Consider the following 53,592-nt stretch of genomic DNA (forward strand, 5'->3'; position numbering starts at 1 on the left):
AAAAAGGTTTAAGGTAAGGTAAGGAGAGAGAGAGAGAGAGAGAGAGAGAGCGAGCGCGCTGGTTACAGTCAATCAGTGTAACTCTTACTTTTACTTTAGACAGAGGAGTATTTCAACTGCCAATCCTCATAGGAAACAATATTAAGTTCTGTACAGGAAAGCAGTGATGCTATCATTAACAGTGTAACATTTTACTGCTCCTTTCTAACCTGACAGAAACCCAGCAAACAACAATCTACTTTCAACCTCAGCCAGAACGCAGGAAAACAGTTTTCTCTTCATCCATTCAGCTCATATTATAACTGATACTCTGCAGCAACAGTAGCCAGAAGAACCCAGCTCTCAGTGAACAGAGGCTCTTAAAGGTTAGGCCACGTATAAGGACAGACATCGCCTTAATTATGTCCTCTGCCAATTCACATTCTTGGATAGGAGCTCGGGCAGAGCTCCAGACGTAGACGCAGCGCTGGGAAACTGAGCGCGAGGAGAATCTCCCCTGAAAGGAACCAGACCATCCTTCAAAGAGGTTATTCTCCATGGAAGGATCCTCCGCTCAGGAACGGAGGGTAAGCGGGGCGTTTTGGGCCAAAAAGGAGGAAAAGAAGGATGCTTAGTTGGTAACGAGACAAGGTGCCAGCTCTGAAGTGTGACACTGCTTTCAGCCCAGAGTTCGACCCCCTCTGGGCCTCTGGGTGCCAGGAATGCTCTCAGCTAGGAAGTGGCGCCAGGGAAAAGATTAAACACACACTGTGGCTGCAGGACTGCCAAGGCTGTGTATGGCATTGTGCGTGTGTTTGTGCATGTGTGTGTGTTGGGCGGGTGGGTGGTGGTCATCCATACGTCAATACAAGCAGAGCAGAGAGTGTACATTGAAGGAGTGGAGGTTTCAGAGAATCACAGAAGGTAAACAGGAAAACAGTTGTACGACATTCAAATTAAAAAAGAAGAATCTGTATTAAAGTCTGTATTAAAACATTACGCACTGATTCTGGTGATTTTGCATCAACAAATACACAAACAAAGCTGTTTTTATGTCTTCAAGGCAGTAGGTTGACTGTTTTCAACCGACCAGGTGAAAGCCCTCTTTGTTAAACTCAAATTATCGAGCATATAAACAAAATATTCTGCAGGCAAAACAGGCAGATCAACAGAGCCAAAAAATCCTACAAGACATCTCTGATGCATGTAAACAAGCGGACACATTATGATTTACATCGAAGAGTCTCAGACACACACACAAAGGCCATGTTTGAGTGGATGTTAAAGCCTCCACACAGAGAACATAAATTATCAGCCAGGAGGTTGGGGAGGGGAAGTGTACAGCTTTTTATCTCTGAAATATTAATGCCCCCCCAGTTTCAACCGTCAAGAGAATTATGAAAGACAAATATTCCACTGACACAATGTTATATGAACACAGGGAGGCTTTAGGATGGAGTGCTTGCTTTAAAGACACATGTAATCAAACCAAGATAGGATATCTGTTTTAAGCCTACTAGGGTTCTTAGTTTCTGTGGTAATAGACTGCTGAGAGAGAGACAGAGACAAAGACAGAAAGAACAAATCGGTGAGACTTGCCTAATTAGACAACAAAGTTGCCATCAAATCTCCCAGTTGAATCCCAGAAAATGTCAACAAAGTCATGGTGGATAAAGATCAGAAGGACTGTGTGACCAAATTACTGAGGACAGAGACATCACCCACCACAGCGCGACAGTAACCCCGACCTGCTCCCTCAGAGCCTCGCCTGTGCTGGTGAGTTATTTATGCTCTTTTCTCTCTGTTTAAAGATTATAACAGGATTTTTTGTTTGTTTTTTTGTCTGTGTATAGAGAAGAAAATTAAAGACAGGTTGGAAGAGAGGACAACAAGCTGCAAGTCCTATATGAAAACGAATATGGACACATAATCCACAAAAGGACACAGATATGAAAGGGTCACCTTCAGAGTACTGAATGCCGGTGGGCTGAACCTGAACCTCCTCTACATACAGTCTATAGAGAATTTAATACAGCATCAGTAAAGGTTTCTGTTGACGGCCTCACAGAGAGAGAGAAAACAAATGGAGCATTAAAGTGGTCCTCATCAACTAAAACCAGAAATCTGCATTCAGTGACTAAAAATGCATTCGAAAAAACATCAGTAAGTCCAATCTATGACACGCAGTTCATGAGCTGTGATGTAAACAAGCAACGTACCAGGATACAGATAAATATACAGTACGCATATAACTCACACTCCATCATGGCGTATGTAAACTACTATAAACGCTGATGTAGTGCTGAACTGAATATCCAAAAAGAACAAACATTGGAGTTTAAGCCTGGCTTCCGTTATTTACAGCTTGCGGTGCCAGTTCTGTTTGACCATTTATGTATCATGACCGTTACGTATTTATGATTCGAAACTGCTGCGGTAAGGTATCAGCCTTGATTTGTGGTATGTGCTCTACTCGGTGAGCTCGCATGGCATCCAATTTATCATCGACTATTAACAACCTGAGTGCAAACACGTGATAAACACTGTGGTCACATGATGTGTTGTGACTCTACACAATGACCAGAATCACAAAAAAGCTCCATTTAACTGAAAGGGCACATTGGACTGTGGGATACTGACACATCCAATGTACATTCAGGCAGAAGAAGGCTGCTTTTTCTCGAGTGAGGCTGCAGACTTGTTGTATAACATTACACAACTTGAATAAACCTGCAGAAAAGCAAAATCTAACATTTTAAATTACATCACATGGAAATCTGTGCTAAAAATTTGAGACGCTATCTCCGCTTGCACTTGTGAAAAAATAGTGTTTATTTATAGTCTGTTAACGGTTGACATAAAAAGAAAAGCTGCAAAACTTTTAGCAGAGGGTTAAAAGATAGTCCAGATATTGGTATTATATCAACACTGTAGCTGTTATTTAGTCATTTTGTTGCTCAGAGGTACCTCAGCAGCTGAAACCTCTGCCTCATAACGTGCTGGTTAAACACCGAGCCAATGAAAACGTCTTCCAGTTTTTGTGGGGAGGGGAAACACATTAGAGACCCTATAAAAATACCATTTATCATCATGACAGTGGAGAGCTGATAAATAATCGCACTTGAGCAGCTCTCTCAAGCAGCCATTCATCACATCACGTCTAATGGTACCACCTTAAGAACGCCACAATCAAACAAAAGCACGTTAATTCTGTGATCCAGAGCAGCCAAAACTCCCTCAGAGGCAGCTGTGTGTTTCACTGCAGAAGTGTGTCATGTTGAGGGGAACCTCCGGGTAAGAAGGTAATGAGGTTGAGCAGAGCCTGTCTTAGTTGTTCAGCATCAGTACACTACAGTATGTGCAGCACGCACTGAGTACTCACTACATCAAAGAGCGCAAAGCCGGGGTCCCATTTCCAAGATCAATAAGGGAGATCATAAATTAAAAATCACTTTGGAGGGATAAGGGTCTGCGGATTAACTTTGCAGTTCACAGCCTTTACAGCTCGAACCAGCGAGCCGCTCTGCAAACTTACATGGTTTTAACGAGTTTTTGATTTGCAAATTAGCATGCAGCGTTACTTTCTGTTTGGTTGTTTGTTTCCAGATGGAACTGTGAGATCCCGGCTCGTATTCATCAAACCTACTTACAAATGCTCTAAAGAGATGACCTAATGGAAAAAAATATTCCCTGAAAGTGAAAAATAACTTACTGTGAAGTGCAAGAGCAACCTTTAAGAGCGGCTCTCAAGTAATCAATCAAAGTACATTAAAACCCTTGTTAAGACAGATTGCTGCAGATTGTATTAAAAATCTTACTCCTGAGTCATAATTTAAAACTGAACACACAAACAGCAATATATATTTTAGATTACACTTCTCAGGGACATAATTTTCCAATGACAATAGCTGTCCAGACTTATAACTTAACTTTTCTTCAGTATCAAATGAATCCAGTGGTAGTTGTCGGTACATTCATGGGTACATTGTAAACAGGAACTACTGGTAGCTCATTTGGCATACTCTTAATGGTAAAATTGTATGTGTCCGACTTTAAAAGTGTGTAAATTGGGGGGAAATAAAAGGAAAATGGCTTAAATGGAAAAGTAAACTAAATTGGAGCAGAGTGAAAATTCAGCTGCTAGTAGAGCAGAGATAATCAGTACCGCATACAATAATAATGTACTGTATGTATCAGGGAATGCAAAAACAAAAAGAGGTCTAACATCTGACCAAATGCTGAAAACCTACAGAAATAGTAGGATAAAACTACCTTATTCTGAAATAAAGTATTCATACTGCTTCATGTAATGTTTTATTCATCAAGACAAATGATATTGTCTGAAGTCACTCCAGAACACGTCTCAGATGGTGTCCATCACCGTTTCTGTACTGCAAACTTAAGAAACCTCCTGAACTCTTTAAACGCAGTTTAAAAAGCAGGAAACATCTTTTATTCATGTGTTTGTGAGTGGGAGTAAAAACTGTTTTTTACTTTTATCTTTCACTTTAACCCAAATCGTCCCTTACATAAGAGTTTGATAAATGCAGGCATTGGATCTGAAACTGGAAGAACAGCTGTCTCTGCCAGGCCTCTGCAGGTAAAAACACTGTTAACGAGCTAATACACTGTGAACCTACTGTCAGAAGTGTCATGTTTGCATATTGCTGACAAACACCAAACCAGTGAGTCCACACAAGGTCACAGAGAGACAACACATCCATACCACACACCAACCAAACAAACCACAGAGCCACGAGCCGAGAGTACAGTCCCTGTGGGGCCAACAACAGGACACAGTTTAATTTAATTAGAATTAAATACTCTGCCCTTGGAACAGCCTTGAATCACATACATTAATTACTGGGGCTCTGCTGCTGTATGTGTGTGTGACCCTGACTAATTTATTACATTTCACCTGTTCCTTCTGAGGCTTTTGCCCTCCACAGTCAGAGTTCATCAGGTCAATTGTGTCGTCACCTTGACATGTTTACGGCCAGCTCGGGACTAAACCTTACAGGTGCTGGTACCCGTCAATAAGGGGCCCACTGAACTGTAAATCTGGAGCCACATCTGTTCCCACACACAGTGTAAATTAATACCAAAGAAATGTGCAGCTTGTGTGTTTAATACAGACTGTTTTCATTGAGGAAAATGTCAAACCACATGTCAAACAAAGCTTTTTACATTTCAGTAATTTCATGTGAATGGACCTCAGGTAGACATACAGGAACAGAAAGCACCCAGCAGGACAACAGACTTAATCCTCACCTTCATACCAGTCAGCAAACCGAGGTCCAATTAACACCCCAGTAAAGAAGAAAGAAAAAAGAATCAGTCCTGGACGCTAACAATGGCTGATGTGGGTTAAAGGGAGGGAGCATAAGTTTATCATGATGTTGGAGCTCTGTGGCTCAGTGCTCTGGCAGTGTTTAAAATACTCTTATATCTGTTAGATCAAGCTTATCAGATGTCTCCTTCATTAAAACTAAGTGCACTCTTTTTGGTGTTGATTTAATTTAAAAGCTGGAATCTCGAGTCCCAGCGATCAAAGGGGACGCAGTAAAATGTGGTTGTGGAGCGGCCTGCTTAAATTAACCAGAGCTGAAAGGTGAAACACTCAACTGCTGCCTGAATGGAGCCTGGTGACTGGTTGGGGGGTTGGAGGCTATGCATTGCAAAGGGAGAGACAGGTTTTTCATCTCATTACCACAATACCCCCACCCCCCACATCTTCTCCCCTCTTCCTGACCCCCCACTAGACAAGCAACGGCCGAAGCTCACACCCCACCACCACCACCACCACCTCCACCACGCTCTGCATAAAATACTCTAACGACTCCTGCCAGGCCTTCTTCTACCTACAGCGGCTCACGTCACCATTGAACCATCAGAGCGTCTCTTTCATATTTCTACAGTAGCCCAGAATGGACAAACCAATCACTGGCGTAGTTTCTATTTTACATTAATAATTTTACATTATACACCCTGTAAAAAGGGGATTTTTTTTATACATAAACACTATAAACAAGACATTTGGACATATATTTAGCATATAACAAGAGGTAATTCACAACTATTAACAGGGACGTATTATTTTAACTTGAGAAATGTATGTTTTCATTTCACTGTGCCTTTAAAATAAACTATTATTATCCAATCTAATTTCAACACTAATATGATTGCTGAGTACTAAATTGCCTAGCTTTAGAAGAAATGGGACAAATTAGTAGCCTGGAGGATAAAAACACGCCACGAGGGTCGAGACACATTAAAACTTCGCTAATCACCGAAAACATTCTCGAGCAACCACCACATGGGGAATTTCCAGCTCACAATGACAGCTGACTGGAGTGGATTTGGGGTTGATTTGGGATAAAAAGCGTCTCACCTCGACCAGCTTGAGAAACATATTGTTGATTCTATGTTTGAGAAAAAAGCTGAACCACAAAATGAAACACATCTGAACACAAACAGCTCATGTACAACAGAAAACCTACTTGCAAATTGCTCTCTCAAAAGGAGAGAACGGACAGCATGCTCAAACTCCTACGCAGCAGATTTGCTGTTATCAGAGCTATGTTAAGGCTGTTACATCAGGCAACACAAATTACACTGAACATCATAATGTGCAATTATCAATTCCACTGTGTGCAAGTATGTGTGTGTATGTTTGTGTTCATTTGTTTCAGAAAAATATACAGGTTAAATAAATATTCATACGTCTCTGACCTTGTTTTTGAAATAATGATTAAAAAGCTCCAGAAGTACTGTAACTGGCTGTTTTTATCTTCTTGTGCAGAGCAATTAAGCTTAAGTAGTAAGGAAAAAAGAACAAAGATCAGCTGTAATGATAAACACAACACCAACTAATTCCTACAGTGCCTGTGAAGTCAATAATGAAAACTGCTTGTGTAGCTCAATGTCATCCAGAGGAGTCAGAGCAAACCCACAATCCCTTTCCTGATTTCTCCATTCAGGAGGAAAGCTGACGATGCTGGAGGGAGGCCATTCGTACTGATTTGCGGACCCTGCCACAGCATCCCCTGATGACACTTTTCTGCTGTATCTGAAAACCAAAAGAAGGAGGACATTCCACGGATTCTTGCTCTATAGTGAAGCAGCTTTGGAGCCACAGAAAAGGATGTGAACTCTTCCAATCAGAACATTTGCATATCAAAAGGAAACTTGCTGTCAGCGCAGTAGTAAAGAGACATTAGTATGCAGAGACGTGACCAAGCATGAGGCCGTTATTCAAACGTACCAATAGCCATTTGATAGATATTGGATACTTAGCATCAAGCAGCACAATAACGACTTTGGTCATTTATTAAGAAGCTTTACAACAGCAGCACCCAGCCAGATTCCAGGGTTGATACCATTGCTAAAAAATATAACAGGGCATTATATTCTACTCTAACTCATCCTGACAGTTTGATGTCTGAACACTGTCACAACTAAATTATTTTTGGAAAGACAAACTGGAAAACAGTCTGTTCAGATCAACAAATGAGGTGAAAGTGGAAAAAATTAAAAAAGAATCCACCTGCATGTAAGTGAACAGTATAAATAGTCACTCTCATTCATATCCAAACTGTGAAAGCACAATCTTACCACTGTAGCAGCTCATGAGGAAACCATCTGTTTTGTTAACCGGATGCCCTCCTGTCAGTGGTAATATAAATTAGACAGTGATGAAACATCTCAAACTCCTGTATGCTATGGTTCACCACCTCTACCCGTCACAGTTCTCACCCTCACGTCTGAACGGCCTAATGTTGACAGTGAGACGCGGCAGAGTTAAAGCATGTGAAACCAGGTCACTGTGAAATCTCGGGTCTGGTTTGCTACTAAATGAGCGCAATGTAGCATAAAGGCCTGTTAAATAAACATAATCTGTCACATTCGCAGTGGGAGAACAATGTACTTGTAGTGATTTCTGTACTCCAAAATTAGTTTTACTACACAGAAGGAAATACTTTGTCTACTGTACTTGACCAGTGGTTCACAGTGGGGTTGTTTTTGTCAGCCGGGCACTTGTCATATGAACTCAAGGACCCCTTCATCAACACCACCAGTCATGTTCCCAATGTGTTTAACTGAACTAATTTTAAGCTGGATGTCAATGAACACTGTTAATAATATAAACTATAAAATAAAAATGATTTAAATACAACTGATCCGTCAATGTTCAAGTCGGTTTGCTCAAGTTTGCCTTCATACTAGACTTAGAGTGGCTGAAGATGGATGCTTGAACCATAACGTCCATACTTGTAACTATTTATTCACTACATTTTGAAAACCATTTAAACCTTTTATTCATTCATTTGAACTATTTCAACCATTAATTCACTATATTTTTTTCCTTTTTACCATTTATACATCCCAATTAGCCAACCATCTTAACCAATAACTCATTACGTTTAGCTATTTCAACCATTTATTCCCTACTTTTAGGTTTTACACCATTTACCCATTACTTTTAGTTAACTGTTCAGGTTTCCCTTCTTGCTTGGTAACTAGTTTTCATGCTCTCAATCACAGCTCCTAGTGTTTCAGCTGACTCAATTATTTTTTTTAATCAAATAATCATAATTTCAGTTTTTTTTCTTCAAATCAATCTACTCCACAATCTTTCCATGGACCACCTGGCAACCGCAGAAGTACCCCTTGAGGTACAAGTACCCCTGGTTGGTTGGGGATCACTGTACTAAAGTTTCATCATATGTGCTCAGTCAGTGATTCGCTGAATGAAAGATTATAAAAAAAGTGCTTGCATCAGACAGTACAGTAAATAGGATAATTCATGGATGAATAACAGGCCGGTGAAGCTGTCGTGAAGACCATAACACCGGGGCAAACAAGTGGACACAAAGCCAAATGAGGAGGGGTGGGGGCAGCCCCAGACAGAGCAAACTCCCATTGTCTACTGAGATAGCGAGGACAATGCAGGACAACGCTGAGATATATGCAAGCACCACAAGGTCTCACCCCAGCGATGCACCAGCCCTAATCCCAAACACGATTTCCCCTCCTAACACATAGATGATGTCATCCTGCCCCCCTCCTCACCCGAATCCCTCTCCCCACCTCAGCTCCTCTGGACCTTCAATGCAACCAAGCATAGAGGAGCAAGGCCCACAGGAGGATGTTCTGCTGCTGAGAAACAAGCTGGCAGCAAGAAATCAGATACTCTCTAAGTGCATCCGTGTGTACGAATGAAAGAGACACACGCTATCATATCACCGTGCGCTTCAAACTCTCGCCTCTGAAGTCTGTCCCACGCAAGACTAGACTTTATTCTTCAAGCACACAGCAGATGGAAAGTTTATATCTGCAGTCAGGTGTCGGCTGACTTGCTGCATGTCCCATAAAAATGCTTACAGAGTGAAAGCGGTCGGCAGGACAGGTCAGTGTGTCCCGGAGCATTACAGGTCCAAAGAAAGCCTTACATGCTTCACTGGAAAGAGGGAGAGGGGGACAGTTGCTCTTTAGAACTTTATGTGCCTCCCCTCCCCCCCATCTTCACTCCACAAAAGGGACCTTACCCCTCGTCCCCACCCACAAGGAATTTCTCAGGCATTGCTGGGTTCACCATGACAACTGGGTGCTTAACAAAGCATTTCTCTTAGACATTCTTCCTTTCACAGGGGAGGGGGGACAACAGTCAAAGGAGGGAGAGACAGAGAGGGGGGGGGGTATATGGGGGTAAAGAGGGAGGGTAGAGGAGCTTGAAATGATGGGAGGGAACAGTGGAGGTTGCAGGGGTGAGAGCTATAGACCCTGGTAGATAGGAGAAAAATGGGGAATGGTGACAGGCAAACAAAAAGAGGGAAAGAGAAACAGGATCAAGGTGATAGGTGATGTTAAAGGGAGAAAAAGAAAAGAAACAGTGCTACAAACATTCCAAGCAAGCCTGCAAGTGTGACTAACGCCATCCAGGGAGGGCGAGGGAGGCACGAAGAATAAAAAGAAGCACATTACAGATGACTCTGGACGCGCAAAACACGGGCGGAGCACTTGCAAGCCGACTTGACTTTGAGTCTTATGAATCAACCATAAGGCAAACAGAAATCCATGAACCATAAAGAACACAGAAACCCAAGGTACAGTCCGCTTGAGTGAAATAATTATATCACGGTGAGGACAAAAGCAATCAGAGAGGTCCAGCTGTTGGAGGCTATACACACACACACACACAAATATACCAGATTTGTGCAGCGTGATGGGCTAGTGTTACAGGAGACAAACCCCTGAGAAAGTCCCTCCACAGACATCTTAAAGGTTTAATAGATTATAATGAAATTACACTGGCTGTGAATGTCTTGGCTCTTACTTATACAGTAGAGCAGGGAGCCTACTCCATTAAAATTCCAGTCTTGTAGCATAATCTTATGCAAGGATGGAGAAGGGCCGGGGCAAAGGCGGTCTAAAATGCCATAAAAGCACATTCAACCGTATAGAATACTGCCATCAATTCTGTATCTGATTGAAAACAACGCAACCTGAATTAATATTTCAGAAACAAAAAACTTGATACATGTGAGCGTATTCATTGTTTGCTCCAGTTTGGGCTGTACGTCAGCAAGTTTGGCTCACATTAGTTTGACAGTGAGGTGCTTTAACCTTGGAGCATCCAGAGCCACTTCAGAGTCACACTTAAAACTTAAAAAGGGCCTCCCCTCCCAACAGTGTCCAGAGAGAGAAAATATCTGCTGTCCACCATGTAATTTGTGCATCTGTACAACCTGCAGTGTGATGTGAGCTGAATCAAACTGCCATCATTAGTTGTGGAGGCACGTTTGTCTGTTAAATCTCTGCATTGGCAAAGTGAGCATGGGGGGGGGTTGATATTGGCTTGGACTCCGAATTTGATTAAAACAAGGACAAAGTGTCCTGAAGATGTAGTTGTAATAATGTATATATATAGTACACTCCCACAGAGTCACTACATAGTGATAGAAATGTACATTAACATAACAGTGACAAAACTACAAAAGAACCAACAAATTGGCGTCATATTCAAATGACCATGCATAACAACATGTTCAAAAATGAGGGATAATGAAGGATTAGCTATACTTTCTATAGGGAAATTAACAGGGTTTTCACAGAGAAAGAAAAGCAGGGGGAAAAAAAATCTTTGCCATCAAATGCAAACACCTATTTATGCAGGCTCACGCTTGCCTGGGAACAGTAGATCAGCCCCTGAGTATGTCAACACTGGTCTGACAGATCCCAGGATACAGATGCAGCTAATTTAATCCCACAGACGACAACCAGCCTCCCACTCCCCAGTGTGACCACAACTCTCTTCCTGATACAGAAGTGACACATGACATGAATATTATCTTTACACACATCAGTTTTATCTTCAATGCGGCAGAAACGCAAGTTAGTGTTCAACAGACCCTTAAAGTCTGAGATGAGTTTCAGTACAACACCGTTAATTAATTCACACACCTCTCATCGTTCTCCTTACTTCCATTTAGTCCAGAGGCCCAACGCCTGCACACCACTGCTGTAAATCTGTCTCCTTAACTGGCTACCATAATTAAATGCTTATAATCACTCATTTATGCCAGTGCACACAGCCAATACGCAACAGGGCAGCAGGATAATCGGGTTATGTAGTTGTCAGATGTGTTTTTAAGTGCCTGCTTATGGTTCTGAATGATTATAGTGTCAATCTCAATAGCAATGTGCTATCAGTTAACTTGTTTGGAGGAAAGCATTTATTCTATTCTATTAAAAAAGTGATATTCATATTCATCAACACGCTTTGTTGCAAAGATCAATCGACAGTGGTTCTTTCGAACAAATCATAAAGAAATTAATAAATCTTTTTGGAGTGTTGGCGAATGGGGAGGGGGGGTGCTCGTTTGGGTATTATTTAAGTATTTATGACCAATTCCACACATAGTTTTTTCACATATAGGCTCTGACTGTTTCAGACCGTCATTAATAGTGTTTTTTCTTGTATTTACTGTTTGTATTTGTAGCCGTGGGTGGCAAACTGATGCACATAATTGCCTTTGGAGGGATGAATAAAACCATATTAAAATGAAATCACTATAAAAATTTGAGTCAGTTTTACTCAGTACTCCGTACTGCTTTAAATATGGTTCCCCTACACCACTTAAATCACTTTTATTTTCACCTCTGGTAGCATGATGGTTAGCCATTATCTTTATGGCGTATTTGATATAAGAGGAGGAGGCTCCCGTTCCCTCCGAGTTAACTACGAGACACTTTAGTATGAAGTACACACTGAAAATACAATCTCACACGATATTACATATATAAAACATACACATCACATTTAAGTGAGATTTAGTTCAGTTAATATAGACACTATATCACCAACAGCCTATCAGTATTCTGACATTCCCTCCTTTAAAATAAGAATTAACTATTAAAAACACTTAAGATTAAGATATACATGTATAAACTGTACTAGGTACAAATAGTTATATGTTGATTATGTATTTCAGTAAAAACTGATTACGTGTCATTTATTGAAGTAAAGTGATTACAAAGAGACTCTACTGAAAAGTTAATAATTTTACATCCATTTTTTAAACATTTTAAGCCCAAATGAGGTCCAATTTTATCTGAAAAGTAATTAATAATGTACATCAGTTGGGGCAATGCAATGGATTATATGCCTGAATTCAACTTTAAGAAGATCATCATAATCTGTGGATTACTTAAAGGTTACCTTTCCAAAGCTACTGCATAGGAAACACTTCAAACTCAAAGCAAAGTGTAGCTACATTAGAACCGTTACATCCATTTCAGAGTGAAGAGCAGTGGTCAGAAACGATGTTATTCACAGTCCAACAACATACAAAAGAGCCCATCAAAAATCGTCCATCATATGGGGCCTCTTAAACGGCAGCATAAAGAGAAAGATAATGGGAAGACTTGGGAGGTCCCTGGAGGGAGAAGCCTTTGAAAATTGGGGTCAGCAGCATCTATTGGAGGAGCTCATCTTCCTACCCCATTTTCTCTTCCAACTGTCTAATGACTTTCCTGCTCAGATACAGTATGACTGTATTTTCCAACATGTTCCCAGTTTACACAACCCCAACTTAACCCTTCCCCCCCTTCTGTCCTCCTGCCTCCCTCCATCTCCCGCTGTCTCATGCAGGGGTGCTGACACATAAACCCCAGCAGGTGCGGGACGCGCTGGGGAGACACAGCCTCTAATTGGTCCTTGGTGGAGTCACAGCTGTTGCCCCCAACCACAGCCTGGTATGAGCTGTAGCGCCTGCCCCTGAATCGACAGCTCACTATTGTTCTCCAGAGAGGCAAAGCTCAGCTTCAATCTATTATATTGACTGCCCTCTCTAACCATACAGTATCTAATAGTCAGTGGCAACTCATCAACAAATACAAAAGCACTTCACACCGTCGTTGAATTGACACTTCCACTGCCTCATCCAGTCAAATCAAAGAATTTCCAAGGTTCCTACCAACTTTAATCCTCACTGTTCTTGTTAAGTATCTGATTTTTATCTTTAACCTTGATGTCCAATCTCTTAATAATGCTCCCTAGTTCTGTTTCCTTCTCTCTTAGGTTGTGCCAAGGTCAAAGCGAAGGCAGATTTACAGCGGATCACACTGCGTCAAATAAGCTCCAACAGAGGGTAACATCAACACACCCCCACTCTCTGCGGGTGCAATTCAAGTTCAGTCACATTTCTCAAGTAAATAAAACTCTGTAATTTGTGCAGGCATGCAAAATTAAAAGGTTTGGGGAACGCAGGCAGTTTAAGACATGCAGGAAAGACAACACCAGCAGTGAGCATAAACAGCAAAAAAATGTCAGGCTTGTTTAGGATCTACATCACCCTCCTCAACATATACAGTCCAAACAAGTGGACCAAACAGTGATTTACATTGCAACCAACTCTGGCTGTCTTTAAATACAGCATCAAACCAGCATTAAACAGCTATTAGACATCAGTCTCCCTCAAATTAGAGCAAGAACAGCATGCCAGTCAAACAATACAACGCTTTAAGAACATCAACTCTTAAATCGGACTCTAAACAAGCTATAGAAATAGACCATAATTAAATTATGTCTTTTGTTGTATGTGGGAGGGGGGGCGGTGGTGGGCAATTATGAGGCATGATCAGTCTGCCTACTGGAGTGTGGATCCCACAGGATACAGACGTGCTCAGACAAACAGCTATTTAAATCTCTACAATAGACAGAGCTAAATCAGGCTTGTGTAAACAAGAAAGCTCCTTAATGAGGGGTCCAAAGAATTTTAGAAGCCCCTCTGGATTAAACAAATGTAACAGTTTACCTCACAGAAATCAAATACCTAAATACATCTTTGTGACTTGCTACTCCAGTGATTTTTTGGGGAGGGTGAGAGGCTTATAAATATCCTGCAGTGAATATTAATCCTCCTTCATGAATATTTCTATTATAGGGAGATCACTCTGGAACACTGGAGCCAAGAAAGACATACTTAAGTCATCATCACTCCCATTATCTGGTGAAGTGAAGCGAAAATGTAAATGGAGAGACAGGACATGGAAATAGAGTAGGGATACACCTCAGTGAGTCCGTTTTCTCACCGCAATACCTTTTACTGACTGGGTGGAGTCTGCAATTACAAAGAGTTATCTAACAGTCTTACCTGACACTGAGATCCTCATGGAGGCCTCCAGGGGCCGGTTGTTATCCAGGGCTTGGCTCAGCTGGATCTCCCCCGTGCTTTGGTTCAGGAGGACTAGGTTCAGCTCGTTTCCCACCTCAAAGCTGTAGTGGAGCTGATCCGAGACGTCGGGGTCATGAGCGGGGATGCGCCCAATGACTCCAGAGGGGAAGCTGCTCGATTTGTCCGTCACGTAGTTGTTGAAGATGATCTGGAAGTTTTTGAGCACAGGCACGTTGTCGTTCTTGTCGACAAGTTTGATGTGGACTGTAGCACGGCTGACCAGAGGGGCGGACGTGGCCTGGACCACAATAATGTACTCAGACCTTGTCTCGTAGTCCAGGTCTATTAATGCAGTCAGTTCTCCGGAGAAGATGTCCAGCTGGAACACCTCTGGGATGTTTCCCTCCACTATCTGGTACATTATCTGTGCATTACTGCCTTCATCTGGATCTGTGGCTGAAATATGTGCAACCACGAGGCCTATGGGGCTGTTTTCCTCCACTCTAATGTCAAACTCATCTTTCTCAAACACAGGGGGGTTGTCGTTCACATCTAGGATTGTTACGTGGATGTTTACTGGTGTTTTGAGAGCAGGAACACCTTTATCTACAGCGAAAGCCTGCAGGCTGTAAACAGGCACATTCTCTCTGTCTAATCTGCGCAATGTGCGAACAATGCCAGAGGTTGATTCAATTATGAAATCTCCATCGCCATCCTCCCCACCTTGGAAGGTGTAGAAGACGCGACCATTGAGCCCAGAGTCTCTATCGGTGGCAGAAACCTGGACCACGCTGGTGAAAACCGGCACATCCTCCATAACAGAGCCCACATAGTGGTCTCTGAGGAAGCGGGGGGAGTTGTCATTGACGTCATTCACCAGGATCTCCAGGTAGGTGGTGTCAGACTTCTGTGGGATGCCGTTGTCTCGAGCAGTGATGGCGAGCGTATAGGAAACCTGGTCCTCGTAGTCCAGCTCCATCTGTGTGGTGACAGCTCCTGTATCTGGGTCGATGTCAAACTGAGGGATGCTGTCGTCCATGAAGTAGGTGATGCGTGCGTTCTCTCCTGTATCTTCATCTGTGGCACTTATCACCACAACAGTTGTTCCCACAGGCTTGTCCTCATTGATGTTGACGGTGTAATGCGAGCTCTGGAACACGGGCCGGTGTGTGTTGGCGTCTGTGACGTTAACAAACACCTTAGCGGTGTCAAAGCGTGTGCCGTCACTTGCAGTGACAGTGAGGGCGTATTGGCGTTCTAGTTTGTAGTCTAAAGGCAGCGCCAGTGTAATGAGCCCCCCTCCACTCTGACTCGTGATGGAGAATCTGTTGCGGGTGTTTCCGCTGGATATCTGATAGGTCACCACGCTGTTGATGTCCTGGTCCACAGCCGAGACTGTCACCACACTGGTCCCCACGGATGCGTCCTCATTCAGTCTCATGTAATACGCCCTCTGAGTGAACTCTGGGTTGTTGTCGTTGACATCTAGAATGGTCATGCTAATGCTGGCTGAGGAGGACATGACAGGGTAGCCGTGATCTCGGGCCTCCACTCCAAAGTTGTAAAAATCTACACTCTCCCTGTCCAGCTCGGCTGCCACTACAATCCACCCTGTGCTGTTGTTGATGGTGAATGGGAAGTTTGGCGTGGTTTCAGTGAGGCGATACTCTAGCCTGGAGTTGTCTCCAGAGTCTGCATCCACTGCTTGGATGTGGATAATGGAGTAGCCCAGCGGCACGTTCTCCAGAACGGTGGCCTGGAATGGGGTGCTGACAAAAATTGGGGCGTTGTCATTCACATCCAGCACCTGCACTGTAACCAGGCCACTGATGTTGGATAGCGGAGGCCGTCCTCCATCCTGAGCTCGGATTCTTAAAGTGTATTCTTTGTTCGCCTCGTAATCCAGGTGACTCACCAGGTCCATTTTACCTGTCTGAGCATCAATATAAAACTGTCCCCTGGTGTTTCCACTCATGATGCTGAAGTGAACAAGGGCATTGCTCCCTCTGTCCTGGTCTGTGGCCGTCACCTGCAGGATCTCTGTGTTGGGGGCCATGTCCTCTGGGACCTGGACCACATAGCGCTTCTCACTGAACTGGGGAGCATTATCGTTGTCATCCTCAACCACAATGTAAACTGTAGCTGTGGCGCTCCGGGGCCCGGGGTCACGACCTTGGTCATTTGCCTCAACTAACAGCATATAGGATTCTACCTCCTCTCTGTCTACCAGACCCTTGGTGCGGATTACACCAGACCTGGAATCAATCTCAAACACATCATTGGACCCGTTACTGTTTAAGACACGGTAAAGGATGTTACCATTAACAGGTGCGTCCCCGTCTGTGGCCCTCACAGTTAACACCTCATAGCCTATTTCTAGATTCTCCCGGATGCTTTCTTTATAATCCTGCTGCTCAAACACAGGGTCGTGATCATTAGTGTCCCTGACAGTGATAGTGAGGGTTGCCATGGCTGTACGCCGGGGCGTGCCATGGTCGACTGCGGTCACACGGAACACATGGGTGTCTTTTGTCTCCCTGTCCAGCACCTCTACTGTGGACACAGCACCGTTGGCCGGGTCCACAGCAAAGAGATTGTTGGAACGGCTATCAAAGAGAGCCTCTATGAAATACTCCAGCCTGCCTGCCTCCCCCTCATCCACATCCACTGCTTTCAAAACAACAACGGGAGTCCCAGCCGGCTTATTCTCCGGCACAGACACTTGGTACATTGGAGGCTGAAACTGGGGGCTGCTGTTGATGCTTCTCCTCCTCCTGCTCACAATCCCTGAATCAGACTGAGCTGCCTTTTCTAACAGCTTCCCTAAGTGGCCCTGCCTAAAGGGGCCCTGACCCACACGCCAGTGGATGGAGATGGGGTTGACTTTAGCACTCAGTCCATTTCCTGTGAGCACATCACAGAGCAGGTCTAGCTCCAGGAGCGTGTCCTGCCTCCAGCACAGCGTTTCAGAAACAAACAAGTCCCCCTCAGAGAAGTAAAAGTCACGGCTGTTGGTGACTTTGCAGCGGATCGGGTCTCCTGGCAGCAGACCCCCCACTGAAAATAAAGCAGAGCCCGCTTGGTGGCACTCTGAGCCGCGGTGGTTGCTGCTGAACAAACTGAGCACCTCCATGTCCCACTGAGGTTTTCTTTTACGCTTGTTTGAACAGTTCCTACCGTGAACATGCACTTCGTACTGGCCGGTGAGGAGGTGCCGGTAGCCGGAGTCCGAGCAGTCGGCCACAGTGTACACGGTGAAGGGGTTGGAGCGCAGCGAGGGGCACTTTATAGAGTCCGAAACAAACACAATGCCCGCCGCCGCGTCAGTCTCCAGAAACCGCTCCGTGAATTTGGGAGCAAGTACTTGATCCAAAGCGCACCGTGCGCCTCGCTCCACGCCGGCCACCACCGTCCTTGGCCCCGCATCCTCACTGAGGTGAACGGTGTAACAATGTGCCAGCGAAACCAGTTTACAGCACCAGAAAATCAACAACAAATCCCATTTAACGAAGTGCATCGCTCCTCAGTTTGTGGTCTCCGAGTGGGAATTTCTGCAGCTCCTTATTCCTTTAAACTTTCCGCCTGTGAGTTTCCCTTTGTTGCAAAGGAGCCATGCTCTCAGCGGGCGCACTTCTCTCCGGTCACTCCGGCTGATTTTATGAGGTAAACCCGCAGTAACCTTGGCCGGAGCGGCTCACACACTCATTCACACACACACACCGGCGACAACAGCAGCAGCAGCAGCACCTCCGCTCCGTCCGCGCAACTCCGATTGAATGGTAAAAATGGCTCCGACTCCCCCTGCGCCTTGAGGCTCCTCATTATCATAAACCTGTGTGTGTGTAAAAGAGAGAGAAAGAGAGGGGAAAACAGCTCTGTTAGGGGTCTGAGGACTTGACACAAACCCTGCCACTAGAGATAAATGGTAACTTCCTAAAAGCTTAATTTATTATCTGAGAACAACAACTTTCATTAATTTACTTGACAACATTTAGTTTAATTATATTATTTTTTCCCCATGTTTCAATGCTACTTACACAACCGCCAAGGATCCTTGTAGTGCTTGAGCTATGTGTTATCTTTACAATAGTTTGTTTTCTATCAAAAGTTTTTTGTTGTTTAAATAAAACACCTTAAATGACCAAGAGAGACATCTTAGAGGTTATGAAGTGGTAGCACATAACCAGCACTATTATTTCAACAGTGACTAACATATAGCCTATATTCACCTTCAAAAAGGGTTTACTCATTAACTGGCAGACATTCCTCACGTTTAAGGTTTGAGTGTTTTAACCGAACACAATGAGAGTGCTGGAGTTGTTCTTTCACTGGCTGCCCATTGTTCAAACATCAGCCAAAAGAGGAGGATTTTAATTCAGTCTAAAATCAAACCAATTTTAATTAATTGGTGTTCCCCAGTGGTTTTCAGATGCAATAGTTTATGTGTTCTCTTTTCCTGTGTGTTTTAATAATTCATGGTTTTGTCAATTTCATCCAGATCCTGTTTCAAAAAAGAAATGATTTAAATAAAAATGTACACTGGTGGATCACAAGATACATCAGCTGAGACACTTTAAGGGTCCCTCCACCTCAGCTTGGTCCCAAAAGGTCGTAAATAAAAGAGATTAATGCATTTTGACTGATTGAAGACCGGTGAAATATTTGATTTAAACTATATAACAGGTGTGAAAGTTGAAGCCTACCTGGTGTGCTGAATTCTACTGACCCCTAGTGGACAAACCGCAGTCACACAGCTTCCAGCAGCCATTATTCATGCTGCTCATTGTCCCACTACAGCATTTCGATGGTGACATTAACGTTTCAAGAGATGCAAATGTCATCATGCTGTGTTGCCTGAATGAATGGGGCTCTTCTTCAGCCCCTGTTAAAAATAAATCAACTAGTCTTTGCACACGACATCTGCTTATTATGAAAAGATAAGTGATAGCATTGAGAAAACCATCTCACCACAAGGTTCATTGTTGTTCTGGAGCTGTCAATTATGTCACATAATCTTCATTAACAGACAGATTTTGCCTAGTTGTCATGAATAGATGTGAGATTTTTAATGTTCTCTGAGCACTTTATGGACTGTCTAAGCATAGGAAGCTCATTCTTGACCTTGGAAACATTATTTTTCAAAGACAGACGAATTAGCTGTCTGACAGTGAAAAACAAACCCCAGGGTCAAAAAAATAAACAGGCTATGTTAATTAAATTATACTCACGTGACTAATATGACAATCACATCCACAATGATGGCCAAATCTATCAATTAAATATTATTTTACATGGACAAAATGTAGCTAAAGGTCATGCTCTTTAAAGCTTGTACAGGAAATAAAATGTTATTTAGATGATATTTACGACTTCGATATGTTTTAATAAGATTATCAGTTTTCTCCAGTAAGTATAGAAGTCATTTTAAGTCTCATCAAACATTTAAATGAAAGAACCCCTACAACCATGACTAGAAATGTTAAATTGATAGAAAACAGACAGAAACAAAAAATTTAAACCATCATATAGAAATAAGACAGAGCTGGACAGATAAACCAACTGGGCTTAGAAACATTATGTCTATTATCAGTGGAGTATTCTTCAGTACTTAATATCACACTGTACAAAAAGGCATGTATTCAAATGTTACTTAGGCTAATTAAAAGTGCAAAAGTATCTGTATCAAAATAAACTTAGTACTAATTTTGCACAACGGGCCATTTCAGAACTTAATTATCCATTAATGTGTTTTTCATTTTAATGTTATTGTTATTATTTACTAGCTTATATATTAATAATCTGAATCTGTAGAATAACTAATAACTTATCAAATACATATAGTGGAGTAAAAAGTACAATATCTGCCTCTGAAGTATATATATCATATAGTATATATGAATTATAAGTAACATAAAATACAATTACTCAAGTAAAGTACAGTGACTTAATTACAGAACTTGAGTAAAGTTATTTTCCAACACAAGTACCATCATGTGTATTATCGGATTATAATTATAGATGAATTAGTGTACATCTATCTACTGTACTAGTTTATTATTTAAACTGTCCAAGTAGTTTGTTTACTGAACAGCACAGAAATGTTAAACATTAGCAAACATTAGCATGCTAACATGCAAAACTAAACATTAGAGCACATTAGCATTGTCGCTATGTGCATGTTTACCTCAAGACTCACAGAGCTGTAAACATGGCTGTACTCTTAAGTCTTCTTTAAACTTCATCAGTCTGAAAATCCACCATGAGTCAGGAGGATGTAACCGACTAAAAATAAACAGCTAACCGACTGAATATGATTATTTTAATTTAATAAATGTACACACTATAATGTAGTTATAAGCAAATATATGGACATATTATTAATGTACAGTATCAACCATTATATCTTCTCCTATAATTACATTTATTATTAGTTTTACTTTTCATTTTCTATTCACCTCATTATGACTACATTATAATGTGTTATAAGCAATTTATTCACTCTTTACATGCAGCTTATAAATGCTTAATAGTCAAAGTTAAGTGTTGTCCACCTGAGCAGCAGTGTTTCCAATTGTAATATAGTTTGTTATTTAGTCCAGGCAGGGAGCAGCAGATCAATAATAACTGAAGAAAAATAAGAGCAAGAGTAGCTTTTTACTGTTTTTATTGTTGCTGGAGGCTCTAATACAATATGAATCATAAGCTTTACAAAATAAAAACAAAAAACAAAAATACAACAAAAAGATTCCCCTCCAAAATGGAAACAGTGAAATGTTTCCACTGAGACACAAGGACAAACTGTGACCCCCAACAAAGACATAGTAGGTGAGGAGAGAGAAAAGTTGAGTAAGCAGAACAGAGGGGGAGGCAAACTGTCATGTTATACACAGTGTAAGGGGGTCGGGGGGTCGGGGGTTGACAACGTGGGTGTAATCACCCGGTGATTATAACAGTCCATCCCCATGTTTGATAAGTCTACATTTCCACTCGCTGCAGCCCCATGCTCCCAACACAGGCTCACATGCATGTGGACAGAGTGGAATAAAGAGTAAAAACGTTCCAACACAAACCGAAGGCCGCCCTTGTGTTCACGCCGTTTACATCGGCCAGATAATGACAGTTATACATGGACAGTAATGATTTTATACAAATATATCAAGGGGGGGTGTCGTACACAAAAATAGGTGCAAGAAATAAATTTGATGTCCATATTGAGGACAGCCCCACCGAGCCTACGCCACCTACAGCACAGTCTGTGTCCGTCTCCTCGTCACGGAGGAAGAGCGGGGCAGAGATCGCTCATTTGAGACCGACCAGTTGGACACATCAGTTGTGAGAACATCAGGGATTATTACTACAATGACCCTCACACTGTAAGATTATCATTAACCGTGGTAATACTATCATTATATTCATAACATGGGAGAGAAGAGGCAGAGAGAAGAGAGGGGTGAAGAGAGACAGAGGGAGCGTGAGTGAATGGCTTCATGGCAGATGAGATGCATGAAAACGAAAAACCCGACAGAAAACAAAAAACAAAAACAAATAAAAAGCTAAGCATTTTCTCCTTTTTTGTTTTTCCACAAACAAACAAGAGTGCAGCACTGAAACAGGCATGGAGGGAGAGACGTAAAGAAACAGAGAAAAGATGGCAGAGATGAGGCGAGAGAGAGTGAGAGAGACAGAAGAAAAAAAACAACAGTAGCATCTCTAGCTGTTATGTTTGCGTTTGAGTGCATCCATCAGGTCGACCCTCAGAGCCTCCTGCTTTGACTTATCAGCCAGAGTCTGAACACTCCTGTGGGAGGGGGGGACACAAAGAGAAGAGAGACAATCAGTGTGAGCGAGGTCAAATGTGGAAACAGCGAGACGGAGGCTGGAAAAGTTTCTCCAGCGAGACGGAAACACACAGTCTGTAAGTTCAAGAGAGAAACTGAATCTCTTCCTTAAAAGTATTAGTTAGAAATCACAGTGCAATTCTTTTTCTCTGTGGGGAGAAGAAACATGTATTATCACACTAACTGCACAAATACATTAATGTCAGGCAAAACAAAGAGGACGCTTATACTCTACTATAACGTGCTTTCACACACACACACATTTCTAGAAGTGTGTTCCTTCGATAGGACACACCCAGAATAAACACACTGTTTTAGACCTTATTAGGGCAACAAACTGCGAAACATCAGTGGTGTTGGGTGCTCTGACTAATCAGACATGTTAGTGTGTCGCTGCCTCAGAGTTTTGTCTGTTAGAATCAAATGTAAACAAAACCTGCACAACATGCCTGCACAGCTGCTCAATCTTCAACACCGTGAGGGGCACTGACATGCAAATATGTTCATATAACACACACACACACACACACACACACACACACACCTGTGAGCCTGAACCTTTACAGGCACTAAAAAAAACCATTTAAATCAGTTTTTTTTATTTGTATCATTTTCTCCTTTACTTTCAGCTTTGGCTTGTTGTAGATAACAGCTGTATCTACATCTCAACCAATAATTGTCCTACATTAAGTTCTTCTTAACACATTTTATAATCTAAATCTAAGGTATCTTTATAAAAATATGTTTTTAATATTAGCTAAAACATATATATTTTTGATTTAAATTTCAATATTGGCATTGGCCTCAAAAATCCAGTATGAGCTAGTCTTTATAGACTGTATAGTTTATTATATTAGACATGTTATATTAAAGAGAAGGCCTCTATTCCAATGGATAAAGAAGAGTCACAGGTAATATTATGGAAAAGTATGTCGTAGGTCATCCTAAACTATCAAAGACTAATGTAGTTTTAATGCTTTAATCAAACTATATTCAAATAACATACAAAATGTGGTATTCAGATGTCTCTGCTTATTATTTGAACTTTGCCTGCTTCTTTCCTTACCGTGAGACATCAGAGCACTTGACAGAGGACAGAGCACTGAGTAACATTTTCCCTTGTTCATTTTCTACTTACCAACACACACAGACACATACACAAACACACACTTCTCCATGCCAGGATGTACCTCTGACCCTAGTCAATGAAGATCTGACGCTGGGTGAGGACCTGCGACAGCTCCTTCTGGAGCTGCCGGTACTTTTGGTTATCAGGCAAAGACTCAATAGATCTGGAGCACAGAGGAGAGGTGACAGAGGGATTGGCAGGAGGACAGACAGTGAGAAGAATGGCAGCAGAAATGTGGGATGAAAGGAACATCAAAAAAGAAACAAGATCGGTAGGAGAGGTTGAAGAGAGGGACAGGGGAAGGAATGAATACAGGAAAAATGCAACTGAAAAAAGGCGCAGCAAAGGTATAAAATATCAGACAAGAAATGACAGAAATTGACAAAAGAGGTAAGAAAATATCTGATGAACAGGTCAACAGATGAGACACAGAAGTAAACCGACTCTGCTTTCAATAAGACAATTAGACAGAGTTTCTGTCGACTCAGCTGACTGGAAGTTTCTGTTAAAGGAGAGAGGGTGGTCCAAATCATTCAAACAACTCATGTAGTCTTACCTTAGGCCGTTGACGATGTCCTTGGTCTTGCCAAAGTAGATTTCATTCAGTGTGGAGCGAATCTTGTTCTCCATATCCTGGAATACGAAAAAACACATTCTTAACTTTCAGCACAACTACATTCTTAGACAGTTGTTTTTATTGACTAGAGTTGAAGGTGTGCACTACGTGGAGTTGCAGTATACATATATATATATATATATATATATATATTTATATGTAATGTAATGTATGTAACGAATTTTACTTTTTAACTGCTGCTGCTGGGAAACACATCCACAAGATCCTGCGTTACATGTTAAAAATATATCAAATGGCCATGAAAATTGAAGTTATAATCTAAAAACTCGCACTCGCTCAGTTTTAATAGTCCTCTTTCCACCTGTAAAAAACCAAAACCACACTGAGCTGCGTTAATCAGCTGCTCTAACAACACTTGGAAAGAAAGGAAAGCAAAATCCACAATCCTCCTCTTCATGAGATCAGTTTCACTCTAATTCAGCTCCATTAAATCCTCACAAATGTCTAAAACCCTGCTTGCATTCGGATCGGCATGCCGGCAAAGGGGCGACCAGGGACCACTATAAACCTACTGTACGCTCACACAGGGTGGAGGGTCCTATCCACACTGTGTGGAGGTCAGACAAAAGTGGCACATTAATGTTATTGCTTGCCAAATGCTTTTTTCATACTAATGTTTTAAGACTTCACAGGCTGACTTCCCCTTTGGGAGGGTGCGATGACCAGCCTTATTAACCCAAACACACATTCTTTCACTGCAACACTAAAAATGTGTTTAGCTCGACAAATGAATAATAATGGTGGCGTTGCTAGAGAGCACAACACATGAATCAGCTGGCAAATTAGCCTGTATATAACGTAACTTTTAAAGCCCTATGAAATATCAGCAGAATCCTCTGTAGAGACCAGTTGTTGAGAAACACTGCAGTCATTTTACTGCTTTAGGTAGTTAGTTAAAGAGTTAAAAGAGCAGGATATTAGCCATCATACTAACTTCGACAAGGCGGCCGATGTTGGCGATGTGGGGTGAGGACTCTCCAACTGTCTCATCTTTTTCCATCTGCGAAAAGATGAAACAAATTGAGTTCACGGATGACTACAGACAGGCTGGACGTATCAGCAGTGGTTTTCTGCTCAGCTCAGCACCGTACCTGTCTTGTAAGGCTGCCACCCAGGTTCATGGTACCAGAGCCGGTCTTGGTTGTCTGGAGCCACAGCATGACGGTGGAGGTGAGTTTATAGTGAGCAGTGCGACCGCTGGACTTCTCCTGCTCGCAAAAAACACACACAACAAGCAATGAGACAATACTTCCAACTAAACAGTAAACATTTACACTGCATCACTGACTTATGGTGCATCTGCTACATGTCACTGTTAACAATCACCTGCAAACATCATGCACAGGTTTTGTCTTTGGACGTTCTGACTAGGGCTCTGTATTGGTAAAAATCTGGTGATACATAAACATTTTTCTATATTTTCTTACAATCCTAGATCTGACGCACTTATTGAAGCTCTTTAACTGTCATTGTTTCACAAATCCCTGCTGGATCAAAGAAATCCCCTCTTGCTTTACAGTACAAAACAAATTTGACAAACCACCAGGAATTCAAACACCACATTCAGAACATGTTTTATGATAATTGTAACTGTTTTTAAGAGTCCCGTTTTCTCCTTTATGCCTCCCAGGTCCTTTGTTATTGTGTTATATTTCTATACGAGTCAGTGTTAACTACTCTATGCTGCCATTGTGGTTTGTTTTGAAAGAAAGATAATTTATCTCAAGAGACATCTCAGTTAGATAAAATGTAATGTGTATAAGTGAAATAAATAGTTTAAAATGAATTATTTTCTCTTTTGTGTTCTGAAATATGACATTAGTTTGTCCATTTATTAACTGTATACATTATTTCTCGCCAATAAGTATAGAGCTAAGATAAAAAAAGAAAAACAAGACTGGGCAGGAGCAAGTTAAAATGTTTCATATCAGATGATTCTCACCTGCACCTCCACCACATGGATGGAGTCCCAACACCCTTTGATCTTCTTGGATCCATCCCCGGCCTTCTTGATGAGAATAACTCCAGCGAAGCCATGATCCAAGTCCCAGAGGTACACGGAGGACACACCACCCTCAAAGTACCTTAAAAACACATATATCAGAGGTCACAAGAGGGCTACACTTACTGTTTATTATGAACTCCCAGAGAGATTGCTCAACTGGTACTCACAGGTCTCTGTACTGGTCAAAGGCGTTATTGGCTTCAACCTCGAGTTTCCTCAGGCGAGCTGAAGGCATTGCACCGTCTTCAATGGGAGGTTCATACTTATTACTCCACGGGGATCTGATGGATGACAGAATTCACTGTTAATAAGTATCTAAATAAATTCAGATTCAGTTCAGAAATGTCTCAAAACCCACTTGTGTCACCCACTGCACTGGCCGGTAACCTTTTCAAGACAGTAAAATCTGGTTTTGTCTCTTTGTTCCTGACATTGTCCCTGTTCAGACATAGAGTAACACTGCTGACGGGTTTCTTTTACACTAATCTTACTTGTGGAGTCATTCAAACATGACAGGACCTTTCCAGAAAATGCTGCAATGTTCAAGCAATATTTAGCAACTGGTGTGTGATGGAAACTGTAGTACAGCTGGAGAAAAAAGGTGAGAATTTTAAAGTGGTCGACTGATATGCCGATATTTAAAGAGCAGGGCTGCTGATGGCCTATATAGAATGCCGATATCAAAAACAAAGAGAAATCATGTATAATTCTGTTCTACTGGAAATTCAGGCATATGTTTACTGCAGGAGAGAGTTACAGTACAGGGCTCAAAAAGAACTTCCTAAATTATTATATTTTATATAATAAACTGTGTGTTAGAGAAACTTTATGTCAATGTACTCCGAAATCATAATTTGTGTCAATCTGAGGGAAAACCTCATCTACAGTGTTATAAAAAACTGTTTTTAAATAACTCTCAGTACCCGACTCTAATATAAAACAGCAATAGAAAGGGGTGTTTCTAGTTTAAAGTAAAATTGTCTTTTAGCCATATATTCTGATGCAATTTAGTACCCATTAAAATCCTAAAACATTAGTTTCAGTCTGTATATTCTAAAGACAGATGAACTGATCATAATGTACTTCATGTTGTAGTGCAGTTATAAACTGGACCTGTAGGAGTCGCCGTCTCGGTTGTAATCACAGAGCAGATAGTCTTTCCCCACCACCTTGTCCCGGGCAATCTTCAGGGGCTGGTCCACAGAAGAGAGGAGGTCCTCACACAGACTGGGCACCTGGATGCAAACATTAAAAAGCTCAATACATGAGCACAATGTTTTCTACAACCGATACTGCAATAAAATCAGGGGCAGAAACGTCTGCAAAAACACCTCAATTCCTCACACACCTGATTGAAAAGTGAACACAGGAAAGTGTTCAGTTTGTCTTGAGAGTAAGCGAAAGACGTAAGAACAAGATGTTCATGTCAGTTCAGACTTCTTGTAAACAGATCCCGTCTTAAAAACAAAACCTGAGAAACGGGCTAGACTGAAAAACAAAAGTAACCTAGTATTTGTTCTCATTTTGTTTCTCACATTTCAGCTTCACTCAGTAAGAAGAGGTTACACTGAGCGGAAATATCAATGGGAAACATAATATTTAGAGGATAAGGGGGTACAAATTACTTCTCACAGACTGACATGGACGCCCCTCTCTATGTCCTCCTACATCATAGCAACACAAAGGAGGTCCTGTTTTCCTGAAACAGCTCCCGCCCCCCACCTGAACTCTCACACACACCTGGCAGCCCAGACTGGGTGAGACAGGGGAAGGAGGGGGGGGGACAAAACCCAGTGGGAAGTGTGCGGTAGGGGAGAAAACGGAGAACAGAGAGGCGGAGATGGGGGAGATGTGGGACAAACACGAAAGAAAGAGGTGATTTCAGGTGATTCTGAATTGCCAGAAAGAGTCTGAGCAGAGATGGTGGAGCCAGAAAGTGCCTGGCAGTGGAAGTGACTGACAGCTGCGATAATAATCACTAACAACCAGACACAGAGAAATGGGTGAGGAGAGAGCCATTGCTCAGGGGGGAGGGAGTTTAAAAGGTGAGGGAAGAGGAAGGTGAGCTGGTGGGGGGTCTGGCTGGAAAGGAACGCATATACCCGGAAAACATGGTGCCATGGAAACATTGGTGAAAGTGTGATTTGATTTGTGTTTGGCTTAGCGTAACTTGTCAGACTCAGCTGACACTGTTCTGTTACAGAAAAAGTATAATCATAATAATAATAATAATAATAATAATAAAACAATTAAAAAATAAGAAACTCTTTTAACAAAAACTGTAAGAAAGAAACAAATAGTTAGTTTACAGCCAGAACTTTAAGTTGTTTAAGTGAAAAAAACTTGACTTCCACAAAAATAGCGGCACAATGTTAAATGCTGAAAATAGCTTCAGTTACCCAGATGACACAGTGATGGGCAGCAAATGTTACACTTGCGCCGTACAAAACAGCAAACACTGAAACACCAGCGAAACCTCAGCAGGCCCACCCACACACTTCTGATGCTACCAAACACAGATCTGCTGAAGAACAGAAACTAGGTCACATCTCTCACTGTAGAAGATATACAGATACACACCGACACAAAAAAAACAGAATAAACAAAGAAATATGACAGTGCAGATTCTTTCACACAGGATTTTATTTTCACAATATATTAGTAGAACTGCAATTTAAGCGTAATTAGGTTTTATGATGAAAATTGAAAATTAAGCTCAAATTTGGTCAAACATGAATGAATTAAAGCCAATATTGTCTGCAGTGTATGTCGGTATCACAGCTGTCTTTACTGACATTGTAAAGCTCTTTTTTTCCCTTCCTAGGTAAGTTTTCACACTCAGCCAGTAAAGGAAAATTCTGGAGGGCCCTTGGTCTACGACCTGCGTGTGTTTTCTCTGTAAGGAAATCTGACAGGATAAAGTAACTCACCAGGTCAATGAGGTCACTGAGGTTCTTCTCGATCTGCTGAGGAGGCAGACGCCTCATCAGGTCCAGGGCACAGTCCAGCTGCTGGTCATTCTGAAACACACAGACAACATTAATTACACTGTACTGATTAAATCACATCAGTTAGAAGCTTCACAACACAGCAGCTTTCCTCCAGTCACATATAAAAAAAAATTAATATTTTCATTTTTTAATCAAAATCTAAAGTTTCTAGTTCTAAAGCAATGGAATCGTTGTTCACTATTCCAGTAAATAGGACAGACCATAGATACGACTTGGCAACCGGAGATGTTTCCAGTTGCCTCCACTCAGAGAGCACTTTCACTCAGCTACAACACAGTAGTTATTACATTACTGTATACTGTTGTTTACACTTGTTTATACTGTTGGCAAATGTTTTCTACCAAATAACAAGAAGCTATTCGTGAGGCAACATAAATGGTATAAAATTGCTTTTTAGAAAGAAAGACGATAATGACAAAGAGACAATAAAAAGAAACTGGTAGGAAACTGGACTATTTGTTGTTACTAGATGCAGATAACATAATAAAACCTTTGTGTGTAGAGTAAGTTGACATGTGTATACAGAGCTGGACTCGTAAAACCTTCTGTAATGTAAGTCTATCTGAGTTCAAATAATGAACTGAAAGCAAAGTTACAATACTATTACTTTATTGTTACAGCTCAAACTGAAAGCAGCCACAGCTGTAATTATGCAAGACAGCAGTATTAACCTTTTCACCATAATTACAAAACTGATTCATATTTAAGTGCATTTTTATTGTCTGAAAACAGCTGCTCTCGGTGACTGTTTACTCTGGAGCACCTAATGTTGAACAGAAACTGGTCAGGACCAACAATAATTTAAATGTCCTACACTGAGCTGGAGGTTTGTCATCGGAGCATCATTTAATTGATCGATGTTGATGATGACCAAATTCCAGTCTGGGTTTTTTAAACTGTAAACTGTAGCCAGCTGTCAGAAATGCCTTTGTGTACTTCACTGAAACACTGGAGACATGCTGGTGAAACCAGCTTCAAAGCAGCTTTAGTGAGGCTACTCTCACTGACATCAAGCAGCTTTTGGTTGATTTTATCTCTGGCTCAGTTGTTCAATATTCTATTCATACTGAGAGACAGAGTTGGTCAATCTTCCAACAGTTCTACACTAACACTTCTCTCTATCTACGGACACAGAACACTAGATGGTCTCCACAGGGGTACCGGGGTGCGACCTGTTTTCATATGAATATAAAGTTACAGCGAGCTGAATGAGGACTGTGGATGCTGTACCCCACTGACAGCACATTCAGAAGGGATCTCTTGATGGCCATGAACAGGAGGAATGATTACAGCAAACAGCAGCCTGTTTAAATGTTCATATTAATTGATTGTTAAACAGACTTGATGAGCCTATCATTTAAAGAAAAGACCTGCTGCGCTAATAAAAGGGATTATTTAGTAACAATAACTTTTAAATCTGAATTGGCTCACTAGTTTTAACGCAGGTTTAATTTACTTGTGCACTGAGCTGCTGTGTTATGTGGGAATATATATGCAAGAATTGGCTCAGGACTTAAAAATGACCCTGCCAAGCTCCTCCAAGACAGCACAATGATAATGTCCTGACACATTCTGTATGAGGGTATGAGAGGAGTTGCTGTGCAGGAAATATTCACACCCTTGCAGGCAAACTGCTCACTCACTGTGAGATTACAGACACAACATTTCCAGCTCAGTAGACTGAAGCGCACTCATGATTATCATGTGAGAATCTGCAGAGCAAAAAAAATCTATTGAGATGAAACAGGGATTGGACCCCGAGTAGTTAAAAGTCTGAACAAACTGAATCTGCACAAAACTATTCTGTGAGTGAAGGTATGTGAAACATGTCTGACCATGCAGACACTGTCCATCAGCTATCAAAGGCTGCGCTTCACTTGGCCGTGGCGGTGTGATGCATATCATGAAGGACAAGGGCGGGGAAACATGTAAAATGGAGCACAGGGGAGCGCATTGAAGTTTAATCATTGTCAGCTACTCATCAAAGAGCAGCAGGTAGTGTGACTGGTGGCACTTTGATGAGCTGTGCTGAGGTGAACTATACACAGGTAAATGTCAGGTAAAACACAGCTACTGTTGAGGCCAAACTCTGCTGATATCTGTGGGTAGGATTTAAATGTTGGCAGTAAAATGGTTAAATGAATCAGCAATGACAGTTTTGCAAAATAAATTTGTCTCTCTAGTATTTACTTTGCTCCTGGAACACGTGGGATTTTTGTTTTCTCGCCACACAAATCTGTTAGTGGCACATGAAATTTAAGTGCAGCAGTTTAGATGACGTTACTGATTGGGGCGTGGCCACGAGAGAGAATTTTAACCTAATCACATGTTCTCATGCTTCGAGACGAGAACTGTAGGCATCGTGGGAAATTAGCAAATATGAAAGTGGCTGAATTTAGTGGCTAAAATAATGAGTCACTAAGTGGTTGGTGAATTTCAACATTTATTTATCAGTGGCTGGTAGATGTTCCTATTTTAACAACCTGATTGTAAATCCACTTAATTTAATGAATGTAGGAACTGGAGGCAGGTTTTATAGACTTGTAGACTGTAATGTGTGCTTTGTAACATAACAAACAAACACTCAACATTGTGCTGTCATCACAGTCTACAACCACTGTAGTAAATTCTTCAATACAGGCTGAGACTAGCTGAAGCCAATTCCTTTTTTGGCTTCATGTTTGAGTTATTTACCGAGCCGTGTTTGTTGTGTACTTAGTCATTCACCATATGTTTGCTTATGTGGTCAATGTACCCAATAAATTACAGTTTGTGAAGCAGCAGGCCAGACTTAACTCGTGAACATTCCTGTATGTTGTATCCAATAGGTCAGAAACACAGACATTAAAAGAAAATCATTTCACTGTGGTAGTCTCTTTGTTTTGTTTACTTTTAGGATGCATGCAATGTGTTAACATTCTTTAAGCAGGCAAGTTAATTAAGACTAAATGAAGAACTTATTCATAATGGCAGCTGTAGAAAACACAGAACAGGCAGGACTGCATAGCATAGCCTCCCCCAAGGGGTTTCTCCCCCTTAAATATGCAGTGAGCAGCAGGATATTAGTAAGTAAGGGAGGACAGACCAGCCACAACATGAAACTCTGGGGAATGTGTGGGAAGATGTGAGTATGTGTAAAGACCAAACCTGTTTCTTAGCTGACCCTAGCAGACAAATGGCTATGCCACAATCATTTTCATCTGGGCATTATCAGACAGTGCCATCAAAGCCTAGGCCCTACAGAGATATCAGTCTAAACATATTTCACCGTGGTAATTACAAACATCAGTGTCTGAATTGACCTTAAAATGAGTGTTATAAAACTGCTTTTACAAACCTAGACCAACTAACATTCACTGTAACTACTGGAGATACAAAATCTACCTGGACATCATAAGTGCACTAATGTCTGCCACTACAAACAAACAGAAATATGCTTATGAAGAATGAAGAAATATAAAAAACTTGCAATGTTTGTCCCAGCGGTGCATTTACATCGGAAATATTTTCCTCACATCTATATCAAAATCACCAGCCACCATGTCTTAGCAATAGTTTTTTACACTGCCACATTATAGGTTTGTTTTACCTATTTAATTCACCTCCCTTTTAGATGACGACAAGCGCGTCCGCCTTGGCTTATCTATGAAGTAACGCTTCTTAAGTGCATAAACCTAACTGGGCATACTCATTATACAGCTGTTAGCCGGTCAAATGTTATAAAGCAGAGAATCCTCTTTCCATAAACATTTTCTTTAAGGGTGACCCTGAACATAACAGGAGTTTCAAGGCAATGTCTCCCATGCCATTTCTCCTCCTCCGAGCTGCTTTCTGCCTGTTTTTAAAAATCTCTCTCAGCTGATGAATCAGTCCGCTCCATCAGACACCTGCGCTCCTTGACGTTGTGTTTACCAGTGCTCCTGTCTCCGTGTAAACACTAGCTCAGACCAACAACCCCCGGGGTCAGGGGAGAGCAGCGAGGGCTGAGCCAGCGGGATGGATGAGGTGAGGCCGAGGAGAGTGGGCGACAGTGGAGAAAAACCAGCTGCTCTTCCCAACTCAGGCATATAAGACAATTTGGCTTAATGTGGAAGTACTGCAAAAAAAACCCCAACTTTTATAAACTGTGAAAGCACATGATGGAGCTCGAAGGTGCTCGGATAATTTAAGTAAAGACATTAAGATTACATCAAACATAAATACATGATAAATTACAGTGATATTACTGCCATATAAAGCTAAAGAGGTGTGAAAAGGTTCAAAATGAAGTCATAAATAATCAATAATTGCTGGTAGGATTTGTAGGGGTTGTCAGAGCTTAAGAGTTCCCAGAGAAAACATAAAAGTCATGATCAAACTCGGGAAAAAATAACTTTAGCAGAGGAGTTTGACAGTTTGTCTTGGTTAGGAATAGGAGGAGCATATTCTTATTTTAGCTACAGGCAACCCGGCGCTTGACTATTTTAGCCAGTGTGTGCGTGTGTAGTGCACGACTGGAGGTGTGTGTGTGTGTGTGTGTGTGTGTAATGTTATATTAGGACTCCTCAGTAATACTATTCACGAACTTGTGTCAAATCCAAAACATCCTGTGCTTAACTTTATGCCTACGGGGCATGTAGCTTAGCTCACAGCTAGCCGACTAGCTGGAGGGAATCAGCTGCTAGCTCAGCACACGAAGCTAATTCATTTGTATCCGGTACGATAAGTTGTTTTTATTGTTGCAAACAGTGAAAGTGAGATATTGCATCGGTGGTTTAAACACTAGGATCCCCTGCTGCTGCTGCTGCTGGTGGTCTCAGGTTTCCACCCAGCGAGCCCCCTCCTGCTAACGTTAGCACTAGCCTAGCCGTGAACGCTTAGTTAGCAGCAGCCTCACCAAAAACCTCCGTCTCCCTTCTCTCCCCCATCTCTCCCCCAGCAGCTCCACCGCGGCCCTTACCATGTCTGCGGCGGTCTCAGCGGGGCGGGCGGGCACGATTTCACCAATGAGTGTACACCTGCGTTTGGACAAGTCGCTCCTCTCTCTCGTCTCTTGTTGTCTTTGTTTTTTCGTAGTTAAGATGTTTTGCTCGCCTCTCCCTCACTGAACCCAGCCCTGTCAGCGAAATTCACTTCCTCAACCGGGTACAGGAAGGAGGCTGCAGTCAGAGAACAGGCCCCGGTAGCATGTCCGGGTCACTCCGGGCTCTCTCTGCGGCAGCCAATAGCGAGGGAGCGAGAAAGGCATTGCCAAGTATGGAAAGAGAGGAGTGGTGCAGCAAGTATGCAGTGAGAGAGGGCAGCAGATAGACAAATACACTGGGATTTGCAGCGCCTTCTGCTCGCTTTCATTAACCTGTTTTATAATGTCAGAGATTAAGCAACTTTAAATTGGTTATTTGTTTTATTTCGATGTTTAATATTTATCATTTTCTTCATTTATTTCTGTCTACATCCGTTTTTTATACACACATCTTCTGTGGGAAGTGTAATTAACATTATTTATTAAATATTAATTATTTTTTAACCTACAAACTATTTTAATAAAAGAATAATTCAGAAAATCTCAATGTAAAAAATATAGTGGCTATTCACTTATAAATGATACCGGGTCACTATTATTTTACAAATATTTTTTACACACGTGAAACAAACAATGTTTCACTTGTGGCCTAATCCCTAATCAGTAATGTCATCCGGCACAAAGGGAGACGTGTTCACGGCAATACTGGCATTGTTGGTGATTTTATTCTGAGCTTAGGTATATTTCATTGTTTTTTGTTCAGTTAAATTGAATATAAATGTTCCTTTATTTACATTCTAGTGATGCAAGAATGAAGCAAATATGTTCAATGATGCAGTTAATGTTTTATAAGTTATAGTTATGTTTATTGATGATCATTTATTGTAAATGAGGTGTTTTGGTGGATTTGGCGACACCTGTGGTGACTGGTGCTTCATTAAAGCTGGGGTAGGCAGGTTTTTATTTAGGCATCATTGGGAAAAAAATATTAGAATCTTTCAGCATTAAGGTTATTATTGTAATTCAAGTGGTCAGAGTGAAAACTCAACTCACCCCTTTTAGCTCTGTTTTCAGGCTTTAGAAAATTTTGCCCGACGGGAGACTTTGGCCAATCACAGCTCATTTCAGAGAGTTCCTATAAAATACTGCAACCTGTAAGAAATGTCCAATTTTATTTTTATTGCTACAAAATCACAAATCACAGTTTGCTTCAGAGGTCAGTGCTCAGAGTGTTTCTGAGACAGCTGAAGAGGGTGTCTGCACCATCCTCTCATCCCCACTTTTAGATGGCATCGCAGCTGCCTCTGAAGCCTGGGGGCACTGCTGTGGGGCAGAGAGGGCTGGTGGGACGTTTTTGAAGAGCAGAGAGCAAACCCTACGAGTCATGAGGTTTTTCCAGGGCAGCCGACTCCTTCTGCTGCGGCTCAAACTTGTGAGTTTGGTGAGAAGAGTTTACCAGAGTGATACAAGGCAGCAGAGAGAGAGGCAGACGGTTTGCTTTGTGTATGTTCAAACTGCATATCCCAGCTTTAATGCTGAATGAAATCAGTCCCTGTAATGTAAAGGATGTCTTGTACCGCTGCTCACACTTATAACACACAACTCTGTCACACATGCTTGAAGTGAGATTGCAGATTGCAACCAGCTCACCTCACCCTCCCCTTTAAAAACATAACGATTCCAATTTTCAGTAAAAACATAAATATTATATTACACTTCTGCCAATAGATCATATTAAATGTTAACAGACCTTTAAGTTACTTGTTTTGGTTTGCTGATTTTCAGGGAATAACCAGAAGTAATGTTTTCAATGTTGAACATTTCAAGCGGAGTTAATTTCTCTCCACTTCTAATAGTTTGGGTTAATGTTTTTACTTTGACTGTAGCTGCTATTACTAAGGGGTTAATTATTGTGTCTGAGCATGTTTAGTTCTGTGTATTTATTTATTTTTAATTATTTATAAATATTTCAAATTTATTTCTCAACATCTCCATATCAAAGCTGTCATGACATTGTACAAATATACTTTCTGCCCTGAAGCAATGCTTGCATCCTGGATTGTTTGTAAATGGGAAACCTGCTTGTAAACCTCACCAACATCTGTATATTATTGACTGTGTGTGGGAAGCAGCACTTTGGCTTTCAGCAACTAGTCTTCATGTTAGTATGAACGAATCAAGTGCTTTTGAAAAACTACATGTTTTTTATTAGTAGAAATATGCCACATTAAGATTATATCACAGCCAAAACATATAAGAAAGATATTTAATCCAGTGGTAGATATCCTAGCATTAGAATTAAATGGGAAGTGATAGTTTTCCATACATGCATAATTTCTTGTGCATTCACTGTATGGGCAATGAAGAAGAAGTTGTAATGTACAGAAGAACTTTTATCACATACAGTCAGATTTATGAATAACAGACTAAAATGACAGCGATAAAGTTATGAAATTAGGTATAAATAAACTTTAAATATTTTCACAGTGAGAAATAATCATAAATTGAGAAATATGAAGTGTGAATATGCAGGTTAAACTGTATGTCCTCACTATTCCTACCCTATTGTTTGATTTAATGAATAAGATATCAAAAGTGTTTTTCACTCGTTTTTTTGTTGTTGTTTTTTACGTTGATTAAAAAACTCAGAGTTATTATTGTCTAAATGAACAGTATATAGCAGAAAGATTAACACTGTGAAGGAAGAAGGAGGCAGTCTGGTGAGTTCAAGTGACTTCATCTCACTCTCGCGATATTTTGCGGATCTTCCTGACAGCTGAAAACATGGCGGATGAACACGGACGGAAATGGGACCGCTGTCTTGCTGATACAGCCGTGAAAACAGGTTAATATCTCTTCGTACATGCCATATAATTATTGAACGGTGTCAGTAGACAATGTGCAGTATATTACACCTGGTAAACGAGCCTCGCCACGGGTCCAGGCTGCAGTCTTTGTCCTTTTGTTCGGGACATTAGTGGGACCATGCTTGGACAGTCTACTGAGGTCAACTGTGAACTGAATGGATGAAACTAACATTAACGTTAGCGGTGTTTTTATTTGAGGTGGCATTGTGATTAAAGAAGACTACATGGTCTTTTTTTATACTAGTAAGAGTGTGTTTGATTAACACACTGTTCAATAAAGTCAGAATATGGAGGGTGTGTTACAGCCGTAAAGGATCATTCTGTTCATTTTTAGCTCAATTTTCCTGATTCCCAGAACGTCTCATTTTTCTCTCTCTCTCTCTCTCTCTCTCTCTCTCCATCACCCACAACTTAAATCATTATTTTACAGTTAAATACCACCAAATAATATATGGTCCTACTCTGGGGGTCATAATTCAGTTCAAAATCTAGCCCTTAAAGGTAAAGCATATCTCCAAAAGGCTGGTAAAATAAAAAAATAAAAACATGCAGGGTACAAAATAACAGAAGCACCTGTTTTATTGAGACTGTCAGAGGTTCAGATTCAACTCACACCACATCCACACTAAGCTGGGTTAGAAAAAAAACACTAAAACGCCTAAAGTCACATATGTGGCCATTTACATATTGTTCTATTTCTGTTGTCTGTCAGACTGAGCATAACATGGTGATTGAATCCTGTCTCATAAATATAAATAATAATAATAGAATAATAACATCAGCTGTGCAGCGTGATAGTGTCCTGTAGCAAATAGGTTTAAGTAAGATTCTTTAGGCCAGTGTTGGCGATGGTCTGCTCGTGAACAGTGTTCCTGTTTGTTAAAGTTTTCCGTTTTTGTTTGGCATACAACGTTATGATTTTTGAGTCCTTTCCAGTTTTATCGTCTGTCTGTTGCTCCGGCAGTTCAGGAAACAACTGGAAAGTAGAAACAAATGAAATGAACATTTTAATTAAAAAAACCTGATTAACAAATAAAGTCTGCATTTAAAATTATATTTTTGCTAAATTTGCTCATTATCAGCAGGAAGAGAAAGAAAGAGAACAAACTGAGCAGTTTTACTCTCTTCTGTTCCTACTGTCACCAGCAATGAAAACAGCAATGAATATAACATTTACTTTAATTTCAATGTTATAGTAAATGGACAATCAAAAGGTACTCAACAGTTCACAACAGACATTTGAATTTAAATCCATCTATTGATTAACAACATAAATAGGTATATTCAGACCATAATATTAAAACTAATAGATGTTTTGGTTCCATCCATCGGCTCTGTACTTGACTGAAGCTGCTGATGAAAAAACACTGCGTTACAGTGTGGAGAATATCACAGTGGTGTCTTTATGCAGGAGTTTATCTGTGGTATTTGAACACTGTTCAAATGCACTCAAATGCTTAGACTGGAAAACAATCTGTCCCAAAAGACATTTAATGACGTCAACTTCAGCACAATAAAATATGTTTCTTGCTGGGAGGAAAAACATCTGCATTGTGGCATTTCTTTGAGCTCGCTTGGTGCAGCAAACTGCCAGCTGTGCCAAGGTGTCTCTAGTAGCCAGAGAAACTCTGCAGCATATGTTCTGCTCGGGGGGTTGTTCAAAAGTTTCTTTTTTTGTTAGTTCGAACTTTCTATGATCATTCAGGAAGATGACATTTTGCTTATTTTGCGTAGCATTTGTAAGTGTGTTACAATATAATGAATGATTCATTTTGAGACAATTTTATAATTCCTATAACCGAAATAACCACATAAAAAGTCGGCGTCCTTTAATGCCTCGACACTATATTTTATATGAAGTGCCACAGGGTTCAGATTATTTCTGGATATCAAAACAGACAAAGGAAGAGGGTTATTATAAACTGCCAAATGATTAAAGTGAATAGACCAAGATAGAGGTCAGATCCAGCCTCTTATTGTAAATGGAAAGAAAAGTCTGTTATGCATTTATGATAGGGAAGGAGACAATCCACAATATCCTCTTCATAACAGGAAACTACAGTGATTATTAATAATATTTGATTTGAGGAACTAAACAATATTGGAATTAGACAGGCCAGTCATTTTCACTACCGTCTCATTTTTCTGTTTGTTAATAACCATGTCAGTCATACTGTTGTTAAAAATGGCTGCATGTAAATAAAACGCTCAGATCTGTTATTCTGTGAACAGACCTTTTGATATTTGAGGTATTGAGTGCAACAGAAGCAGTATGACTCCAAAGTTATCTTTTGAATGTCCAGTGTGAAACATTTATGAGGATTTATTGGTAGAAATTGAATGTAATATTCAGATTAATGTTTCTATTAGTGTATAAACACCTGAAAATAAGAAGGGACAAATCAAACACTGCTCTAGATAGGACCATTCAGTGTTTCACAACAACCATAATTTCTCTTTTCTGCTTGGAAGTGCATGGTGAAGCGAGGGAGTTGCAGTCTGAAACTACGCCACTAGATGACACTAAATTCTACACACTGGTCGAACTAGGACTCAAAAAAGACAAATTCTTCTATGAATGAATTATGTCTTTGGTATTCTTTCCTAATAGTCTTCAGTTCACTGGCACACTTCTGAGAATTTTTTTTTTCCTACAAGATCTATGTGCTTTCACATCTCTATTTATCTCTAGATGCAGCCAACATGGCTCAAAAACTTGAAATAAAAACAGCTGTAAGGAGTGCTGCGCAATTAAAAGAAAATAATTTACTTTACTTCACAGTAATAAGTCACCTAGTCATGTTAGGTAAGATTATATCTTTCATTCGTAAACATCATCCCCTCCAACACACAGAAACCTCATTAGTTCTACAAAGAAATGTGCTGTCACATTCATTTTACAGTTGCAATGTTGAGCAAAAGACATGTGCCAGAGTTATACCACTCAAGTTATATTTTTAACTAAATTCAAAAAATGACTTTGATTGAAAATGAATGTCTTTATTGATGCCATTTCCAGAAAATACTTGAAATTATGAACAAATGAATAACAATACAATTACCAGCTCTGGACTTTGTTTTCTGGCAAAATTTTACTGCGTACTTTCTGGCCTGTGGGTTATACATTTCATTCTACTCCAGCACAAATGTTTTTGTTATAATCCATCCCCCTTGGAGATGTCCAGACAAAGAGAAAGGATGCCAAAATGAGATGTTGATCTGCCCTCATATTTTGCCAATGCTTTTACTGTATTACTGTCAGTGGAAAATCAGAGGCTTCAGAAATATTCTGGCCGAAGAGAAAAGAAAGATTGAGGCTGCAACAGACGGAGAACCTTAAATTTTAACTGAATCTGTGCTCGAAAGGGATGGATGGATGCAGAGGACAATGATTTGTTGTTGTTCTGTGCTGATAATGAGTGTATATGAGATCTTTTGTGGTCTTGTTTGACATTTGTAAGTTGTGTAATAGAGAACAGTCTGAGGGTTCTGGTTCAGGCAAATCGGTCATGCTGCATAGCTCCCTGAATCCAATTAAGAGTCGGAGGGGCCCAAATGGCTGTTTTTATGTGTTTTCTGTGCTGGCTGGCCTGCTGTTGGGTGTGGTGTGGCCTGCAGCGAGGTGAAGTTAAGCGCACAAACACATTCCTCCTCCAAGATCCTACGCTGGTCTGAGCCTTACCTGATGTGTGTGCACTCTTTGACCTATTACCTCTCCTGCCCTCTGTCTCATGGACACTGTCATTTCTCCCTTTCGAACTCATTTCCCCCTCTCTTGCACCCCTTTTTACTGTTTTTCTTTGTTTCTTGGAAGTTTGTGCTCTTGCTGCTTTTCCTCTCCCTTTCTTTTCTTAATGAGCAATGTCTTGCTAACTTGTGCCGTTTACCAACTCTTGCATCAAACCCTAATAGCGGCACCCCACTGACCTCATTACAACAGATTTACATCTATGCCAGCCAGTTTTTACACTGGATCAGACACGATCACATTACCTCAGTGCTTGAGTCAAATTATTTGAATGTGGAGTTTAATCACGTCACTCTTTTTTTTTTTTTCTTCCTCTTTGCAGTAACTGGCCTTGGTGTGGGCATTATGTTCTCTGTCCTGTTCTTTAAACGTAAGTCCACTTTCTTAAGGTAAATGTTAGATTTTTTGGGGGGTGTTTTTTTTGCTAATCATATATTTGACTGTTTTTTTCCCCCCAGGTCGCACATGGCCTGTCTCATTTGGTTCAGGTTTGGGACTCGGCATGGGATATGCCAACTGCCAGCATGACTTCAGGTCACCATACCTGATTCATGGCCGCGTGGTTAAGGTGAGTACGGAGGGGTAAGATGTATAAGATGTATTGTTTGTCAGAGGTTTGTGACACACTAACACATCCTGGTTTCTGTGTGTGTTCATTTACAGGACCAATAGTGAAGGACTGAAGATGAGGAGACGTTTCTCATCTGTCTTTGTGTTGTCCTTGTTATTTTGATGCTCATTTCTGTCCCGGCACTAATGTTGAACCATGCCCACATTGTGTTTATCAAAGGGCAGTCGATGTATATTTAATAAAGTGATATATGGAAAACTCTATTTCTCTCTCTGTTTTTCTGTGTGCATGTTTGAGGAGAATAAAATGTGGTTTGGGGGTGGGAGGTAATTTTGTGTGTTAATGAGCTGGGAGACTCGAGCTCCTGCTGTTTTGGAATGAGGGCCAGGTTCAGCATCTGCAGCCCTGTTAGAGAGTGGGAGGAAGAAAAGTTGCACAGAATGATGGAATAAAGAAAATACAGTTTGTGGAAGACTAATGCTGGTGTTAAAAGAGACTTTAAAAGAAAGAAACTCATGTTTGCATTCATTTGTCATGTAGATGGTGTCAACCTATTTATAGATGTGGGTTTCTCTCAATACCATGAATGGGTAGATTCCTCTCTGCAGACAGGGAAGTAACACAGTCTGATCTTCACTCATGCTAGACCAAGCATTTGCACAGTATTTCATGCATCGTGGCCCTGTTGCGTGAGTTGGACAAGAATCTTCGCCGTGACCGTGACTCTTTTCGTCACAGGGAGTTGGAAAAGCACACGTCTTCATATCAGGAGGAATCTCTTACGTCTTGTGTATTCATTGGCTGTATGTCTGTCCGCCGAGATTGTTTTGAGTGTGATTGATCACTTATGTGTGGTTGCATGGGCCTGCTAGGAGAGGAGAGGAAAGGGATTGTTTGTGTGAGCGTGTGCACGCGCACACATTTATCCAGCCCCCTGGTGAAGCAGAATCCGTGGAATGCAGAGGAATGCCATTTCTGGACTGGAGCTCGGTCTTATTACAAACAGGTGAGTTCTGCACTTTGCACTCTGAACATAACACATGGTTTACACTTTCACATCAAAGAAAACACTGGCGCATGTACGGTCTCTATTCTACACACACACATACACACACAATCATATTTTCCTTCTCCATCATAGTAACAGTTTTCCCAGCAATGTAAGCACATAATGAGCAATGTCAGAAATTAAGCCATGTCACTCGTCCCCTGTCCATTAAAATATTTGTTTGCAAGTGAAGCATGAAACGGATAGGGGTGCTTATGGACACACGCCAGGCTGAACACCTGTAAGCAAGGCTGCACTGGTAGGATGAAGTGCAGGAATGGGGTGTGTGTGTATGTGTGTGTGTGAGAGAGGGGGACGAGTGACACAGCTGAGGTGTAAAAGGGCAGCCAAAAACCCATAGGCCTTACCTGTCTGTGCCTGTCTGAAAACTTCTCCATGATGAATCATAAGTACCAGACTAATAATGCTACTTAATCACATTTGTTCATCTAATGGCTCAGAACTGTTCAGTCAGGGTTGGTGAATGTCTGGCATGAAATATAAGACCAGACATGCCATGTGTGCTGCTGTTTGACTGCAGCTGCTGCTGCTGATGTTGCCTGAAAAAGCCAATGAGCCTGGAATTTAAATTAGCTGATTTAGCTTTAAGTACTCTACGTGAGGGGAATTTCAAGGCACATGTAATTTATATTTCATTTTGAGCAACTATATAGTTTTCAAATGGAAATATTTTACTTTTTTTCTCCACTGCAACACATTTACAGTTGTTACCTACTTTGTGGCAGATAAAGGTTTTACATATGAAACATAACTCATGAAATATGATGCTGTAGTTCGAACTACCCATCAGTCGGCTGTGGCAGTATAGTAGTTAGATACGGGCACTGCACCAGTCACAACCAGTAGGGGAGGAAGTATTCAGACCTTTTACCTAAATGTAGCAACACCACGCTGTAAAAATACTTTAATCCTACATGTAAAAGTCCAGCAGTGAAAATGTTATTTAAAAGTATTATCAACAAAATTTACATATAGGTATCAAAAGTAATACAGAAAATTATTATTAGTGATTATTATTTGTGTAAGTAGAATTTTACTGCTGTAGTCGGTAGAGGTGGACATGATTTTAAATAAATGATTTAATTTATTGTTGGTTAATTCTTATGTGTAACAGTGAATTATATTTTATAACCTGATCATATAAGTTTTTGTATGTAAATTAATTAAATTCATGTCAAATAAATAATTCCCTGGTAAAATGTAGTTAAGGTATAAAGTAAAATACTGCACAACTATCTTGAATTTGCGTAAGTGTAACACTACAATTAAATCTATATAATGTTTACTATTGCTTCAAATTTGTTGAGTTTTTTCCCCTCTACAATCTGAATACCTCTTTCTCCACTGAATGCTAATGTCAGTAGTTTTGAGGCAGAAAAGACATTTACCAGAGGCTGACTTGAGCATCATATTCCACAACCCAAATGGTCGGGCCCATTTTCCCACTGGATTTTAAAGGAGCCCACTCACAGGTCACCAACACCAGGGAACCTCATGCCTTTCAGCAAGTCATGAGTCAGTCAGTTGGTTTCATACTGAGGGGTCTTAATTAGATCAAGTTGTCATGCGTTTATAGTTAAGCAACTTGTATCATTTCAACTTAAAGGTGCTTTTAATGTTGAGGGAAAAGTGTTAAATAAAGTGGACCAGGGCACTGACTCACATCTGTTTTCCAGTTGTATTGCAATTTCATACCGTTAGTAGTGTTTAAATTTTAAAATCTAAAAACACATGTCGGTAAAGCAAAGCCAGATGTGTCTGCAACGTTAGTGGATGGCTGTAAATATGCACAATTGTTTATTAATCTTATTATATTGGCATTTTTATCCTATAAATCTGATCTGCAGCCTCGGCTCGCTCCTGTAGGAAACATTTGAAACCTTTCCCAACAAGTTTCCCTCCCTCCCCGTTTTCTTTCGTCCAGAAACGGCACAGCAGGACCCCTGTCGGAGGGCTCAACCGCGCCTAACCCCTGCTTCAGAGTTTTACAACAAAAGGCAACAACTTGGAAAGTGTGTTTTTTTTTTTCCTTTCTTTCTTTCTTGCAGTGGAGTTACAAGGGAATTTAACACTGGACGGGAACAGAACAAAGGGGAGGGACGGTCTGAGCTGATGGACTCGGAGATGAGATAGCGCACATAAGTTACCCCATCTCCCCATCCTTCCCCGTCGGACGGACGGTTCTTTTTCTTTCCGGATGATGTAACTGTTGTATGACAGACTGGGCTCGGATTTATCCTCGCCGCTCTCTAAGTGCTCATATTTTCCTTTAATTATCAGCGTACGGTGATATCCGACGGCGAGCCGCATCCTCCGGTTTTGGGAGCCCGTGTCCAGGTTTTGGAGAGGGGGCTCAGCGGGACGTTGCGCAGTGCTCAACTGGCTGTTACCCGGGGTCGGTGAGGGGTGGTAAGTGTCAATAACGACCGCTGTTGAGAGGCTCGTTACCCTTAAAGTACTTCACTACTCGTTACTAGTTTGAAAAGTAACGTTACCAGTACTTCAGTAACTGTAGTTAGTCTCCCTCAGAGAGCGGATTTAACAGCTTTTGGTACTTTTTGTACTTTATAAACTAAAGTTAAAGGTTATTTGCGACCTCAACTACCTTCCGAAGTAACTGGAGAAAACCCCATGAAAAAGAAAACCCGGGAAGAAATTGAGGTGGATATTGTGGTAAATAAAACGAAAGCCATAAAAAGAAGATTTCTTTAACCTCGAGAAAACTGACGTTAACGTGCGTTACGTTACTGGACACTGATCCTGTTACGCACGATTGAGTTAACTATTCAAATAGTCAGATTTAATAGTTTAAAAGTATTTAAACTGCCAAATGGACAAATAACAAGTTTTTATTCGTCGTGACACACTGTAACGTGAACCCATTTAGAAACTGTAACTAATTTGTTACTGTAACGCGTTACTTTAACTATCCTTAGGGTGCTCAGACCTGCAAGGGTTTAAAGAAAGTATCCTGGACTCTTGAAGTCTTATTAAACAACATCCCCCCTCTCACAACAGCACACTCCAGTCTTTATCTGTTATATCTGCATACAATAGAGAGAGAGCCCTGCTGAGCCTGGTAGATGGGGCTGCTTGTGTCAGAGCCATATGGGAGAGCTGGAGAGTGTGTAAAGGAGTCTACGTGGGTGACCACTGGACACTGTTTTATAAGCAGCAGGAGAAAGCGATTTTGTAGGTTGTAAATGACGTGACTGGTTGAGGCATTTTTAAAGAAGAGAGTGAACCAGAGCAGAGGACAGACTTTAGAGTCAGGTGGTATGGAGCAGACATTTGTCTCCCTCCCCCATTGGTCATATTGTCTCATTTTTGGGACAATATGAATCCATGGTGTTCTCCAGGCAGCTGCTGATTCAGATAGTTAGGAAATTATCTCTTTTAATTATTCAAATAAGCCAAACATGATAAAACATAAAGCACAGGGACATGTTTCACCAGGAAGTTGTCAGTCCACATCTGCAGGGAAATGCAAAATTCAAATTTTGTATTGACTGAAACCAGACAATACCTGACCAGTCGAACCAGAAAACATGAAGAGATTCCCTTTTGAGTGTGTGTTTTTTGTCTGGAACAAGGTTAACAGAGCGGTAACATGCTGTGGTTTTTTCTGCCCCTTTAGGTGCAGTCATGTGGCAGAGGATTCAGATTTGCTGCGCACTGTTTGCACTGTATTCAGCAGCACCGCCTGCACACATCAACCGCCTGGCGCTGTTCCCTGACAAGAGCGCCTGGTGCGAAGCCAAGAACATCACACAGATAGTCGGGCACACGGGATGTCAGCCTCGCTCTATTCAAAACAGGTCAGGATGAAGGCCCTCTCTGTCTCTCTCTCTGACAATCTGTCAGTGCAGCTGAAAAATGTGAATAGTCCGGAAATGTCTGGATATCAATAAGTTGCATCCTCAGAGTTGTGTCTCATTCAGTCGGGAACAGAGGGGGGTCGGCACTCACAAAGTTTTGGGAACTTCAACTTACCACACACTAGTGATTTTGCATTTTATGGCCAGTTCACTAAATTTTTTGTGTTATTACCAACCATGATTTTAAACATACAATAGTATTTCAGATTTTTGTGTTTTGTGTTTCATTTTATTAAAAACTCCAGTTAAAGGTCCAGTGTGAAGGATGTAGTGGCATCTAGTGGTGTAGTTGCAGATCGCAACTCTGTCTCTTCCCCCTCCCGTTTCAAGCGCAAAGTATGATGGTCTCCAACTGCACGTAAAAAAAACACACACACCCCTATCTAGAGCCAGTGTTTGGGTTGTCCCTTCTGGGTTACCGTAGAAACATGGCGGTTCAACATGGCAGACTCAATGGAAGACGACCAGCGGCGTCTGTAGATAGAAATGTTCATTATATGGTAACGAAAACATGATTCTTATTATGATAATAGGTGATAATACACTATTACCTTTATGACAATAGATCCTCCTAAATGTTACACACTGGACCTTTAAGTATGAAAATCCACTTGCAAAGACTAAACAATGTAACTAATGTGGCGCCTTGCATGGTTGGAAAACTGCAGGTGCTGATATTATAAAAAACACGGATAAAATTCATGTTTTTTATTGTCAACAATGACCAAAACTCTGTCTTTCAGTTCTTTCTGACTTTCCTAACCTGTCTGTGGCCTTCATTCTACTGAAACAACAGGTGGCCAATATATACTTTAATCCAAAACAAAGGCCAAATAGAAAACTAAAACAGCTCAAGAAACAATAAATAGTGGAAAATTGCAGATTGTTCTGCTGCTGAATTGTTTCTCTAGTGAGTATTTACAGCAGCAAGATGGTGCATGTGGGACTAAAAATAAACTACAGAGCCGATGTTCATGTTAATGAAGGAACATGTCACTCAACAAAGTGGCTCAGTGATGTGTTTTTAATAGTTTTTGCATACTGGAGGAATAAGCTATTTCAGGTTTTGGTTGACACAAGAAATATTTGTTTTCAGAAGGATCACTTCGTGGTATTTGTTGACAGTAAAAAAAAAAATAGAATAGCACCAGACTTATCCATTAGTCAAGTGTTCCTGATCTGCAGTCAGTGGTAAAAACATGCAAATATAGCACTGTGGTCCTGTGTTATATACACACTAGTATTTGGTGAAGGACACATTCTCATCATCTTAATCATGATTTTCATTTCTAATCAGAAGTTTTATAAATAACAAGTCTCTATTTTATGATTGTGTCTTCTCTGGCTATTAGGCATCCACAGCTCTTTCTTTCACAGGCATGAACGTCGTGTCTGTAAGCACAATGATAATAATGCACTCTGTCCTCCTTACAGAGCTTGTCTGGGCCAGTGTTTCAGTTACAGCGTCCCCAACACGTTCCCACAGTCAACAGAGTCTCTGGTGCACTGTGACTCCTGCATGCCTGCCCAGACACAGTGGGAAGTGGTAAGAGTTATTGCACATTAGCTCATGTAGCAAGCACACACCAATACTGGCTTGTCAAACTCACACACAAACCACAAGTTTCCAGCATGAAAGATGGCAGTCACTGTTCACTGGCGAACACAGAGCAGGGGGAAAAAAAACATAAATGGAGGATTTTGAATAGATTTCTGTCACAGTTTCTGCGGTTTCCTATGAACCTTAAGCCTGTATTTGATATTCCTCTGAAGTTCATTGTCCCTCTTAGCCAGAAGGAATCCAGTCTTGCGACAACAAAGGCTTTGTAGTGAGGTGTATGTAGTTTGGAAAGCTGCCAGGTCAGCTAGGCGGGTGGGACCACAGGTGAGGTGGCCTCATGTTTCAGTGGAAAATATTGTATCTCTTGGAGTGCACGGCTGTTACCAGATAGATTCATTAATTTTCTTACTATTTTTGTTGCATGAGAAAGGGCAGAGAAAGTGCATTTACGGTCTCACCTTACTTCTAATGATCTGGAAATGGATGTTTATATCTGTGGTTGTGATTGTTGTTGCAGGACTTTAAACAGAATTCAGTTTAAAACAAAACTAAGTCAGTCTCATGAAAGTAGATACTGCTCTATGCTGGTTTGGCACTTGTGGTTGATCTGTATGAAATAGCTGAATGATCATTTTCAGTGGGTAATGATAACAGTGAGGGGAAGTTGTGTGAGATCTGGAGAGCTAGAAGAGCTTGTGCAACACTGAGGTTTACAGGGAGCTTGTATATTTTCAGTTTATTTTGTATTAATGTTTTTCTCAATATTCCTTAATCCAGTGATATTACAATGATGGTGAAATCGGTTTCTTAGCATGAAAATACACGTTTGTGATTTTAACAAAGCGACAAAACAACACAAAGGAGGGAAAGTTTGACAGTATCTGGGACCACACACACACACACACACACACACATCCAAATATAGCAGTATGTGCACTGTTTTGTTGGGAAGGAAAGAAAGTATAACTACGATTTAGCACTAACTTCAACTAATCGTGAAGGAAATTTCATTTGCAGACAGGTTTTAAACACAGGAATATAATGATGACAATAAACAGCAACAATCAATAGTTAAGGACAAAAAAGCAATATGAAACGTACGTGAGAATAAGAATATTAAAAAATAAATATACCTATAAAAAGAAAGAAAAAACTGTAGTAGATCAAACCAAAGAATAGAAACTTTATTGTCATTCCATATATAACAAAGTGGAAGATTTAAGACTAAGGCCAAATAGAGAGCCCGATAAAGTCCACTTCCTGTCAGGTTAAAGTTTCAGGTGTGCACAAGGTCACGGAGGGTAAGTTTGGGGTGTGTGTGTGTGTGTGTGTGTGTGAGAACAGGTGACTCTGGAGTGCCCGGGCAGTGAAGAGTCTCCTCGTGTGGATAAGCTGGTGGAGAGGATCTTCCACTGTAGCTGCCAGTCCTGCAGTAAGGAAGGTGCCCAGGAGGGGGCGGTGATGCAGCTGTATCCAGCAGACAACGTCCTGGACTCTCCATCTTTATCTGACACCCTCAGCGGCGCTCAGTCTCACCCTCTGCCCCCTTCAGACACACACTCTAATAAGCATGCTCACCCACACACAGACCACCACACACTACCACATACATCAGACGGAGGGTAGGTTCATCATGTGACTCTTGTTGTCACTCATCTCTTCCGCCTCTCTACTCTCCTCCACACCGCATCCTTTGTACCAATCTGTAGTATTGTAAAGACACTTTTTTTTATATGCCTTCACTTTGTGTTAAAAGGTTTCTTTAAAGGCACACTCACACGTTCACAAAGTCATGCTATCAGATTAAAACACACCAGCCTATGCACTCTTTTTGTTTTGCTGATTTAAAAATGCACATGAGTGCATCCAGACGTGACTAAAGTCTGTTAATAAGCTGTAGTCTCATTACTTTTAATCTGCTTTAATGCAATAAATTCTATTGTTGTGATGACTGCCCTTGTGTCTTTTGTTATATTAACTCAAGGGCTAGTTAGCTCTCTCCTTTTCTTGTCACAGCGAGTATCACAAAAAATGGAGTTGGAGAAAGTGTCTTTGTGTTCAAAGAAGTACCCACAACTTCCTTTTACTGTTTCTAAAAATGAAGCAGTTTCTTTATTATCATGTGGCTGCTGTGTGGGTTTGGGTCAGGGCACATGGTGTTTTTTTCTTTTGATCAACAAAACTCGAGTCATGGACAAACATTTAATAGATGTTGGTGCCGCTTACTGGAGCACAGAAGAGCCTCATGATGGGAAGAGTCCCTGCTGCTCGCTGCTTCATTGGCCTGAATCTCACAGTGCCAGAAAGCTTATGGGTATGAAGTTAAAGTCTTTTCAGAAATGATCTGTGTTTACCAGCCAGAGCTGCAGTTGAGAGACAGTAACACAAAGTGTGAGATATCTGCTTGATGTGGCTAACTTAGGCTGCTGATTTTGTCCCTTATCTCCACTGTAAACATGTTAGGAAGGGAGCAGTTCATTCCTTCATATGAACCAATTCCCTGAAGTGCAATGTGGATTCAGAATGGAAAAAGTTACAGAGGGCCAATGGGATCATTTAAGAAATTAATTTCTCTTAATTAAGGTTCAAATGGGATAATTGGCACTAAAAGCTTTGTGGTGTTAAGTAAACATAATATAACACACTCAAAGAAACATTATTTTAAAAACTTTTACTGGGCCTGTAATTTCTGATCAATCCCTTCCACAAAGTCTTCTAGAGAGGGGGGTGTAACCTGGTACAAAATGTAAAGTATTAATTTCCCTTAAGCACTAATATAACCTGGAGTTAACTCAGTGAGCAACAGGTCAGCTGAACATGGAGAAATGCATCTACAGACACAAACAATACAGTGCATGTCAACATAGAGTTTATAATGATGATTGAACAATGAATAAATATACTGTTGGATTTCCTGGAGACTTAGAAGGAACTTTTTCTTCCAAGGAAATCCTTATTTTCCCTGTCCTATATATATATAGTGCTGGATTTCATAGCTGTCTCCAGGAAAAGATCGGACCTGTATTTTCAGTGGTACTATTGCAAACTGAGCTTTGATAATACTTTGTGTGATACTGACACGATGATGAACTCTTTACAGTAACAACACATAATTAATAATAATAACATTAATCTAATCACATAATTACTTGATAGCACAGGTAGTAAAAGTGCGGCCATTGTGCCAAAGATAAGGCTGTTGAAATGATGACCTAATTACATCTATCAATCCTAGAGAGACAGACTGATAGATAGATAGATGATCTCATGTTAACAGGGTTCATAGTTACTGCTTGTTGGACTAAGATGAATTACCATGGCAACCAGCAGGATGCTGTTCAATTAATGGATGGTGAGTGACCTCGTGTGTTGGCTCGAGGCGGAGAGTGACAGAATCAGAGTTGCTACAGAAAAGCTTGATGGTGAAGAGAAGATGTTCAGTCCGTGGTCGGCTGGGCTACGACAAAATAAACAAATGGATCCCAGTCAATACAGAAAGGGCCGGAGGACATTACCGAAGAGCATTATTTGAAGTGGCTGCCAAAATATATGTGTCTGTGTTACATTTAGTTTAAAAAGTTCACAGACATTCCAGTAGATGTCAGCAGATGTTACAGGTAGAGTCTAGAAAAGGTTATGAATACTGTACGCCTCTTAACTTTTCAGAACCAGATGACAAACAAACCTCTTTCCCCACCAGACTTCCCACAGTATCTCTCCCCTCCTTCATCAATCATTCCCTCATCTCTATCTCTACATCCTGGCAGTGTCTCTTCTTCCATTTCACATTAGCTCTGTCCCATATCCTCCCATCTTTTTTCCCTTGTTCTGTGTAATTAAATTTGAACAGCGAAAGGTTGACTGTCTGTCTGTGCTGCAAAACAAATCGATCAACCCTTATCTCGCAGCCACACAGCTGACAATGCTCAGAGACAGGTGAAAGGCAGACTGCAGAGGGAAAAACTCAGAGGGACATTTCTGAACATATCTTATTGTCATATATTAACTTGTTTATCAGGCTTTAATTTCGTGTCTCTCCCTTTAAACTTTTGTTGTGTTCTGTTCTCACACAGGCAGACCTATCATATTCCACCTTGTACAGAACAGTCCTCATTTCTTTCCTTATTATGCATGTTTTCTGTCTCTTACGGTTTTTGGTTATTTTAATCTGTGGGGGAGTTACAGGTGAGCAATCTTTACAGTATGTGTGCAATATTTTCATTTAGGTGGGACCCTAATCTTATTTTCCTGATATGTTATCTGATTATCTGACTACACTGAAATGCATTTACTTTAAGAACCTCAGCGAAGGTCACTTGATACGACAGATAACAAGATGAACAGGTCCACGAGCAGCCTTTGTAATAATTTAGTACGGCTTATTTTAGTTATTAGTAAACAGACAAATGTACCATACTATTAACATTGTCTCTATAGGATTAGTTCATTGTTAAAGAGTAACTTAAAATACCAGACTGAAAAACAGTGATGTCACAATGTACTGACACACCCTGGCGTACACCTCTACATCACTGTAGCAGGGTAAGAAGTCAGACCACTTTACCTTTTTAATCTTTTTTATTTTATTTTGGTACATATTTAAGGACTTATTAAATAAACCTTAAATAAAATGCTATTTTCTAAACCATTTTCTAATTACACCTACCTTATAAAGGGTATATAAGTTGCAACTAATAGCTTATTGATTAGCATTTACTTTACTTTAATTCTTCATATATATATATATCATATATCTTATAAGCCACTAATAAGAACAACGTTTTTGTTGCCAGGTTAAAAAAAAAATCATTTTCTTTGGTTTCTATTTGATAACAATGCATTCAAGTCCTCAAGTGTTTGTTTTTTTCCAACAAAAAAAAACAAACTGTGCAGTTGAGAATTCTTAATAATGTTATTAAATTTGTCGATTTATTTATTTAAATATATATTTATTGATCCCATAGTCCCATAGTGGAGGAAGGTTTTCCACAACCAGGAACAATAAAGTTGTTTCCAACCATTAATGTAAATGATAACTGATGTATGAACCAAACCATCAGCTGGCTGAAACGTATATAAAGCCTTTATACAGGGTCATGTTGTCTGAACATGATTCCCCACCCTGGCCCACCCCTCTGTGGTCTTGTCTCACATTATGTGTTTTGTATATTGGTTGTGGGGATGTGTTCATGTGTACTCAGTTAAAAAAAACAAAAGTATTTTAATCTCAAATATGAGAGTTGTTTTTCTGGATGCTTTCTGGAGGCTGTAAATGTACCTGATGTACGACCTCGTGAACGCGCACTTAACGGTAGTGCGCGCGTCCTGGAGTGTCTCGGCTTCCTCAGACTCACAGAGTCTCCTCACAGCAGCATCAGCACAGCAGCACCGGGTTCAACTCACAGGTGCTTTTATCCGCTGCTGTTTTAAAAAAAAAAATAAAAAAAGAAATAAAGAAGTATCTGTTTTATTTAATAGTGAAATTAAGAGCTCCGGGTCGATCACCGGGTGAAGCATTCAACAAACAGCCGAAGGATTAACGAGATTTGTACTTGGAGGTAGGCAAGAACATTTTTTCATTTATGGCGTGTTTATCATAGGATCCATAGGGCTACTCTA

General features: G+C 40.8%; 5 protein-coding genes across 7 annotated transcripts in view; 3 read left to right on the plus strand and 2 right to left on the minus strand.

The window, feature by feature from the left end:
• The window catches only part of celsr2 (cadherin, EGF LAG seven-pass G-type receptor 2), a 61,314-nt gene extending 42,940 nt beyond the window's left edge, over positions 1–18,374 (minus strand). Inside the window, exon 1 of the mRNA XM_035661390.1 lies at positions 14,637–18,374. Within this exon, the coding sequence (XP_035517283.1) occupies positions 14,637–18,174 (3,538 nt within the window). The 5' untranslated portion in view covers positions 18,175–18,374. The remainder of the gene's footprint in view (positions 1–14,636) is intronic.
• A 2,930-nt stretch (positions 18,375–21,304) lies between these two features.
• Positions 21,305–34,459, minus strand: capzb (capping actin protein of muscle Z-line subunit beta). 3 transcript variants are annotated; one of them, XM_035661437.1, is made up of 10 exons: positions 34,217–34,456; positions 29,197–29,286; positions 27,380–27,501; positions 26,434–26,547; positions 26,204–26,345; positions 25,353–25,469; positions 25,196–25,261; positions 24,181–24,257; positions 23,686–23,787; positions 21,305–22,455 (listed from the first exon to the last, which is right to left on the minus strand). In XM_035661437.1, the coding sequence occupies exons 1-9, from the start codon at positions 34,217–34,219 to the stop codon at positions 23,694–23,696; spliced, it is 825 nt and encodes a 274-aa protein (XP_035517330.1). In that variant the 5' UTR covers positions 34,220–34,456; the 3' UTR covers positions 21,305–22,455; positions 23,686–23,693. The 3 variants fall into 3 exon arrangements, with proteins under 3 accessions (XP_035517330.1, XP_035517331.1, XP_035517332.1); XM_035661438.1 differs by lacking the exon at positions 34,217–34,456 and adding an exon at positions 32,817–32,821; XM_035661439.1 differs by lacking the exon at positions 23,686–23,787 and having other exon boundaries at positions 34,217–34,459.
• Positions 34,460–37,035: 2,576 nt separating this feature from the next.
• On the plus strand, positions 37,036–41,728 carry LOC118327929 (MICOS complex subunit Mic10-like). Its single transcript, XM_035661462.1, has 4 exons — positions 37,036–37,124; positions 41,217–41,264; positions 41,353–41,462; positions 41,558–41,728. Exons 1-4 carry the CDS (start codon positions 37,064–37,066, stop codon positions 41,564–41,566), a joined length of 228 nt encoding a protein of 75 aa, XP_035517355.1. The 5' UTR covers positions 37,036–37,063; the 3' UTR covers positions 41,567–41,728.
• Positions 41,729–44,455: 2,727 nt separating this feature from the next.
• nbl1 (NBL1, DAN family BMP antagonist) lies at positions 44,456–49,921 on the plus strand. Its single transcript, XM_035661453.1, has 4 exons — positions 44,456–44,943; positions 46,172–46,352; positions 47,847–47,958; positions 49,318–49,921. The coding sequence occupies exons 2-4, from the start codon at positions 46,180–46,182 to the stop codon at positions 49,597–49,599; spliced, it is 567 nt and encodes a 188-aa protein (XP_035517346.1). The 5' UTR covers positions 44,456–44,943; positions 46,172–46,179; the 3' UTR covers positions 49,600–49,921.
• Positions 49,922–53,405: 3,484 nt separating this feature from the next.
• The window catches only part of LOC118327924 (transmembrane protein 88), a 6,649-nt gene continuing 6,462 nt past the window's right edge, over positions 53,406–53,592 (plus strand). The window contains exon 1 of the mRNA XM_035661455.1: positions 53,406–53,531. The gene's annotated coding sequence lies outside the window, so the exon portion shown is untranslated. The remainder of the gene's footprint in view (positions 53,532–53,592) is intronic.

Source organism: Morone saxatilis, unplaced genomic scaffold (assembly GCF_004916995.1).
Source record: "Morone saxatilis isolate NCDOM2014 unplaced genomic scaffold, NCSU_SB_2.0 Contig18, whole genome shotgun sequence".
Taxonomy (NCBI): Eukaryota; Metazoa; Chordata; class Actinopteri; family Moronidae; genus Morone; species Morone saxatilis.

What these genes read in the sequence shown, in the direction of transcription:
- LOC118327929 (XM_035661462.1), top strand. Translation starts at nt 37,064, where the DNA reads ATGGCGGATGAACACGGACGGAAATGGGACCGCTGTCTTGCTGATACA. An exon ending in TGATACAGCCGTGAAAACAG is followed by an intron (nt 37,125 to 41,216) that starts GTTAATATCTCT and finishes TCCTCTTTGCAG; the next exon opens with TAACTGGCCTTGGTGTGGGC. An exon ending in CTCTGTCCTGTTCTTTAAAC is followed by an intron (nt 41,265 to 41,352) that starts GTAAGTCCACTT and finishes TTTTCCCCCCAG; the next exon opens with GTCGCACATGGCCTGTCTCA.
- nbl1 (XM_035661453.1), top strand. Translation starts at nt 46,180, where the DNA reads ATGTGGCAGAGGATTCAGATTTGCTGCGCACTGTTTGCACTGTATTCA. An exon ending in CCTCGCTCTATTCAAAACAG is followed by an intron (nt 46,353 to 47,846) that starts GTCAGGATGAAG and finishes TCCTCCTTACAG; the next exon opens with AGCTTGTCTGGGCCAGTGTT. An exon ending in CCCAGACACAGTGGGAAGTG is followed by an intron (nt 47,959 to 49,317) that starts GTAAGAGTTATT and finishes GTGTGAGAACAG; the next exon opens with GTGACTCTGGAGTGCCCGGG.
- capzb (XM_035661437.1), bottom strand. An exon ending in CGAGACGGCGACTCCTACAG is followed by an intron (nt 26,548 to 27,379) that starts GTCCAGTTTATA and finishes GTCATCCATCAG; the next exon opens with ATCCCCGTGGAGTAATAAGT. An exon ending in GACATCGTCAACGGCCTAAG is followed by an intron (nt 23,788 to 24,180) that starts GTAAGACTACAT and finishes TCTGTGCTCCAG; the next exon opens with ATCTATTGAGTCTTTGCCTG.